At 29.1% G+C, this 72,089-nt stretch overlaps 2 protein-coding genes across 2 annotated transcripts; both read left to right on the top strand.

The window, feature by feature from the left end:
• The first annotated feature begins 36,469 nt into the window (after positions 1 to 36,469).
• On the top strand, positions 36,470 to 36,964 carry LOC139425261 (general transcription factor II-I repeat domain-containing protein 2-like). Its single transcript, XM_071179219.2, has one exon. The coding sequence runs from the start codon at positions 36,470 to 36,472 to the stop codon at positions 36,962 to 36,964; it is 495 nt and encodes a 164-aa protein (XP_071035320.2).
• A 29-nt stretch (positions 36,965 to 36,993) lies between these two features.
• On the top strand, positions 36,994 to 37,866 carry LOC107439995 (general transcription factor II-I repeat domain-containing protein 2B-like). The gene has a single exon (XM_016052755.3). It carries the CDS (start codon positions 36,994 to 36,996, stop codon positions 37,864 to 37,866), a length of 873 nt encoding a protein of 290 aa, XP_015908241.3.
• Positions 37,867 to 72,089: the final 34,223 nt, after the last annotated feature.

The raw sequence follows: 72,089 nt of genomic DNA, 5'->3' as shown, positions 1-72,089 counted from the left end.
TACTTTTTTTCCTTTCAAAACACCTTATCATTGTTTTGCATGAAAGGCGAGTCCATTTCATTTTAAAATTTAAATTTAACTTTTTATTGCAAAATATAATTTTATTATTCAGTATATAATGATTTGTAGAAAAATATATGAGAAAAAATGCCCAAAAGTGAATAAATAAAAGCATACCTTTAGAATCATACATATATATTTAAATAATTAGTTTTTTAAAAATTGAATAAATAAATAAATGATAATTATAACTGAAAATAAAAAGTCTTCAGCAATAATTGTCACATTTGAACTTTTTAAACTTACTAAATTAAATATCTATGAAATAAATTTCTTTAAGTATTTACTTTATTATTCAATATATGCAAAAAACATATTTTACAGGCATTCTTTGATATCTATAATCATTTTTAAACTTTTAATAAAGTTGATAATTACTAAAAAGAAAGCTTTATTTAGAAATAGTTCGTTTTTTTTCAATTTGCATTAGATAAATTGTTTCAAACGACATTATTCATCATCATATAGATATATTTACATTGTAACTTTCATTTAATAACTAAAATTTGTGGATATTTTTAACCTTTGAAATCAGAATTACTTGAAAAAATGAACAAATAAACTGCTCTGCGATAGAATTTACATGAATGTAAGGATATTAAAACATATAAACTTTCTAAAAAAAATTTAAAAATTGTATCTTAAATAATCTCAAATATGTTTTAAGCTTCTTGATAAAAAATACACGAACTCCATTTTAAATGTTACACTTTTCCTAAAGCTGAAAAATGTAACATTTTGAGCAGCGAAATTTTTTTATTTGCTAACAGAATTTGACACTAGAAATGATAAATGTGCAGTAATCAATTTTTCTTATTTGATTATGAAGATAATCATAGTGGAAACATAAGGTTTGATGAAAACGCTTGAAGAATATGACAGAGGTTTTTCCAAATGAGTAATAAATATACATTTCTAAAAATAAATTTAATATATTTTAAAACACGATATTTCAATAACGACGTCAGTGCTCATAGTTTTAATTTAGCTCACCAATCTCCACAATTGCCTAGCAAGCATTTTTGTTCCATGAAGATGAACATATTGCTACATTAAAATTAAAAAAAAGATCCCGACATATTTTATTGTAAATTTCAATTCAGTTTTTGATCGTGTAAAATTTAATCCCAGTAATTTTTCTTGTTGGATATTGTAACTTCATCCCCAATCTTGTACTTTTTTTATTTTTATTAATATTTGGCTGCTACTAGAATTTAATAAATTCTTTTTTTCAAAATAGATTACTTAAAATTAGTGCTAAAATTGAGGTAAAAATATTACTTTGAAATTTTTGAATGTTTTTCCTTTCGTTGTCGTCATTGAAATTGTAGAAATCGACTCAATAGAATTTTATGCATTTTAGAAACAAATTTAGTTTAAATTTAATAAAAAGTTTCGATAACTTAATAATTGTATAACATATATAATGATAATTGAAGTAATGAATACTGAAGTAATGAAGCCGTAGTAGTACTGATTTATTATACATTTACTCTTCTTACAACAAAACTATATATTCCAGAGAATTAAAAAAATTATTTCAAACAAGAATTGTTGTTTTATGTTTTAAAAATATTATTATTATATGCATTATGGCTACAAGAATATCGAATAATAAAAGGGTGCTCCCTTATTGGGATGAAGAGATGCATTAATCTAAGCTAAAGAACATTTTTGTAAAATTGATTAACAGTCGCTATCATTAATTAATTATTTAATAGTTAAATAACAATAAATTGTGGAAGGAAAATGCCCTATGACAAAAAACAAAGTGATGAGCTTCTAACTCTGGTCATTTGCGTTGATTATTATATGAAACAACTGCAACCTCGTAAAAATTTTGTAAACCTCGCTTAAAAATTCATGGATATCTGGACATTTTCTTTATAAAAAATAAGATTTTTTTACTATTTTCTACTATATATTTTATACTATAGCTGTAGAAATATTCAATAAAATTAAACAAAATATTTAGAGTAATATTTAATTAATAATAAAAATATTTCACATTTTTTTACAGAGGCAAAACATTAAAAGAAGGACGTTTTGTATTTTATACCCTTGTAAGAAATCGGTTTAACCTTTAAAAAAGATATCAATTCGTTGATCTTTAATAAATAGTATACCTTTAACCATGGCATTGGTTAAACCATAATGTCGTACAAAGCATCAATCTAAAATTTGTGCAATCAATATCTTCTTTGAAGCTGAACCGTAGTATTGTAGAATATAGTTGAAAAAGAATCAATTTAAACTGGAATATGGTTCAACCTGGTCTATATAAAGGTTTTAGTGAATATTATCATTGTTAAAGTTCAATGATTTCCAAAATCTTAAACACTATGTAATAAATTTTATATGTACATTTCTTAGGTTATACAGATATTTCCTTAACTATATTTAAATTATTATTTTCAAACATATAATAACCCATAAACATCGAAAAAGAATTTCGCAAAATTATACAATAATCAAATACTGTTAACTAATTTTAGGCTGTGTAAAAATTTTATGAAATGTCTGTTTACATTAATACTGGATGTTATTTAAATACAAGATTATTAAATTCTTGAATTTTACAAGACAAATAAAATTTAAAAAGTAGTTTTGAGATATTATTTTTTTTATTCTTCTTCTAATTTAGCACTCATTAGTATTTATTTCATTATATTCATTTAGTTCATATAAATTTATTTCATATAAATTTACTTCATAAAAATTTAGATAATGTAAATTTATTTCAGATAAAGTTTATGAAATAAAGTTTCAAGTATCACACAATTTAGCATTTTATTGTATTTTTTTCAAGATTGTATGTTAATGTAAATTCATTTGAGATAAAGTTTATTTTCTATCACACAATTTAGCATATTATAGTATTTATTTCATTAAGGTTGTGTTAGTATAAATTCATTCGAGATTTTAGTTTTCATAATTTTTTTTTTTTTAGATTTTAGTTTATTTTAAAATTAAACCTAATTTCTCATGAAAAACTTAATTTTAAGATTATTATTTTGAAAAAATGTCAGTAATCAGTTTTTATTGAAAGACCTCATTTTTTTAAACAATATCTTTCTTTCAAAGTGTTTCTTCTTTCAAGGACTGTTCTAGTTAAGGATTTACAGATAATAGCAAGTTAAACAGAACATTCTTAGTTTGATTCATAAGTAACTTGAAAAGTAATATGTAAAAATGTAAAAATTAGTTTTGATCCGTTTATTGAAGAACGAAATCTTATTTAAAAAAGAGGAGATTAAGTCTTCAACTCATTCTGCTGACGAAGTATATACGAAAGAATGCTTAGAAAACTGAACTTATTTCTTTTATTATCTTTCTGTTCCATCAAATAGCATAAAAAATGAGCTCCGTCATTTTTCAATGCAATTCATTTTACTTAAAGTACAAAATAACTTCTGTAATATAAGTAAAATATCGTCAAGTCTGCTTGAGCCTTTTGTGAAATTATGTCAAACAGAAAAGCTTAAGTAAGTCAAAAAGCGAAATTACTAATTCAAATTACTGAAGTGCAAAGTATTAAGATATAAAGATATGGGATATTTATTTAAATAATTATATTATTTAATAATGCCTTGCTCAAAAAGGGATAAAAAAAATATATGGACCTACCAGCAAATTGACACTTTAAAAAAAAAATTAGTCTCGAATAAAAATAACCCTTAACCAAAGTTTTAAATATCTACCGAGAAAAAAATTAAAAAATTAAAATTGAATATGGTTAAAGCTAACAGGATATGATAAAATGTATTGCTCTATGGAAAGACCAAAAAGCTCGGTAATTTTTACCAAAGCGCTTTGTTAAGTATTTTGGCAAAATTAACATTAAAATATGACTTCCTAACAAAAGGAGAAATTTGGCTATTGTGGTAAAAATTGGTGATTTTATCATGATATCTTAGAGTAAGATATACAAAAATCTATTTCAGTTAAATTTACTTTTCAGTTGTGTATCTTTTACTAAATATGTGGTAATAAGAACTATAATTTTGAATGCCTGAAGTTCCTGTAAACCGTGAATGAAACAGTTACCAAATCAATGGTTTAAATACCGTATATTTTGATTTTTAATGTTCTTTTCTTTTCATTCTATCATTTCCATATAGTATGGTAATTCTATCAGAAATTTTTTCCCGAGTCTGAATCTCACCACACTTTGAACTTTGAACGTAATACCTTTAAAAAAATGTTTCAATCTTAAAATCTCAACAGAAAAATAATTAAATGATTTGTTTAATTCAAATTTATCTATAAATAAATAAGAATAAACAAATAAGTAAGAATAAACAAATTAATGAATATGAAGAAGTGATTGAAAATAATTTTACGAACAAATAAAAACAAATAATTAAATAAAAATATATAATTATACAAGATTGCACCAGGCATAATTTCTTAGTTTCCCACTTTTCATAAATAATGGCGCACTTAAGAACTTATTTTATCACTTTTGCAAGAAGCAAACAACAACAGTATTTAAATTTCCCTGTATTAAATATTGTCAGCTTAGATAGAAAAAAATATTGTATATGCACTTGATTTTAAGGAAGAAAAACACATATTAATGCCATGTTGATTAAATTCTTGTTATTCTGTGGTAAGGAATAAAATATAATTTTCTTAGGTGAACATGTCTTTGAAAAATTTAATTTCGAAATTAAGTTTTCTCCTAGATATATTATCAGTAGCACGTAGAAGCCAGAATAAAAATAACCTGTTCGCCTTTCAGCAAACAGCTTCTTCTGAAAATAAAAATATAATTTTTTATAAAAATCACATGTGTGTTTTCAATTTTTCCTTTTCTTTTACAGTATGAGACACCTCAAAGTAAATCCTTATAAACTAAATAAACTTTTCCTAGACATATAAAAAATGTACTTGGTAAATTCGTTCTATTTTTTGAGGATTTTTTTTCCTTGGCAAAGATCTTAAAATTAAGTAGTTTAAAAAATCCAACCAAAGTTTCCATGTTTTTTCTTCTGAAAATACGATAACAGGATTACTAATTTTGTGTTACTAAGCCGAATAGATTGACAATTTGATGTTTCAGATTCTAAAAGTCTGCAGTCCTAATTTATATTTTTTAATGTTGTCCGGTTTTTTTTTATTATTATTATTTTTTCATTTTGCCAAAACAGTAAAGGATTTCGTCGGAGAAGGTTTTTTTTAATAATGACGAATAATTACGTATTTTTTTAAGAAGTGTATTACTTCAACGCAACTAAATGCTGAAATATCATTTAAAAAAGTTTATAAGTTACATTAAAGCAATCAATTTAACTTAGTGACAAAAAATCGTTTAACTTTCCTTAAACTCTAACAAAAGTTAAAAACATGACATTGATTAAAAAAATAACAAATTTTATTTTATGAAATATAACTACATATAAATATGATTGAAGGTTAGTGTTTTTTGCAGTTTTAATGCTCCTTCCATTTCTTTCAATGCTAAATAGAGTCCAATTAATTCATCTTAGTAATAGAGTAAGATAGTAATATTTGACTAAGTAAACTAATAAACATTTCCTAGACATATAAAAAATGTACTTCACAAACTTATTCTACATTTTAAGGATTTTTGTTGTTGAAAAGGTCTTAAAATAAAGTAATTCAAATTATTCAACCAAAGTTTCCACGTTTTTATTAAAACTACAATAACAGGATTGCAAATTTTGTGTTACTAAGCCTAATAAATTGACAATTTGATGATTCAAGTTATAAAAGTTTCTAGTTCTGATTTGTATTTCTTAATGCAGCCCTTTTTTTATAATTTTGTCAAAACAGTAAAGGATTTCATTGGAAAAGGTTTTCTTATTACTGGCAAATAATTGTTTTTTTTTTAAGAATTGTAATACTTCAACACAACTAAATGATTAAAACTTGTTTCAAAAAGTTTATAAGTAACGTTAAAGCATGATTTTAACTTAATGACAAAAATTTATTTAACTTTCAATAAACGCTAACAAAAGTCAATAAAAAAATGACATAAATTAAAAAATAAGAAATTTTGTTTTATGAAATAGGACTACATATAGATTAAATTAAGTGTTAGTTTTTTTGTAATTTCAATGCTCTAATGCTTACAATGCTAAACAAAGTCCAATAAATTAATCTAGTTAAAATATTAGGATTATAATATTTGAAATAGCGTACGGGTATTACATAAATCTGTTTATTTCTTGAAGCCGACGCAAAGAAGAATAAAAATATGAAAAAGATCCTGGTTGTGCATGTGCATTATACAACTAGAAAAACCTTTTAAATATTTTGCAAAAATATCAATGATGTAAACACTATATGTTTTTTGAACGCGTACTTTCATTTTCTCTTTCGTATCTAATTATTAAAATTTTTCTGAAACATATATTTTTCGTGGATTTTGGAGAAATATTTTAGTTGGACACGTTGGTGCTATGTCCTTTCCGAGAATATCTAATACGCAAACTAATTACTTCTTTCTTTCTCTATGCTTGATCGAATACACCTCGGCGAGTTTTGATGTCAGTGGTCAGTTTGAAAGTCAACATGGAAAGGGTGGCCATCCTACCATTTACAACCATCCATGAAATTTGATATAAGATCGAAAACTAGGATCTGTGTAAAATGAGCTTAAGATATGTAGCTATCAAGCTTTATGTAAAGCTTAACAAGTCAGTGGTGAAAATTTTTTAAATAGGTAAATATAGCATTCGGTTGCGATTATTTACCAAAATGCCAAGTCTACCGAAGTCACAAAAATTTTTTGAAGACCGGACAGAAATTTATATGGAAACCCACTTAAACATGTTTAACTAATGCCATCTACGAAAACCTGACGTGCGTGAATTAAGTATTACACTGTAAGAAATTCCAGGTCAAATTACGGTAAAAAAGTATTGGCATTCTGAGAGCCGGTATTTTTTATCTTAAAATCCATTTTTATCGTGAAATTTGACGCAACAAATAGCTGATGTACTGTAGTTTTTACAGTATTATTTTTTGTAAAATTATTGAATCACTGTTATTAAATAAATATTACTGTAATAAATATGGTATAAAGTTATACGACTGAAATAGATTTTAAATATGATGCACCAAGGGTGCTAGTTCTTTTTACGGTAATTTGATCTGGAATTTCTTACAGTATAAATGCTTAAGTCCATTGTTTGAGTGTTTTTTAAGTGATGCAGATATGAAATTTTCAAGGAAATATCACCCATGCCATTAAGACGATTGCTCAGCAGCCATGTTGATGGCTGGAAACTTAGCCCTAATAGCTCACTGTAGATCAAATTGCAGATCAAATTGCGGTAAAAAATAATAGTACCTAGGGGTCCTGCACTTTTTACCTTAAAATTCATTTTTACCTTAGAATTTTACGGAGCAAAAAAAATATAATACATCGTAATTTTTGAAGTAATATTTACTCCAATTACCTAAATGAATACACATAACTGTAAACTCGCTGTATACTCAATTTTTTTACTGTATACTTACTGCTTTTTATTCTGACTTAAAAAATAAACAAAATAAATCTTACGTTTCTTTTGAAATTTAGAAAGCTATGTCATTGATTTCAGTTGATCCTGCATAACTTTGCTGAAACTTTCATTCAAGATTTCCTGTATTACAAAGAATGAATTGAAAATAAATCAATAACCACCTCAATCTATTGAAGACTAGTGACTAGTGATGCAAATACGTATCTTCATGCATTTTATCATATAAGATTGATTTTAGAAACTTTTACGAAGAAGTTTATCACAAACATGCTCTTGTTTATTCTGATATTGATTTCATAAGCAGAATCAAAGGAATATAGTAAGAGAACTTCATCGATTCTTCTCAATATTTTCTCTATAGATGAATAAATCTTACTCACGAATGCAAATAACTATAAACTTACAACTGCCTTTAACATTCAAAATCTATTAAGTATTTCAGTGCATAATTGGTCAGAAATCCTGCCGAAAATGTATTGTTTGAAGTAATAATTATTGCAAGTTATTAACGAAACCAAGAATTTTAGAAAGAGCTGACTTGCAGATCTTTATTTATTTAGTATATAAATTATGCACAGATCTAATTTCTAATCTAAAGGTTTTATTTAACGTTATGAAAGAACTATAAATTTAGTTTTTTTAGTTAGTTAAAAATGTTTTAGTAATTTAGTCTTTTATTTTAAACTATATTTGGATAAAGTTTTTAAAGTAAAAATTAGAAAATAAATCGAACTTTTAGCTTCTTTACTTTTAACACATTTTTAAATTTTTCAATTTAAAAATTCCTCCAATATACAATATAGAGGTAATTATCATATCATTATCATATAGCTTGGACATTATTTCAACAAGAAAAATACTTTTTATTTTATTTCTTTTAATTTATTACAATGTTTGAGATACCACGGGAGTTACGATTCGTTTTAACTATGAAAATTTTGTGTTCATTATTTACTTAATGATCAAAATCAGACTTACATACATCATATCCAGTTTTTAATTATAATTAAAGAAAAGGTAGCCCACAAACAGACAGAACCTGAGTATTTAAAAATAAGTAAATTACAAAAATTTGCGTAGAGTAAACTATGTAGGGTCAAAATTTCGATTTATAATTGAATTTCACTTACATTCTTATAAAATTATAATAACATCAGAAACATTATCACTTGTATTATCCTCTAGATTAAACTGAAGCCCTCTAGTTAGTTGAAAAGAGGTCAATCATGCATTAAATTATGTTCTAAAGGCTTGGCACACTGTAAAAAGTTTTTGGGTATCTGAACGCCAGAAATGAGGGCAACTATTTTGTACCAAGTGTTCCACTACACCACACCCAAGGATAGTTCCTCGTGTAATGAATTGTAATTTCTCTCGTGTAATTTCTCTGTCTTTTACTATTTCTATATCTAATTTTAAAGGGTATAATTTCTGAAATAATAAGCACACAAGCCTGTGTATGTGTGTGAAACAATAAATAAATAAATATATGCATCTAGGGGTCAAATCCAAATACGGTGGGAATTGAACCCGCTACTTCCATTTTAGGATGTTGGGACGAACCTCATGTAGTAATTTTATTTACCCTGATGTAGTACTTATTTAATCTACAGCTCTAGTTCAGCCTTGTCCAAGCATTTGCAAAATTACAAATCTACATTTTTTTATAATTTTAAATGTTGGTAGGTATTAATTTATAACTTACATAGGAAAAAAACTAATAACTGACAAATAGCAATTAATTGCCAAATAAATTATAAATTATCAAAATAGAAAAATTTCTGTTCTTTCAAACTGTACTAGCAGTGTTGAAATTACTGAATTTTGCTTAAAATTATCTAATTTTAATGCATTTACTACCAAACCGCATGGTATTAAAAAGTGATATTTTAATGTTAATTTTGCCAAAAAATCATTACCAAAGTGCTTCGGTAAAAAATTTTTGGTGTTCCCATAGATCTAGAAACACGGTAAGTTTGGCCTTATTCTGGTAGTTTTGACTATACTTTTTTTTTCTCCTCATTGTTTAAATAAAACAATCATTCACCCACTTTTTAAAGTTTTTCAACACCGAATTTAGATAGGCATTGCACTACATATTTTACACTGTAACTGCAACTGTAGCCTTTGAAACATTTATCAGACTCAATGTCGCTATGGAGATTTGATTATTCTAGTTTACTGAAATATGGTTGGAACTTTATTCATGATAGATTGCTTCTGGTGATACTATGGAGATTAACTTTGCTTCTAGTGAACGAAAAACAATTAAATCTTGTATTGTTATATACATAGGGCTTCTTGAGTGTTTAAGAGAGTAGAAAAGTTGAAAACATTTTGATTACAAGCTGTACTCTCACATATACGGAAACAGTTTCATAAAACAATGTATTATAAAATGTCATGCATTTGATGAAATATTGAAATATGAATATTGTAATATATTTTTAAAAATAATCGTCAAAAAGGATAATAATCGCAATCCAAATTCAAACTCGAAATTGTAAACATCGTAAAAACCTTATCAATATTTTGAATAAATTTGACCTAAATAGTTTAAGATATCTTAAAAAGATTAAAAGAACTTAAAAAATTCTTTCTTGAAATACATTCTGCGTATATGTAAATAAATGATTAAAAAAAGAATGTATTTATTTGTTTATTCCTTCACAAGTTATAAAAAAGAGCACTTTTTTCCTATCGAAATATTTAAACAATAAAATTAAAAAACGTCTACTTAATTCAGAAACTGTTCAAGGAATCCCCTATGGCCAAAAGTAAATAAATTGAAATTGAATTTACTTTTAAAGTCAACGCAAAGAATACAGTTACAATTCAGCCAATTGTTCACTTGTTTTTCTAAGAATGTCTCTTTTTCTAAGAAGACTTTTAAACTTATTCTAGTTAAATAAAATAAAGCTTTAAAATGTTTAAAAATTAGTGATAAAAATATTCAAGTGTGAGAGTTAAAATAGTTCCATTTTAATCGTAAAATAAAATGTATTTATTTTCTCCTTTAAAATAATAATTCAATTGCATGGATAATCTGAAATAATAATCAAAAATAGAAGTCAAATTAATTGTTATGTTTAGTTCATCAATTGTGTGTACGCACGTGTTTCCCATATCGATATCTAAGATGATGTTATTGAAATGTGTGCTTCAATTAGCTTACTTTTTATCAAACCTCAACTAGTTATCTGTAAGCAATATTACGCGTGGGTGTTGAACCTGATCAGCAGCTCAATCGTGGCATTTGTTAGTGCCATGATTCCTCAGCCAATCAGATTCGACACACACAGGTGACGTCCTTTACAGGTAGTCACTTAAATCTGGTCCAAAAACTTATTCAGCATGATAATAAACCAAGCCTAAAAGCCGTAACGTTAACACGTCATCTTAAATATATCCTAATGAAATATAACATTGAGGATAGCAATTCGCGATCGCAACGCTCGAGTACGCCGTCTAGCGGGAGCCTGTAAATATCAGACATTAATTTATCACGTTTTCATTTAGTTCCATCAAAATCATTGACTGAATAAGACGCCATTTTTTAGCAGCAAATATGAAACAAAATTTCCCTAAGGAAAAGGCCGAAGAACTTGAAAAAAATCTCCAGAATATTAGTAAATCTTTCAGGAACAGAACACGCCAAACATTTGAATAAAAATTCCTCAATAATTTTTAATTTCTATTATCAACAAACTTGCAACTGATGACTTCCGATTTCGGATACTGTTACAGATGTGTGTATAAAGGTAAAATGCATTTCTTCTGTCTTCAATTCAATACGAATTAAAGTGAAGTCAACATTGCTTTCGTCATTCCAGTGAATAAATATGAATTCAGAACATACAGAATTGTAATAGTTATAGCATATTCTTCTTCGTTATGGAATAGTATATATTTCTGTATCCATATAATTCGGAAAACAACAATAAAAAATTATCCAAGTTACTTGAAATAGTGCCATTTGTGCTGATTCTTATTTAATTTTAATCGTTTTCTTGGTAAGTATTTTTTAGTTTTGAAAGAATAAGTTCAACTAGAATTCAGCTATTCTGTTTTTAGCTACATATTCAAATTCATATCAATTATAAAATTTTGCTGTGTAGTGTGTTATCTAAAAGTAATGAAGGGATAAACTATGTATCTATTATTTGAGAATAAAGTTTTCAAACAAGGAACTTATCATTTTGGAATTCTCCGGGAATTATAAATCAGGTAAGTGCAATGATTTTTACAATAAAAAATTTGCTTGTAAATATTTTTTGTTTCATTTGATGATGGTTCTCTACAGAATGGTTTCTTACGTCTGATTAAGAACTATAAGAATAATAAAAAAAGAAACAAAATGAAAGTTTTGATTTCAATGTAAAGAATTCTTAAAATCGTTTTTTTATCCTAAGAATTCTTTATTTTCCGTTTTTTAGTTTATAATTTTTTGGTAATAATTGTTCTCAAAATACTTTTTTTGAAAAATTAAATGGTATAACATTATGTGTTTATGTATACTTCTTGTATATTCCAATGTTTGAAGTAATATGATTCAGAAAAGTATGGAATAAAAATTCGGTACTTATACGTATTAACGCCACCTCCGCTACAGATTTGGCGGTTTTTAAGTGCCGCCAATCTACACTTAAAATTTTTGCGACAATTCCTTAAAATAAAACACTTTATTTAAAATCAAAATAGTCAATCGGATTTCGGTGGAAAATGAGCCGATATAGAGTTTAGCATAGATTCAAAACAATCATATCGCCATATGAACTCTGATAAATAAGATTCCAAATGAAATAACATTTCCAAAACGTACGTTTACCAAGATAAAGTTTCATGTTGTGGGAATTGGTACATTTTCGTTTTTTCGGTAAAATATTTCCCTCTTGAAAAAATAAAATTGCATCTTGTTTTGTTTTTGGCAAATCCTAAAGACGAATTTTCGTAGCACTAAAAATGGCGACAAAAAAGAATTGATTTTCTGTTTTTGTTTCGTCAGCATTCTTTATTTTACGTTTCTTAGTTTCTAAATAATAATTTTTATTGAAATTTGAAATTTAGTTAAGTGAGCAGAGCCCGAAGCCTTTCAGTATAAATATTAAAATTCAACAACTTCTTTTTAACTCATTTATAGCAGAATGCTTGAATTATGCATTAGAAGTGAAATATTTTATATATGAATGAAAGAAGACAACACGAAATTTCAAATGCAAATGGGACTTTCACTTTTGTTCGAAACTTTGATAAAAGCTTTTAAAAGAATTTAAAAGGCATTCTTTTTGTAAGAGGCTCTTAGCTCATTTCTTCTTATTCAGAAAATGCCAATTAACTACAAAACTTTCCGAAACATTTGAAAGCAGGATTCATTAAACGGGAATGTGGTGTATTTTCAAAGGGGTAATGCTGCATTTTTAAAGAAATTCTTGGATTTGAAATCTTTGCAAATTTTGTTAAAGCTTTGACTATGATACCTTACCATTATCCAAAAGTGTTTAAAATGTAATCTCTTAGCAACTTCTAAAAGTTTGTAGCCTTAAAAGCTGTGAATCAAACTATTCAAAAAAAGAAAAAATCTTTTCTTTTAACATTTTGGACTCGAATGATTACTAATGTAATGCGAATTAATTTAAGAACTAAATAGAAATATATATTCATTTTGCATCTTGTCTATTGTAAGTTTTTAAACTTGCTATTTAAGCTTGCTATATACATAAGAAATTCGATTGTTTATTTACTATGTTTTTAAAGGTATTTTAGTCAGCCGCTTTTTTGTAGTTTATGATTGTTTAAAGAATTTTCATAAATAACACAAGTCTGCAACTGAAAAAATGCTTTGAAAAAAATTGTTGATTCAGATAGATATTTGGATAGTGATTTCAGGAAAAATAGTAAAAAAAATTCTATTTTGTATCTTTTTTTTCATTAATTGAAAATTCTGATTTATCTATTCATTAATCCTTTGTACTGTCATAAAAAGAAAGAGATAAGCATTTAATGCCGTACGTCGTCCCTACTGTCTAAAACTTAGTCTATGATAGTCTGTAATGTGAATAGTCTGTAATGCCTGAGACAGTCTATAATGTGAATAGTCTGTAATGTCTGAGACAGTCTGTAATATGAATAAATAAGAAAAAAAATTTTAAGTTATATAATATTCAACTCTCTTTTCTTGTTTTGACTGATTTATGCTTATGATTCGAATTTAAGGTAAAAACTAAATTATTCCTATATAAACTAATGTCGTATTGTTTCTAATGAAAATTATAAATCTGTGTTGAATTAAAAATCCTTCAAATCAATTTGAGAGGACAGAAAGTTTAAAATTTATTAATATTTTAACTAGAAAAAGTACAATTTTGTACTCTATGCACTGAGCAAAAAGCATGGTCAAAAAACTATTAGAAAATGATGAAAGTTACCGTACTACACAAAAAAGTGCAGTAATTTTTATCATAGCACTCTAGAAAATAACTTTTGGTAAAATTAAAAAATATCTATAAATTGTTTTATTATTTAATTATACCATTTGATAATAAGAGAGGTAATATTTATTTTACCAAAATAGCTGATTATTTTAACATCTAAGATAACGCAAAAGTGTTCAGTGTATTCGTATCTTATTTAGCAAATGCATGTTAACTTTTTATAAGTCCGTTACAATGTTAGAATTTTCAATCCAAAATTACTGTAAAATAACCGGAAGCTGTGCGTTTATCAAATTAACCATTAGGTTTACGGTAAAGAATATGGTTTAACTTCATGGTTTCTTAACCATTTACATCTAACACGGTTTCAAAACCATAAAAAAGAAGTTTAGCTATTTATGTTAAGCATCTATATGTTGCTCTTCATCAGTTGAAGGAAATGGAGGAAATATTATGGTATCAACTCTGGAGCTTGAAATTTCGTTCTGTTGGTCATGGGATTGATAGATTAGCCCTCTCGGCCATAACATATACCCAGTTGGAGGGAATTAAGTGTCTTCCTTAGGTGGGCCCATTTGGAGCAATAAAGTGCTTTGTTTTACATGTAAGCTGTTAATAAACGATTTTCCTCACAGTTTAAGATTTGAATACTATCTAATGGTTTATCTTATTTATGGTTCTTGGACTATTTTGTTTGAATATGATAAAATAACAATGAAATAAACTGTATAATAATTTTTTCAGAGAAATTTTTAACTGTGTTGAATACCAACTTTCACAGCTATATTATACATATACAAATGTCTGTGCTAGGATGAACTAAGTCAATAACATACGTGTTACGCACCAGACTGTCTGAACGTTCTAAATGGAAGCGGGGAGGAAATGGTTTCTTATCTCACTAAAAATCTTGTTGCATATATTTATTTATACACTCTATGGCGAAGAAATCGCCGTACCAAGAAGGAGTTGTCCGATTGAAACGAAAATTAGTGGATAGGAAGGCAATGTACAGAATAGTAAATGATTGAAATTTCAGAACAATTGAATAATTTATTGCAGAGTTACAGTAACAAGTTCAATAAGGTGTTGACCCGCCTCTAGCCTGGATACAAGCTGCCACACGGCGTGGCATAGACCGATAAAGCTCCCGGATGGTCTCTTGCGATATTTTCTGCCAAATTCGATCCAATTGTCGAACGAGGTCATCAACATTCCGTGCCATATGCAATCACCTTCCCATCATATCCCAGACATGCTCGATGGGAGAGAGATCTGGTGATCTGGCAGGCCAAGGAAGAGTTTGACAAGCTTGCAGACAGTTCATGGCAACACGTGCCGTATGTGGTCTGGCATTGTCCTGCTGAAAAACCAGCCCAGGGCGCTGCAAAAGGAACGGTAGCAAAACAGGTCTTAGCATGTCGTCGACGTACCGCTGTGCAGTAAGTGTACCTCTAATGACGACCTAAGAGGTCCGGCTGTCAAAGGAAGTGGCACCCCAGACCATAATGCCCTGTTGAGTACTGGTGTGGCGTGCAATAGTGAAGGCAGGATCGCCCCCTCTGCCCTGTGCGTCTCCAAACACGTCTTCGATGATCGTCAGGACAAAGTTGGAAGCGGGATTCGTCGCTAAACACTATACGTCCCCAGTCGGTATCATTCCAGCCTGATCGAGCCAAAACATTCATGCATATGAAATTTCAAAGCAATCAGATGATTGCTTCTTGGTGCGTCGATTTTTTTGTTGTAGAGTGTATTTACTAATCTGTAGTTACATATAGGATAAAGCGGCGAAGGTTTGGAGCTAAGTAGAAACTGTCAGATTTGATCAAGATATCTATAGTTTTGCTGCGTACAATATAAATGAAAATTCATCGAAATACCACATTTCTTACAAATGATTTTTTCTAGAAAAAGTAAAATCAAAACGGTATTAGTTAACACTGATATCAGTTCACATGGATACCCAGTCTTACCCAACCTGTGGGGTACGATTCATTAAGAAGACTGGGTATCCATGAACTCTGAGGAAAATGTGAAAATACTAGTATTTCAGTGAAAAAGTAATATATTTTTTATAAAAGTAATAGTTATTTTATATGACAAATTGAGAAAATTATGCATGTAATTTACATGTGAAGTACTTCAGACAATTTTTAATTTTAACGGGGTCAGGGACTGTTGAGGGACAGGCTAAAGTTTCTTACAAATATATACCGTTTTTTAATTAGGATTTTTTTTTGTTTAAAGAAAACTGCGAAGAATTTAGCTACATGTTTGCATAAAGTATCTTCAAAAAGTCTACAAAAAATAACCTTTTCGTCCCTTGAGGTACACAAAACAAAGAGAAAGATGCTTCAGAAAGTTTTTTAATTCACAGAAATATGATTCATATTCAAATAAAAAATCTTCTCAAAATGCGCAAATATTAAATACTTTTCTTTTGAGCTAATTTTTTGTACATCAATTTTATTTCGGTGAATAAAAAGTTTTCTGAAGCACCTTTTCTCATTTTTGTGTGATTTTTTTTTTAATGTGACAGTGAAAAATTACCCTTAATTTTCCACCGAACAGTGCTGATTATGTATTCTTTGACGAATATTGCTCGTGGATTAGTTCTATCACCTAGTTAAGTTTTGACACCTTGTTTCTGCATAATGCCTCTATCACACGAGAGAAAAATATGTGCAACTGCAAGTGTAACTGCAAGTGTAAGTGCAACTGTAAGTGAAATTCCTCCGTTCGGAGTTGCCGAAAGGGTTGCTTAATTGCCTGAACGGTTGCATGAAATTGGGTTACCATATTTTGTTATTTATCTTTACTTTTGGCTCATATTTAATTTTATCATATGATTCTATTATATCATAGTTTCTCAACGATGTTCGTAAAGATGCTGTAGAATATTGATTGATTTTGATTTAATTTTTTACATTTGTATTTGTGTTAAGTCTTTTCTTCAGCAGGAAATTAAAATTCTGAAAATTTTATTTCCCCATTAGTGAAGTAGCATAGTATAAAAAGGATTATGATTTCTACCTCATAATATGAGATAATATTAAGATATCATTGAATTTCATGCTGCGTCCCTAAAAAGATAAGGGGGTGAAAGGGGGATGGACTTAAATACTATCTAGAATTTTGACGATTTTTTTTTATCTTGATTTGAGTGACTAAGGTATAAAACATGGTGCGTAGCGTTTTTAAAAAGTGCTTAAAGGTGCTTATTTTTGATTTTCATTTTTTAAAGGCCCTTAAAGGTCCTTTTCTTAATAAGTGTTTTTAAAAAGTGCCTTATTTTCCTTTTTCGAAAAAGAGATTTATGAAAAGGAATGTCGATTTTCGCCACATATTATGTAAAAACGTACTTTTCACATTTTTCTATTTCACGTTTTCAGAATTCATTCGTCCCGCACTGGACTGATCGTTAAGACACGGCTCCCAGCAGATCACCGAAGTCAAGCATCACTGTCTATGGTCAGTGTGCGGGTGGGTGAACACTTGGATCAGTCTGCGTAGGGACCAAGGGTGTGCGGTATGGGTCCTCGTTAAACTGTGCTACCGCAAAGTGCTCAACTTCGCTCGCAAGTCGTCGGGCTACCGAGGCGGGGGTGCCATCCCCTCCGCAGAGGATCAAAATTGTGATGGCATGTCTTCGGATCATCCTCCGGGATGTTTCCCAGACCGTCGCCAATAGCCCATTGTGCAGCTCTAGTGCGACGTAAATTAACAACAACAGCAGAATTCATTCAACCATGATCAATTTCAGCGTACCGTCAGTCCATAGCGTATGAAAACGCCAATCATTTTACAGGTTTGGTGAAATACTTGCGAGTCCGCATGTGCGTCTAGTGAGCTGGATTCGGTGAGATTCTTGCTCTCTCATGCTGTATTTTGCAAGATATTCTCAATTTCAGGCTTTATTTTCCACCCTCTGAAATCGAACCGAAAAATCTCTTGATCATTTTTTTAATGGCTAATATAATCAAGAAAACAGTTCTTTGTCAAATTCTAGTTATTTTATCATGATCATGTAAAGTCTGAGAATTATTTTGCATTTTATCAATTTACCTCGAGCTTTAAAATATTTTTTGAGTGCCTAAAATGTTCTTAAAAGTTGCTTATTTTTTGTTGAAAGATTTGACTCCGCACCCTGTAAAAGCATAGTTTATTTATATATATTTACTATGTAACATGCTAGCTAGGCAAGCGCGGTATCATTATCTAAACACTAAACACTAAATCGAATGAGAATAAAAACAAGCTGTCTGGTTTAATAGTTTAACAATTCGAAAATTTTATAAAAAGTTTAATGTGTAGAAAGGACAATTTTATGACTTATACCACTTTATGCAACTGACATTGCTATCTAATCAAGTAAGGCATTTCTTCAAATTTATTTTTTAAGCTTAATTCAAAAACATAGTCCTTTGAAATAATTCTGTAGAAGAAATGATGGTTTAATGTATGAAATATAAATTTTTGAATTACCTTTCACTCATAAAATATTTATAACATCAAAACTATTAGATCTATCAAATCAATTCTATTTTTTAAATTGAGTCTAAAAATACATAATAAATAATGTCAGACTTGTCTATACTACAATGTCTCAGAATTTTATTTTCATCAAATTAATTTACATTACATGAAGGGATCATCAATTTTATTCATTTACACATTGCATATCAGGAATATCACTTTTATGAAAATTATTTTTTCCACTTTCTTAGTAAAATTGCTTTTTAAATATAAGAGGATTTTCAATGTCATACTTACATTTTATTATTGTAAAATTTAAAACATTCATTATTGGTATAAGATAATTTAATTAAAAATTATAGGATTTATTTTGGGACAAATTTATTGTAATATACAGTATATAAATTAAAATTTATTTATAACTATGAAAAATAACAATATTTTATTAAGAACATACTTTTAATGTATCATATTATTTTGTTATAGCCCTTTACGTGTTTTGTTTTGCATTTTAAATAATACAGGAATCAATTTAAAAAATAAAACATTTATTGTCAAGTGAAACATTTAGAACATTATTCATTTTTATTTCTTATTTTTTTAATTTCTTCCATAAAAACAGTATTACATCTCTTTCCTTCTTTACCAGATAAACCTTACAGGATTATATGAAATATCTGAAATAAAAGAAAGAAATCACTTTCATGATAAAATTTTACCAACACATTATTAGAATAAGGAAGATTAAATGCCATTAATTTGAAATCATTTAAGTCCTTAGGTATCCCTTTTAAACTTATTTTAAGTTTGACAGATATTTTGATTATAGTTCTAAGATTATTCTATACACTAATGAAAGATAGCAGGTGTGTTTAGTTTTGTAGTTCTTATGTTTGGATTGAAATTTGTTTCAAGAAAAATAAATTGTATTTATAAACGAAGACTCTTAAAAATGTAAGTATATTGAAAAATTAGTAAGGTACACTTACATACTTACTGTCATTATATAAAAGCTAAGTATCAAGAGATAAATGTGAAGTATAAATAAAAAGTAAAGTATCATTAGTTAACTTTGAATAATTATAAACAAAATATTATGCAAATCATCATACACAAAAAAAAAATAGAAGGGATGAAAGTAGAAACAGACAAGGAGATTGGGAATTTGCATTTTTAATAATTACTTTTTATATATAATATACTACCTTTCTTGTAATACTTTTCAATAATTACTGGAAAATGGGGTAACTTTGTGAGAAACAAGGTAAATATTTACCACACATATTTTCTAACTTGTTTTAAAATGAGATTTTCTCAAATTAAAAGAATTCTTAGGGAAGAATAAAATAATTATTTCACTAATAATTATAAAACTTTCAAATAATCGGACACATGCTTTAACAATCAACAGAAGCAAAGATTAAAATTTAAAAATAAAGAAATATAATCATTATTATATTTTATGTTATAATACTGAAACAAAGTTTGGCGAGTTGCTTGGCGAATATTTCAAAGTAAAGCTTTTCGCCAGTATAATTCTTTACATATATAAAAATAGAAATTATTTCTATTTAAAGTAATTAAAACTTTGATCGGAACAAATTATAATAAGTTTTAATTTTATTAGCTTAAAATAAATAAATATTTAACGTCGCCGCCATTTTTATTTACATTTGTATATGTCATCACATAAAATTGAAACGTCATAAAAAGCAAACGATCTGATTGGTTCATGAAAGAAATTGCCTGAACGGTTGCAGATATTTCGTGCAACCGTAATTTCTATATCACACGAGCGATTTTTGGAGAAATTTCACTTACAGTTGCACTTACACTTGCAGTTACACTTGCAGTTGCACATATTTTCTCCCGTGTGATATAGCCATAAGAAACTCGTTATGAAAAATAGACATCCAATAGCTTTAATAGCTATTATACTTTAAATTTATTGCTTACTAGCCGCCTAAGGCGGCCAGCTGTCCGCCACGCTGAAGGTTTTCACAAATAAAGTTTTTTAAAACATAGCAGGAAATCTGAAGATTAGTGGACAATTAAAGTGTTCCTGTCCAGCAATTTTGTCTTCATATCCAGTTCTGCTGCAGATGTGTTATAGCTCTTGAGGATGTTTGAAATTATATAGCTACAACGCTTAAGAAAAAAAAACTGAAATGCTAAATACATGAAAAGAACACGAAAACGAATAAATTTTTTGTGGTATCAAATTCTATTTCTATATCTGTTACGTCAAGCACTCAGGTATTATAATTTGATCTAGTTGTGCTTGTATAATTTTGATCTAGTTGCGCTTTCTACGTCATTTTGCTAACATCGTTTGGTTTGTTATTTAACATCGTTTGGTTTGTTATTTCTAAGTTAACTTTCAAAAAATTGGCTGGCATCAGCATTTTTATTCTTTAAGTTGTTTATTTTTTCTTTTGGAATTCGTTTCTTTTTAGCGAAATGTTTTTCAACCTAATCGAATTCTTTGCCGACTGTTCTCTGTATATATAAAGAAAATAAAGTAAATATTTTTAAAGTGTTGTGAAAAGAATTTTTAGTTGTACAAAGTACTACAATATCGCTATAAAAATTATCGTCTTCGCTTAAGAAAAAAAAAATAGAGCGTGGAAAGAAGAAGAAAAACTTATTATAACAATTATGAACAGCGACAAATATATCAAAGCGAAGCGTTCTATTTACGTATCGAATATGTTGCCACATTTTTAATACAAAAGTTAAACTTTTCTCCACTTTAACAAATGTAAACTAATGCGAACTTTACAATTAAATTATTAATTCCTTCGTATATTATTGGTTTAAGTTGTCGAAAATTAATATTTCAATTGTGAGGTTCGCATTAGCATACATTTATAAGAGTGGGGAAAAAATAGTTTTTTGAATATGGCTCTTTGAAGACGAAAAAGCAGACGAAAAGCATAGACTTACAAAATGACTGATAACTAAATAACTAATCAAGATTTTTGAAAAAGAAAAAAAATACTTCTTCATTATGTCAAAACACAATTATGGGCCGAGTTTCATGCCCGGGCGAGGCTTCTGGGGCGATATATTGTGATTACAGACACACACACACAGCCGCGTTTATTATTATGTATAGATAAGACTTACTCTATACTGTTAGAAATTTCTCGGAAAAAAGATTAAAACAAAACAATGTATTGAACTGTTATTTTACTATATTCAAGCAAAATAGTCAAATAATAGTAAATATGATGGTATATAAACTGTTAACTGTGAGAAAAACCGTTTGTTTATCGTTTTAATCGAATACGGTTAAACAACTAGAATTTTGTCACACCAACTAGGCCCACCTAAGGAAGCCACTTAGCTTCTTGCAGATGGGCACATTTTATAGGGATATATATTTATGGATATATATGCCGAGAGGGATATTCTGTCAATCTCATGACCGATAGAAGGGAGATTTGAATCCCAGGCATCACTCTACAATATTTCCGCCATTTACTTCAACACATGAAGAGTCTTCAGTGTCCTGAACTTCCCATTTTGTGACCCTGGACCAGTAAAATATGATACTCTCATTCACTCTGAGATAGCTGCACTATAAGGCTGTTTCTTTTTAACGGTTTTGAAACCATACTTGTTGTAAATGGTTAAAAAAAATCCATGTAGTAGTCATGTTCTTTTAACCATTCCAGTTGCAAAGGTCTTGAGATAGTAAAAGTAAAAAATGCTCTTTACTATAAAATTTACAGTTCATTAGATTGTTAGACTGCGGCCTGTTGTTTTACCATAATTTTAGACTGAAACTTCAAACGGTGTACATTTGGAAATATTTTAACTAAAAAAATGTGTTGAAATTTTATGGTTGCTTAAGTAAAAAGATATTCAAAAATATACAAAATAGGCTAGAAAATATTTTAAGAAGAAATTCATATGCAATCTATTTCATATAATTATCTTTCATATATTTCGCACATTATTGAAAAGGACTCATTAGTAAACTAAGAATTTCAGCTCTTATCATTAGTAAACTTATTTTCATTTTCGAAGAATAGATACTTTCTGTCAGCAACGAGACGTGTAAACGGAAAAAGATATACTATATGAGATCTGAACTAGGATCAGCGGAAAACGAAACTGGGGAAAAAGAAAAATATGATTGAGATGGATTGTTTACAGTAGACGATAATAATTCTCCGAAAATCGAAAAAGAGTGGATGGGTGTCATTTCTATACATCGACATTAAATATTAAATTTCAAGAAATTAGTACTTTATAAATGAATATAGTTTATGTTGCTAAAACTGATTGTTACTTTAATGTAATTATCAAATAAACTTTGGATAAAAGTGAATGCAAGTTTTAGAATAAAAATTGTTTTGCGAAAATTTCATTAAATTTTTATAACTATTTTGCCAGCAAATATTATAATTGGCAATGAAAGAGAAATTCTTAGCGCAATTTATTAAGATTTTTCAATTTATTTCGCAATTTCATGAGTCTTTTATGCATTTCTATTCGTATTAAATACTAAATCATTTGTTATTTCCTAACTGTTAAAAATTATTCCGTTGAAACTTATAATATTATGTCAATGTAATACATACTTTTTTTTAAAAAATGAATTAAAATCTTAGCTTCAAAAATGCTTTCTGAAAGATTTATAAAATTCAAGAAACGTTTTGCGGGGAAATGTAATCAGCAATGAAATGGAAATATATATTAGCTTAATAACTTAATATGATTTTTTTTCAAAATCATTTCTCCGTAAGTTCATGCGTCTTTCATACATTTATTCCTAAAAAATCTAAAACGCGAGCAATGTGAATTCAAAATTTTTTGATTCCTGTAACTGTTAATTACTTAAAAATTAAAAAAAAATTGTAACCTAGACTGGTTCTGGTGAAACAGATTATACCACCTCTCTTGTAAAAAATTAATACTCGAATTTCATGAAACTTTCTTTATTTTTGACGAAACCGTTTCCTAGTGTATGTTCCGAGTAAAATTTTCGTCAAAGTGACGAAATAAGTGTTATCACTTCAAATAAATAAATTTCGTCAAAAAAATATAAAAAAATAAATATTTTGTATTCTTAATTTTTAAAAAAAGTAGCGAGTACTGTTTGTAAATTTACACGATAAAGCAACAAAGCAACACGATAAGGAAGGGATAGAGGAGAGTGATAACTTGCAACTGTGTCCGAATGGGAATCGAACCTGTGATTTTCTTGGTACGACGCCAACGCCTTGACCACTATGCATGCCGGTCAACTTACTCAGCCACTTACTTTTTAATCACCTCGTTTTAATTCCAGCTTTGTCAATCTATTCAGCAATTTCTAACGATGCACTACGATGAGTTACGAGAAGAGGAATTATTTGACAGTTCGCGTTTTCTCACAAATTGCGTGATTTCGTGACGAAATTAGTCAAAAAATAAACAAAATGCAACTTAAGAACAGTTAAATTGCCAAAATTGAGAATTTTTTTTCTGAGCGTGTGCTGAAATGCACACGCTCAGAAAAAACTGCTGACGCACGAATACTGCTAAAACACATAAATAGCGTCCATGATTGTTCCAAAAATAACTTCTGCTTTTATACATCCAGATTTAATAAAAATATTATCCCCTGAAATAAGAAGAATATTTAGGTATAAACATACATTAAATATACTTTTGGATAACTCTTATTAAAAGAAAAATCATTATTACACTTCAATTCATTTTATAAAGTTTTTGAAACGCAAGGTAGCTAAAAATAAATTATATCCCAAACTTAATGGAAGAATTACTTTTAAAAGAAAGCACTTGCCTTTTAATTGGATCTTCTTTAAATTTTTATTGATTTATAAAGTATGCATGGAACAACTTGTCAAGATATTGGTGGGGGACTTAAGAGACGCAAATGGAATCTTTCGAATAATTTTTTTTTACATCGTTTTGCTTAGTTGCGATAATTAATCCTATCAATTTTATATTAAAGATTAACCATGAGTTTCTATGTAAAAATTTTAGAGTTTACAGAAAATGAAAAGTAATCCCGATGAAAATATCGAATAATTTGACTTTAAATCACATGATTAAAGCTGTTATTTCTGCGAAAAAACAGAAAATTTTACTGCCAGAAAAAAACATGATGCGTTAAATTTAATCACATGATTAAATAAGCTAATTTCTGATAAAAAAAATGGAAAGTATTACTTCCAGAAAATGTTATTAACAATCATTCATGGGATTATATTCACTAGCAAAAGGTTTTTATTTGAAAAAGTAACAAATAAAAAATGCAAAACAAAAGGGTAACGATTTTAAAGTACATTTCATGGAAATTAAAAATTTAAAGGAACGTTAAATTTCATTAAAAATCCATGAAAAGTATTTTTTTAAATTTAAAATACGGGAAAATATTACAAAATTCAATAAAATAATGAACGTTGAAAATATCTAAAATCCAAAAAAGAAATCAAAATTCAATATCTGTATCTAAAATGGTATTTTAAATTAGGCTAATTGTAAAAATGCCAAATCTTTAGAAATTTTGTTTTTACTTTCGGAATTTGTAGTCATAAATTAATTTGTTGAACGAATTCGGAAACATTATAATTTTTATTTCAAGTAAATAAAAGAAATTAAACATTGTATTCATACATAAGTAACCCCTTGAAAACATCTCATCTTAATAAAAGTTGAAAGAAAACATTTTTATATTTTAAATAATGACGATTGTTGTTCATTTTTTGCTTATGAAAGATAGAACACAAAGGTTTTGTTTTTAAATTTATTCGTATAAGGAATTAAATTTTAATAAGGAATTAAATTAATATAAGGAATTAAATTTTTATATGGTAAAATTTGAAAAAGGAGGGAAATAAATTTTATTAAAAAAAAAGTAATAAAGACTAGAATATTTTTTATGCTGACTATATTATAACTAAATAAAGAGTAATTTTTTTTTATTTTAAACCTTAAATACCTAAAAAAAGTAATTTTTGTACAAAAAAATTTTCTTTCAGTAATGTTAAATAAATTATTGAATTTGATTACCATATTGAACACACATATGGTGAACAAAAATATTGCTCGTCAAAATTTTAAAAAATCGATTAATTTTCAACCATGAATTCATTTTCATTAGCGATATCTAACACCTTTTCCAAAATCTAAATTATTATTGCTGCATATTCCAAATGGACAAGATTTTATTTTTGATTTTCTTAATTTTTTTGATCCACTTAGTGAAAAATGTATATTTTTTACTTCAAAAAATGTACGACAGATCTATAAATCACGCTTATTTTCAGAACTACTCTCTCGGAATAACTGGTAGTAATTGTTTAATAAGCTCTGTACCGAGTCAATTATTAAAAAAAAGTATACTCTTGTTGACTAATTACATATTTAATAATTTGCCATGCTTTTCATTTAAATCAGATTAGAATTTGATTACAATCGGAAAATACAAGTCTGTTTAAAATATTTTAAGCTTTTGAATAGGTGGCAAACTCCCTTTTTCATTAATAAAACTTAAAACAATTTTCACCCATTTGCACTTTGTGAGTGGTATGATAATCTTTTAAAAAACTTGTATTTTTACCCTCTACGCACGGTGGTCAGATGGGCAAGCAAACATTAATGGCAGAATGACAGAACTTCTTTAATTATAAGAGACTGAAATAATTCAACTAATAAGCTTTTATGGATAAAAGTTAAATTATGCTATTTTTATGTAATACACACATGAACTATTGCTTCCGACACGTAAAAATAGTAAATAAATATCTTCCTAACTTATCAAAAAAGAGACAAGATGTCTCGGGGGAAAGTATTTTTTAGCGTTGAGTCAAAGCCATAGATCATAGATATAAAGGCAGTAATGAAATAATCTCTGGTGACAGAATGACCCAAAACTCTGGTCCTACAGCTGATCTCACTTAAAGTTCAAAGTTGTGTTTCACGGTTGTTTCTCATTAACAATTTTTAAGAAAAAGAACCCCCGGAAAGTTTCCAAGGGACGACATTTGCGTCGGAAATTCGGACAAAGGACTCTGCGGACCATGGGAGAGAAAGTTATAAACTCAGAAAGAAGTATGATAACTTCTTTCCTGAAGGAAGCTATAGAGATAGGATGGAGTGACATTTGAATTTTAAAAGTATTTTCCCATCGGTGTGCTAAGCTACATGTATCAACTCCGAGCGGGATGAGTAGGTGCTGGTTTGTTAACAGTTTCCAGTAAAGATCTCTTGAAATATATACTTTTTATTTATTTATATTTATTTTTTATGCTGCGATATTCGACCTCTTTGCACCTCCATTGTGGTCAGGCGTAAAAAAGAGAAAAATTCTGTTTTCTTTTAAGTAGGTTAAACGATGTCAAAAGGATGACCATTAAAAAATAAAAAAAATTACAAATAATGCATTTATATTTTTTATCTAAAAAACAAAAACTCAAAGCAATATCAATATCTCTTTATCTTTGTTTATTTTTCTTTTCAGTTTCTTTCCAACAGAATTTAACCAGATTGAAGAGTGCTGGCTAAAAGGGCGAACTGGGATAAGTCCGGTATCTCAGTCCATCCCCATCACAACTGATTCTTAGAAGATAGAAGATGCTTGTCATTTAATGACTGTCATTCAATACTTGTCATTCAATTATTTCCAAATATGTCATTGAGTGTTCAAAAAAGCCACTCTCTCTTTCAGGAAATCAAAATCCTTAAATGTGTTTTGAAAAAGAAGTTAGCTGTTAAGGAAAATAAAGCACATTGAATTTATAAATTTAAAAAAAATAATTTCAGAAATTTTGAAGAAAGGTTTTTTTTTGGAAGATCTTTTTAAAAAAATCAAAGAAAAATAATGATTTCATTCGAAATTCTCGCTACAAATATTTGCACTTTTTCTCGAAAAAAGTAACGAAAAATCTAGTTAAAGTACTAATTTGCAAGTGAGAGTACGTACTTTTTACTTTTATTTTCATTACAAGTAACAAAAGTAAAAGTATCGCTTTCCTCGTATGATATCAAAGACTTAAGCACATTATTTAAACAGCTATTTCTGATAAATAACAGAAAGTTCTGTTTACAGAAAATGCTTGATAACAATGCTTGAAATATTGCTTAATAATAAAAACGTGAGGTTATATAGTTTTTCATTTTTAGCACATCCTAATACATCCTTAACTCTTTAACATATGCCCAAACCTATTTCTTACTATAATTAAAAATGTAATGAGGATGTTGCAGTTTTTCATTGTTGTGGGTACATTTTTATTTGCCGGAAAATCACATGGTAGGATCCAGTTTCTCCACATTTATTTCCATTTTGGTTTGGTTGTCATCAGCATAAAATTGAAACATAAGTCTTACAGCCATTGTTTTCCTAAAAAAATATTTTTGTATCTGTAATTTACTCGTTGTACCTAGAGCCCCTGAATTAGAGTATTGCAGTGCATAACATAGTATAGGAGCCTTAATTGTACCTATACTGTTATTATTACAGTTTTGATTTTGTTTATTTTCTAAATTAAGAATTAAGGAGAATTTTTATTTATCATTATAACGTAATTCTACGTTACATTTTAGGATAAAGCTATTTAAATCGGCATCTGATCTTATTAACCACAGTGCAATTATTATTCTTTGGTGCAAATTAAATAAATATGCCATTATGGATTACGATTAAAGAGATTCGTAAATTGATTCAGAACTTAACTTTCAGCTTCATGCACAAAATGATGAATGCAAAATTTGCATTTAAAATATACATCCGTTTGATTGGTCAGCAAAAATATTAAATTGTAGTTGCGAACTCACCAAATTTGTGTAACAATATACTTTTAATTTTAAATGCTATTTCAAAAAATGAATACTTAGAAAATTATTTATGTTCACCAATAGATCTTAATAGTATCATAAAAGAGGGAGAAATTTGGACATGGGAGTTGGGGAGACAATTGTTTTTTTTTTTAGTGCAGACACTTTTAGTTGATTAATTTCAAACGTTTCATGCAAGAAACAGCAATTTTTGCGATGCAATCATCGGGGTTGGTGAGCGTCAGCAAGCAGGGAGCTTAGCTCCCTAGTCTTGATAAATATTACTTTTAAGGGTACCCAAAAAATGACCAAAATATCGAAAGAAAATGTATTGCTTATAATAAAACTTAAAACTACTTCAAAGGCACTGAAACGAAATCATCTCTCTATCTACACTTTATAAAAAGTTATGAATGATTTTAGATTGCTCAGCAGACAGACAGACTTTAAAGTGCTTTTTCTCATTGATGATAGTTTTGCGTTTTAATCTTAATCCTTAAGGCATTTTTTTTTATTTAAGATAAAGCTTTGAAGTAAACTCTTTTATCTTAAGTATAATCCACTTATTTAAACTGTACGTGGAATAAGCATTTTATGAGGTATTAAAATTTTTACAGCATGTTATATATACCTAGCAGGAATTTTTAACCTTTTTTTCAACTTTTTTACAAAATAATCTATAAAAAATATTCTAATTGATATTTCAACAAATAAATGAGCAAAATTGTTAAAATGAATGTTCTAAGCCCTAAGAAAAAGAAAATTTTTGAAAATATGTTAAACTAAGAAGGCTTTAGGGATTTAAAAATTAAAATTGTTTAAATTTTCTTTAATTTTTAAGAAAATTAAACAGTTTAATTATTTTTTAAGTTAAATTATTGATTATAAGTTAAATGAGCATCGTCAAAATTAATCATTATACATTTATTTAAAAAAGTTGTTGCAAAGGTACTGTGACCACTTAAAAATTCATACTAAGCAAATTAATTTACTTCTAACATTAAGAAAAATAGAACAATTAAATATTAATTGGTTAAATTTAAAAAATTTTTTATAGAATCCTTTTAAAAATTTAAAAATGAAGTCAAACTATATTTACGTTGGAAGTAGCACGCGTAAGTCAATAAAAATATGAACTTCAGCAAACTTTGATGAATTTGAAATAAACGAGATTCAATATGGTTTGATTGAACACTGTTTCGATTGAACACTTTGAATAAAAAAATTTTTTATTCTTCTAAGCAAAAAAATTATTTTACTTATAAATATTTCAATAAAACTTTGTTAGCAATTATTTTTGTTACAATTATTTTTCTTTTGCCTTAAACAGATTTCTTTAAATGCAAAATACCATGTTTCCTAGCAAAATGGAATTTTTTTTCAATCCTTTTTTGAAACACACTAATGAAAAGATAAATATGTAGATCAGACGTAAAGATATGTATGATGTCTGGTAAATAAGCTATGGTTTTTTTTGCTAATCTAATAAAACAAAGGCAAAGATTTAATGAACTGACTATACTTTACAAATATGCATTCTTTTAAAATGAAGGAGAGCTTATTTATTATTCAGCGCGACTTTGGATTTGATCCTGTGAAAATGAGATTTCACTTTTTTGACTCGCAAAATAAACAAGGTTAAAAAAAATTAAGGAGATCAAAAATGAAATTCTTGTATAACGATAACAGCCAGGGGCATTTTAATTTTGTGGAAAAATACTCAAAAGAGTTAACATGCTGAAGGACCAAAATATTTAGATTATAAATAATTTCTGCCTGCGACAGGTTTAATATTATTCTTGGGGATTATTTACGAAAATATGTTATTTTCCTTCACTCTTTAAAAATAAATTGAATATAATAAATATTATTTTCAATGTAACTTGATCGATTTTCTTATTATTGATTAATTTTGAAGTAATAAGTATCTTGCCATGATTTAAGCTACAAATGAGATATAGTCAAATGATTAAATTAATTTGAGCAATATTTTAATCTTTGAACTCGTAACAATTCTCAAATAATATTTTAATCATTAAGGAAACTAAGTTTGAGAAAAACTTTGTTTTTATTTTAAAGTAGCATAAACTAGTAATGTATTCTCATTTCTCAATGTACAGTGCAGAAAATTAAAAAAAAACAGACCACTCTGAATAACTTTTGATCTAATGATAAGATTTTCACATTCTAGGATTCATTCTTAATGGTTCAAGGGGATGATTTCAAATATATTAATTAATTAGTGCAGGAGATATATTAAGCTATGAAATTAGACACAAAAACGTACTTTCTCTGAATAAACATACTATTTTTTCGACAGATTTAGATTTCTGATCACCAAAATATTAGAGTGAGCTGCAATGGAAAATTTGGTCCCAACAGTCTGGTCAAGAGAGCGGTCAAAAGTTTGAACCCCTTAATGTCAATTTTATTTTTTGCGTATTTCGCCATATCTCGAGAACTTTTTTAATGAATCGAAATATTTCTCTCACAATTATAGAATTCATTCTTCTAAAAATAATTTCATGGAAAAAAAACTTTTAGTAAATGTTTATAATTTTTTTATTATTTTATTTAATGTTAGTCGAAAACATTTTGAATTGCAACGTATAGAATTTTTACATCATTTTGAATAATATTATTTAACGAGGCAAAATAGAAAATTAGAGCAAAATCGGAGGAATAGTTCCTGTGAAATCTAATTAAAAAAAAGTCGTATCTTCAAACGGATGGGTTTTTTTCTACCGATTTCTTGGCGTGTTGAATTGTATGCTTACCAAAAAAACATTTTATTAAATGTAACATTAATTTAGTGCTTCTTTAGTGCGTCTTTAGTGCTTCTGACTTATGATGAACCTCATTTGAGGAGGTTGAAGTACTTAACCTGGACTTCCAAACTCTATCTTCGAATCGAATTTGAGAGAAACAGTCATCACATATCATTAGGAGAGATCAATTATTCGGCTATTTATCAAAATCGAGCCAAACTAATGAAGTTGGGTAAAGTGATTTTAAATTGTTTGGTGATTAATCAAATTAACGGATATTACACATTTATGTCGAATCTTTACATTCAAAGATCACATATATAATTAAATGAATAATTATCAAGTGAAATTGCTTTACATTTATTACTTCTTATAGCGTCACACATTCCATGTCAGTAAGTTTGTTTTGGTTTTTTTTCCAAATATAGTTGATTATTTTTCAAATCCTTGTATCCGTTAATTTTGTTACGATTAACATATTAACAGAATAAACTTACTAAAAATTACAAATACAAAATAATATATATACAAAGTATACAGAAAAGGGTCTTTTTAACTTCTTTCTAGTGAAAAAAAAATGAACAGCATGAGTTAAATGAGTAGCGACCACAAGGGTTCGTAAACAAAGCGTCTATTTTTTTCAAGCGTTGTTTACAGAATTATTTGCTTTTAGAACTGTTACGTTTATTGAATTAATCATTTATTATTATTATTTATTTAATCATTATTATTCATTCATTTTTTTTATTTTTACTACAATTTATTTATTTTCTTTTCCATAGATTTTTTCTGCATTTTTAATTATATCTTAATATCTAATTATAAATTCTTTGACTTTTCGTGAGAGACCGGTAATCATCACGTGGTCTTGATCTTCCTTATGATATTTGAAATTGCCGGAAAAAAATTTTTTTCATCAAATATGAACAAATGATTTTATTTGGGTTCATTTTTTCTTTCGTTTTTCAGAATATCTGTCTCTATTTTTATAACGTTCAAATAGTATGCCATAGTTGTTTTCATTACACTGTTAAAATTTTTATTCTGAAATTACGGTAAAATAAGGGGAAGCAATTTGTCCATCCAAGTAGAATTGCAGTTATGGATTATAATCACTTAAAAATGGCATGGTTTCTAGACCATGACAATTAAATTTATCTGGACATTGGATTAAGGTCTTGTTAGTTTTCTTGTTAGGTAGCGGACATTGGATTTCGGTTGCGGCTGAGCTGTGTTTTGTCATATGAGCCGTATGATTTGTCTCAATAAGTTTATCTGGTAGTACCATCTATCCCGAAAAATGTGAAATACTAGACTTTTTGTTTTAAACAGCTCTGTGATGTTACCATCTATGCGTGAATTAGAGTTTCGTAATTTAATAGTTCAGGGTTACCTATCGAGAACTGCAGGACTCTTCAGATTCTTCATATATTGAAGGAATGGAAGAAATATTATGGTGAGATTGGCAAATTGACCCTCCCTGTTATAGTATCTACACAGCTATCTACCAGGACTTAAGGGGCCTCATGATGTGCGCCTAGTTGTCGGTGTTAAAACATGAGTTCTTTAATTGCATTTGAAGAAAACAGTCAACAAACGATTTTTCTCACAGTAAACAGCTTGTCTACCATCTTTTTTTTTCAAACTACACTGAGAAAAAATGTATTGTATAAACTACCAGAATATGGTAAAATTTGTGGGAAAACTAAAAAGCGCGGTAATTTTTACCGAAGTGATGTAATTTTGAAAAACAAGACCTTCCGATAAACTGTTATCATATAAACAGAACAATTACCAAGTGAAAGATTTAAATGCTGTATGCTTTGATTTTATCAACGAGAATTATGGGTTTTTTTCTTTACCGTACAATACTGTAATTTTGCCAGAATTTTTTTCTCTGTGTTTGTTATTATTGTTGTTTAACTATTTTTCAGTATCAGTAGACTAACTCGCGTCATGAGATAAAGTACAAAAGGTGTATACCATGCGTGACTTGTGCGCGAATTCTTAACAATTCAATCTGCCTAACTTTTCAAGAGCAGTCGCGAGATTTAGAAATTTTGATATATCTAGAAACTAATAAGGATCAAATCAAGCGTGTCTGTATCAAACTCTTTTTCTTTATGCGAACTGGTCAAAGGACTTGCATTTCCTTGAATAAATACTCAAGTTCTTTATGATATCATACATTACAATCACTAGCTCATGATTTTTATTTTAAAGTCAAAAAACAAAAACTCAGAAACAAATAACATAAGTAGAATAAAATTAGTTACTCAAATATGTATTCAAATGGAAAAAGGTCTGGTTTTAATTAACTGCGCAATGCGACAGTAGAAAATCTTAACACCATTTACTTCGTTTATCCATTTAAAACAATAACTAAAAACAGACATAGCCAACAGGCTTTAAACTTAGATGATCTAATAATAGTAAAACTCACAACATTTATTATCGAATTTATCACAACATTTATTATCGTTATATTTGCCTAAAAATGAAGTTTTTACATTATCACTCACGTTTTACCGTTTTTATTTCTTGGGACTAATTATTTAAAATATTTTAGCATTTTGATTATTTTGACTTTAATAAGAAAATTTCGTACTGAAATTGTGAAAATTTTTGCTATTAAAATATATTTATTCTGGTTCATAATGCGAGAAAAAAAAATAGTGCGTGGAGTCCCTCCGCGCGGAAGAAGTTAAACTTCGCAACCTGCGACATTAATTGTAGAAGAATCAGCAGTCGTAGAAGGATCACTAGTTCTATTCAACGACTCTTTTTCCTGCTCCGCTCGCTTCCGTGCTCTGTAATCACGATAATATTGTGCATTTTTCCCTCGTGGACCTCTTGAACCAGTGAAAGTGCTTGTGGTTGCCTCATCGTCTAGCCCTGGAAAATGTTTTTGTATTAATGTATGCGTCATAATGTAATTTCAGAAGAGAAAACCTAACAATCAATTGATATTCACAAGAGACGTACCTTGACATAGCCTTAAATCCGTCGCATTGTCCGTAGGATTGTTTTCACTGATTTTTTACTATTGTTATCCACTAAATTTGAAAATAAAAAATACTACACTATTAAATTATATGTGTATCAAAACAAACTAAAAAAATATTTATAGAAAAACAATTCTTTTATTATTTTTATGCTAGTGAGAACCAAAACAATATGGAAATGAATGAGGGAAAACTGGATCCTACCACGTGATTTCCTGGCCAATAAAAATGTAGCGTTAAACATTTAACACAGCCTTGTTGAAAGTCGCATAAGAAGTATAACTTCAATAATTTGTTTATTAGATCAAAATAAGCTATTTTGTTGCTTATAGTATAAATATAGAATATTCTACTCCTGATAAACCATCGAATTCCATCGATAAACAGTTAATAGAAAAGATTGAGATTCTTACCCTTGTAATGCGTGTTATCAATAATCGTTTCAATTGTCTCAATAAAGAAACAAATGTCTGCTAAGTTGCCTGTCTACGAAATTTTTCCATTTTCAAAATCTGGCCACTTTATCATAGTTTATGACAAATTAATGTATTAGCACAGTATAAATGAAATTAACACATTATGAATGAATGTATATGCTTTAAATAAACAAAAAAAATATGTTCTATTTATTTATTTTCTGGAAATTAAAAAAAAAACTTATCAAATAAATGTTTATCTCTCAAGCGAGGACAATACTAAACAGTATAAAATAGCTCATTCTTAAAATTTTTGGAACTTCCTAATAACCCTTTTGTGCAGAATACAATTTATTTCAAAGACCTCTAAACTTTTTCTCAAATACAAAAGAACCTCTTAACTTTTCCAACTTTTAAACATAGTTTTACAACTTTCTGAAGAAATAATAATGGAAGAAAATTTTAACTATTGAGAACTTTAAGAAAGAACTTGAATAATGCTCAGAATAGAAATCTTTAAGATGATAGTTTCCATTTTTTTTTCAAAAGCATTTTGCAAAACTGTTTCTTAGTCTCTCTTTTTAAAAAATAAAAAATAGTTCTTAAATAAAAGGGCATAAAATTCTTTTTTGTTCAAAATATGTATCTAAGGTTGCAATAAAAAAAATTAAAACAATATTGGCTGGCATTGTTTAGGGAAAACGTTATGATTAGTTTTCAAACATAAAAAGAAAAAATTTATTAATTTATAAAAAGGAGGAAAAATAGCATTGTCAGAAGTTTGATTTCAAAATGCTTTTACATGTCTTCAATTTTTTAATAGCATATTAAAAGAAATATTTATCATTATACATATTGATTTTTGGTGGCTGTTTAAGAAATTCGAAGATTTGTTGAGAAATTTGATTTGTAACCTTTATTAGGGAATGCCAGTTTCGGAATATCAAAATATTTTCATGGAACATTTTAAAAATATTGCAATGAGACTACATTATAGCGACGCAAAGTAATTCATGAAATGCTCGTATATGCACTGAGAAAAAAAGTATGGTCAAAACTATAAGAATATGGTAAAACTTATCGTGTTTCTGGTTCTATGGAAGCACCAAAAAGTCGGAAAATTCTTATTGAAGCGCTTTGTTAGTGGTTTTGGTAAAATTCACAATAAAATATGGTTTTATAATGTGTGGTAAAATTTAGTAATTTTAGCATGATACCTTAGAGCAGGGGTCTCCAAACTTTACAGCCTCAGGGCCATACTGATTACTCCAGTAAGTTCCGAGGGCCAAAACCATATTATCATTGTTGCCGGTGGTAAAAAGTGAAATAGTCCACTGATGAAAAAAAAAGTCCGAAAAAGTACGCAACATTTCAAAAAGGCTGCAAATTGGACTAAAGTCCGCAAAACGGCAACACTGCATATTATTAATTTTCCTGTCATTATCTGTAATTTCTAGATTAGTCGTAGAGTACGAGCCATGAGGAGTAACGTGACACGACATCTGGTGGACACAAGCGGAAATAAGTAGTACCTTCTATCGCTAACAGATGGTGCTAATAGCACGTACAGAATAATCTCGTTGGTTCGAGAAAGTTCTGGTGTCTTCCACTCACTTCTAGATGGCAGTAATTGGAATATATAAGAAGGCTAGTGGCGCAACCACAAGTCGGTTCCTATGACACTGTTGTGAAATAAAATAGTGCGTACCTCCTTAAAACGTGTTTTTGCGTGTTTAAGTTTAAGGCATCTTTGTAACAGTATTTTGATTTGAATTGTTGCTTTTATGTGTGATTTAGTAGTATGGAAAAGAAGAGAAAAATAGATAGTGAACACAGAAAATTCAAAGATCAGTGGAACATTCAGTATTTCGTAATTGAGTCCAGTAACAAGGCGCTATGTTTGATTTGCAATGAAAGCATAGCCGTTCTCAAAGAATATAACGTCATTATGAAACAAAACATTTTCAAAATTACTCAAAATATACAGGAAGTTTGCGGACAGAAAAATTCGAAGCTATGAAGCGCGGATTGAAATTGCAGCAATCTTCATTTACAAAACTCAAAACTGAACAAGAGGCTGCAACTCGTGCCAGCTTTCGTGTGGCTCTTGAAATTGCAAAACGTGGAAAACCATTCATCGATGGAGAAATGATCAAAGAATGCATAATTGCAGTAGCCGATGAAATGTGCCCTGAAAAGGTAAATTTATTAAAAACTGTCAGTATGTCAGCAAACACTGTGGCTCGAAGGGTAGAAAACATCGCTGAAAATATATCCTCTCAACTGTTCGACAAAAATGGACATGTTGAGTGGTTTTCTTTGGCCTTGGATGAGTCAACGGATGCGTCAGATACTGCTCAGGTGTTGATTTATATTCGAGGAGTAGATAAAAGCTATGAAGTGTATGAAGAACTTCTTGATATGTATAGTATTCATGGCACAACTACTGGTACAGATATTTTTAAAGGAGTTGAAATGGCCATTAAAGGAACCTTCGATGGAAAAACTTGAAATGTATTATAACTGATGGAGGCAAAAACATGAGTGGGAAAGATAAAGGAGAGGTCGCTCTTGTGTCAAAGGCTGTAGAAAATGACGGTGGTTCAAAACCATTAGTCTTACATTGTATCATTCATCAACAGTCTTTGTGCGGAAAATGTTTGGATATGTCTGAAGTTCTGAAACCAGTCATATCAACTGTTAATTTTATCAGATCTTTTGGGCTGAATCACCGACAATTTATTGCAGAGATTGGAGAAAATGACTTACCTTATCATACTGCCGTAAGTTGGCTTAGTTGTGGGAAAGTCCTTCAGCGCTTTTTTGAACTTCGAGCAGTAATCGAAATTTTTTTGAATGAAAAGCATCGCCCTCTTACTGAATTACAAAACAACGCATGGCTGTGGAAGTTAGCATTCTATGTTGATTTGACAAAACATGTGAACGAACTGAATTTGAGATTGCAAGGAGAAAACCAGCATCTTCCTGATTTATACACTAATATCAAATCACTCCGGAAGAAATTGATACTGTTTCAATCACAACTACGAAGTAAATGTTTTTCACATTTTAAAACATGTGAAATATTCAGCCACACCACTGAGACTGAGTTTCCTATCGATTTTGCAATCGAAACTTTGAGTGCTTTGAAAATAAATTTTGATACTCGTTTCTCGGACTTTGTTGCCTTTGCGAATCAAATTAAGATTTTTCAGAATCCTTTTAATACTGACATTGAAACCCTAGCCCCGGAATTTCAAATGGAAATGACTGATCTACAGTGCAGTGATATAATTAAGAATAAATATCAAAACTCATCTTTGTTGGAACTTTATAAGAGTCTTCCACTGATACAATTTGATAATTTGCATAAATTTGCTCGTGGGCTGCTTTCTGTTTTTGGTACTACTTAATTTGTGTGAGAAGACCTTCTCCAAAATGAAGTACACAAAAAATGTTTACAGATCTAAATTAACTGATGAGCATCTTAAATCTCTTTTAATAATTGGTACAAGTAAAATTAGTACACAACTACAAACTATTGTCAGTGGAAAATCTCAATTACATAAATCTCAATAGTATTTCATATGTCATTATGCTTGTTATAAGTTATGTTTTTATTCAAAATGCATAAAATGTTAGTTGGATTCATTTCAATAATTTGTTAGTTATTATATACTGAAGTTAAATTTTCTGCATATAATACATGTCTTTACTCATTACAATTCTGTGTTTTTTTATCCTACTTATCACAAAAACAATAACAATAAGCCTACAACAATGTTATGAGTAGTTAGCCCATGACCATATCAATGTAGATGTCATATTAATAATTATTCAACATAAAATTAGAACACTTCAGTAAACTAAATTTAATTTGCTATAAAAAATATGTTCTCTATAAGGAGTTTTCAAGTATGCTAGCTCTCCGCGGGCCGGACAAAATCTGTCCGCGGGCCGGATGTGGCCCTCGGGCCGTAGTTTGGAGACCCCTGCCTTAGAGCATGACATAAAAAAATTTTTTCAGTAAAATTTAATTTTAGGTTAAGGTACTAGTTTTTTAAATTTCTTAAAAGCGCATTTCGTAAAAATTTTTCTTAGTCTCTCCTTATAAAAAATAATGTTCTTAAAATAAAAAAAAGAATGAAATTCTTTTTTTATTTAAAATATATATCTAAGGGTTACAATAGAAAATAGGAAAATTCATCGGCTGACATTGTTTCAGAAAAACATTATGATTAGTTTTCAAACATAAATATGAAAAACTATTCCTTTATAAAAAGGTGGAAGAATAGAAGTTCAATTTTTAAATAGTTCTACATAACTCAAAATCTTTTTCCTAGCATGTTTTTAAATAAAAAAGGCTTACCATCAAACATATTGAATTTTTGTGGCTGTTCAAGAAATTCAAACATTTAATCAAACTTTTGATTTTGTACCAGTATTAGAGAAAGCCAGTTTCGGAATATCAATATATTTTCATGGAACATTGTAAAAATACTGCAATAGACTGCTTTAAAAACAATGCAACGTAATTCAAAAAACACTCATATATGCACTGAGAAAAAAGTTGGGCCAAAACTATCAGATTGTGGTAAAACTTATCGTATTTCTGGCTACATGGGAGCATCCTATATCTCTGTAATTTTTGCCGCACCGCTTTATTAATGGTTTTGGTAAAATTAACCACAAAATAATATTCTATACTCAGTAGTAAAATTTGATAACTTTTATCATGACACATTAGAGCATGGCATACAGTACATTAATTTTATTTACCAAAATTTTTCTAAGTCCATTCGTTATGCACCACATAAGTCGAGACAACGGAATCTAACATAGTTACAAGTGAACATTTGAAAGAGCCATTCATGCCCCTTTTCGATCTGTTATAATTCATGAATATCTTAAGATAATTAATAATTAGTAACGAATTATTAATTTAATTATAACTGGAAAAATTTGTCGATAAGACGCAATTCGAAATTACTATTTAATAATTAATGTATGCGTCATCTTACAAGAATCGTACAAATCAACGGTACATTCTGTAGGTTTTAATTTTGTAAAGATTCTTCAGAGTGTGGTGCATGAAAACCCTTTTTTCTGACATGTTTACTTTTTAGTGCTGTATTTTCATCGAGTGTGTGGGCATTCACAATAAACCAACACCGTAGCGAATAGAAAAATAATCAAATGAATATTTTAAATACAGTGCAATTTTTGTTTTAATTACCGGAAATATCATTTTTGTTTAATCAGTTATGTCTTTACCATGTAAATATGTTTTTTAATGAATTGAAGAACTTTATACACTATTGAAATGAATTATTCAGATTGCATAGTAAATTAAAAATATCAATAATTACACTGAGGAAAAAAGTATGATCAAAACTATAAGAATAGGGTAAAATTTACCTTATTTCTGGCTCTATAAAGACACCAAAAAGCTTGGCAATTTCAAGCTTTGGTGTTGAATGTAGTCAAATTAAAAGTAAAATATGGTTTTATAAAATGCGATAAAATTTGTTGAATATGATAAAATGTGATAATTTTATCCTAATACTTTAAAGTATTAAATAAAACCGTTTATTCGGTTAAATTTACTTTTCAGTATTGTAGTTTCGTACTAAATGTGTAGTAATAAGAACTATAATTTTGAAAATCAGAATTTCCGATTAACCGTTACAGTGTTAACGGAGAAATTACCGAATGAATGATTTAAATATCGTGTACTTTGGTTTTATTAACTAGAATTATGGTTTTAATTTATCCAAATTTTTTTCTACGTGTAACAGTACAAATTTAAAATTTTTTAAACCATTGGTTGAAAATAATAATTCAATATTTCAAAAGAACCAATATCATGATTAAATAAAAGAAAATGTGAAGTCTCTAAAACTTATTGCCTTGACGCTCCAAAAACGTTTGTTAATTACACGAAACCATTGTTAACGAATGCAATTGCAAACTGTTCATTTTTAAAATGAACAATTGACAAAGAATTGTATATATGGGGAAAGAACCGGAACATACATTCCCAGAAAAAAAAAATTTTTACAAGTAAAAAATATTTTACAGCAGCAAAAATAAGAATTCTCATTCACAATAAATTCAAAGTTAAATATGTTTATTCAGTGAGAAAAGCTAGATTATAAAATTTCGTCCGTTCTTTTACACATTACACAGTTGACTGGTTTTACTTAAACTTGAACTTTTTCTAAGCTCTCTGGTTTAAGCTTCTGAAAGTTAATGAAATTTTCCAAACATAACGAACTTAATTTCTTTTGCTATTTTAAGTTAAATAAGTCCTCATCAACATGTTTTTTTTTCTGAAAACAGACAGCATGAACAAGCACACATGCGTATTTAACGTACACACATCATCATCATTCTGTTAAACTAAAGTCGTCCATGGCATTCTTTGACTGGACTACCTTTGAAATTATTTATGACGTCATGTCAGTTTCAATTTAAACTCCCATAACTCAACTTCTGTCTAGAGTAGTGCTCAAGAAAAGATAGTTTTTGAAAGCTGAGTTTCAAACTTTTTAATATGTAAATATAAAAACTCAAGTTTATTTTATATTGGAAGCTTTTTTTTGCACAAATAACATTCTTTTCACAAGGAATAAAATTATTTTTTAATATAAAACTTCAAAACAATATTATTAAATTCAACAGTTATTCATATTATACAAATAAGTGATAAATTTATTCACGAGGTATGAATAATTTTCAGCGATATTAATCCATAATACTTATTCATATCCTCTCTAAATACTATTTTAGTTAAAATCAAAAATATTAAAGTGTCTGAATATATGAGTGTTACTTTTTAATATCTTTCCACACCGATAGATGGAATAATGTTACACAGATCCTAGTTGGCTTATCTTGAACAAATATAATACTGAATGTAGTTTAAAGTAAAAGTGTCAAAAGTATCTTTTTCAAAAGGAGTCAATTGAAATATAATTTTTTTTCAAAAAATTTAGCGCAGGTAAAAATTTACAAAATGTAACTTTTCAGAGAAATTTTTCGTAAATACTAAATGTATCTCAAAGCAAAAGTGTAAATGTATCTCAACTAAATGTATCTCAAAGCAATCTCAAACTATCGTTATTTCAATATATTTCAAAACATTTCATTTCTTTGAATATTTATACTATCTGAAAAATACAGATATATTACGTATAACTTAAAGTAAAACTGCTAAATTAAGTATTTTTCAAAAAGCGTTATTTCTAAAAAAAAAAACGGATGAAATGCTTTGACAGTAAAATATTTCTTCGAAATTCACATTTTCTATAAAAAGATTGCTTATTTATGCAAAGGCTTTATTTAAATAATGGTTTAACTCCCCTTATTAGACACCATTAAAATTTTCATTCTAAAATTATAGTAAAATAAGCGGCAGCAGTCTGTCTAGCCACTTAACCGCAAAGTTTACGGTAAAAAAAGTTTTAACTTTTACGGTTTTGAAACTGTGTTTAACTAGTTTGGTTAAGATATATGGTTAAAAACATGTTTACAAAACTATGCGGCTTTTTCATGATTCCAATCCCGTAAAAAAGACTTTGAAATGGAAATGATAGCCAGTTTTTTTGTTACGTGATGGGCATTGGAGTTCGAATGTAGCTAAGTTGTGTTCTGTCAAACGAACAGTGGAATGTGGTTCATCTGGTTGTTTCACCTATCCTAAGAGATGGGAAGTACTTTACTTTTTGTGTTAAGCAGCCTTATGGTAATGCCATTCATGCACAAATGAAAGTATCGTATTCTAATATTCCAGGATCACAAATTAGGGATGCAGAACACTGTATACTCTTCATGTGTTGAAAATAATGGAGGGAATATTGTGGTGTCAACTTTGGGACTCGAACCCCCGTTCTCTCGGTTATGGGATTTTCAGATTAGCCCTCTCGGCTATAATCGGTACCCAGCTGCAAGAATCTACATAAGCGGTTTCATTAGGTGGGCCTAGTTGCCACAATAAATTTCTGTTTTTTTTAATCGTATTAACTGGAAGCAGTTAATAAACGGTTTTTCTCGCACATAACAGTTTGAATACCATTTAATTTAGGGTTACTTGACAGTTTATTAATGTTAAAATAAAAATGAGATAGATTGTCAGATAACCATTTTTTCTGAGAAATTTTTAACAGTTAAAGAATACAATAAATCTCATTTTCATGTTTATTTAAGTTATTTCTATATTGTTTTGAAACTAATGCGCATCCAACTTATTTCTGATACCAAAAAGACTGCCCAAAAAATCCCATTAGATAGGAAAAACAATATAATCATTGCATTTTTAGGCTCTGTATCTAAAATTGAAATATGGGGAAATTGGCACAATATTTAAATATAGTCTCCATACATAAGTGACAATTATTACGGCTATCAGATGCAATTTATTGAAATTACATAAAATTGTTATCACATTTTTAAACGAACTAATAAATTGCACTACTGTTCCACTATACTGAATGTAAATAAGTACTGAATCTGATAAATCACAATTGACATAAATATTCATTTGAATTAAACACTTATTTAAAAACAGCAAAATACTTTCATTTCTCAGATATATTAACTAGCCAGAATCAAGAGATTATAGGTTATTTTAAAAGTCGAAACAAATAAAATATTACATTTCACTTCAGGTAGAAAAAAAAATGTATCTTGTCTTCTGAAGCATTATTTTTTCTTTAATAAATCTCGTTATTCCATCAATCTTTCTTGAAAATCTCAAATAAGAACAATCTCATTCAACAAATCTTTTACCTGTTTGTTAAAACTTTTTACATGAATTGAAGAATATGGTTTAAAAGTCAGTTTGATCTGTTTTCGAACTAAAGAAATCATCTCTAGTTCAAGTATATAGCGCGTATTTAGAGATTTTAGAGAAAAAAAATGAAATCCCAACATCATTTTAAAATTGTTTTCCTTGTGAAACATACTTTTTTTAAAAAATGTTTTTGTGCTTAGTTAGTTTCAATAAAGACATATCCATGTTTTATTGCTATTATTGAAAGTCAATAACATCAATGCTATAGCGAAATACATTTACGAGCATAATATATTCTATTTTTAGTTAGTAGTGTCCTCCTTTCATTCTTTAAACCAGTTTCTCTCGTTTCGGCAAAGATTCTAACAGAGTTTCACCGATTTCGACAATTTGTTTTTATCTTCATACTATGTTTAAGCCAGTATGATTACATTCATCTGGCAATTTTTCGTTCTGAAATCAATTTTTGCGAATCTCTGCTAGCAGATAGCTATAAGTTATGTGTGGGAATAAAATTCAACGAGTTTCCTAGCATTTTTGTTTTTAAAAATGTATTCTCTCGTAAGCTTGGGATTATTGAAAGAAGCCAAATCTTACTGAATCTTGAAATATAAAGAATCAAATTTGTTATTAAAAGACTAATCTTATTATTATTTGTTATTTTTTATTAATTTATTTTTAATAAAAATGTATAACGTGTCCGATTACTATTTTAATTTTTGATAAAAATTATGTTGAAAATCGTATCCCTGTATTTTATTTCATAACCGTCGTTGAACATCCGACCCAGTTCTTAGGTTTGCTACTAATGTTCAACTACGTAGGATTGTAATTTTGAACCCAATCTAGAAGACAAAAAAAACTCCTGTATCACGTATTCGGAGAAATTTGCCTTGGTGGAGGATTTTTTGATGGAACTAACTAGCATTTGCGTTACATGGAGAGGTAAACCACGAGAACCTCCCACGGTTGGACTGACTGCTAAGGGTCTCTGACCCATGATCCGTCTACCACAGAGGATACTTAACGTCAGCACTGTGGTTGGAAACTTAACGTCAGCAAGTCTGATGCTGATTCGTATCGAAAAGCCATCGCTGGGTTTCGAATCCTGTTCATCTCATTGGAAGGCGACCGCTCTATTCCCTGGGCCATCGCAGATTTAATTTTGATCTCATTTTTTCTCTTATTATTTTTTGAATATATCTCTAATCAACCTTTCTACATCAAAAATTAGTGATATTATGTCGCCGCATAAACAGAACTCCACAAATAATTTCTTTGACAAATATAAAAGTTAACAAATATAAAAATTTACCATTGATCCAACGCTCGCTATTGTAGTGTCTTATATTTTCCAATAACTACATGTTTTTACAATTCGGGAAAGTCTTGGCACCAATAATATTTACCTTTCGATCAAACAAATCTGTGGTTGTTATAAAAAAAGGCATTTAGACCATTGAAAAAGTTACATTAAATAGTTAAAGTAGTTTCTTGCAGATGGGTACATATTATAACCACAAAGGCTAATCTGTCTATCTCATGATTGACAAAACGGGGGTTCGAGACCAAAAGTTGACACCACAATATTCCCACAATTTCCTTCAAAGCATGAAAAGTTTCCAGGTCCTGTACTGGACTATTAGAATACGATACTCTTATTCATGCATAGATGACATAAAGCTGGTAAACTATCTCCAATGTCCAGTTAAATTTCTTTCCTACGGTTTTGAAATCATGCTAGTTATAAATGGTTAAAAAAAACAGGATACTTTTGAATTTATGGTTTTTTAACCATACTAGTTTTAGCGATTTCGAAACCATAAAGGTTAAAAGTATTCTTTACTGTAAACTTTACGGTTGATAGGATGGAAAGACTGTTGAAGGTAGGTAATTTTACCATCATTTTAGAATGAAAATTCTAACAGTGTAGATTTATAGATACTATATAGCTATAAGATACTCATAGATACAATAGATATTAATAATGAGATAATAAGATACTAAAAACTCATATTAATATCAATGATAGAGGCAATAGGAATTCAGCTGTTACATTGAATAACTGAACCAATTGACCGTATGAGATGGCTAGTAATTAATATGACTTAAATTTTAACTATTACAAGATATTATCGATATTAATTGGTAACGGTTATAAGCAATACATTTCATGGAAGGTAATATAGAAACCTTTTCCTCAATCTCGCATTTATTAATAAATAAACAAAAGTTACAAACTGCATTTATGGAACTTTACAAATTAATCAGAAATAATTATTAGGAGAGATAATTTAAGCGAAATGAAATTAAATTATTCAAATGCCCTTAATACATTATTTTCCTAAGAAAAATAATGACGAGATTTAAAAAATAGAAAGTTTATTGAAGCAGAGGAAACAAATTTAACACTTGAAAGGATAAAACTTTTTTCGAAGGTAAGAAAATTTTTCGGATTGCAAAAGAATTTAGATATTTTTTATAAACATATTTCCAGGTACAAGAAATTAAAAATGCACTCTTAGTCATTTTGACTTTTTGCTTGAGTGTTGTGTTGAGAAAGTTAAAGTTACTTATTTTTGGAGTAAGTTTATAATTTTCTGGAACAATTTTATCTAAATTTTTTATGGAACATAGAGCCAGTAAAAACAGTTGCGTACATACATCCAATTTGAAAATATTCATCCTTAAGAATGGTTTACCGAATGTTTGAAGAATTCCAGTTAATTTGATATTATTTCTGCTTTGTATAACATCTATTAATATGATTTTTAAACATTTTCCACGGGGAAAGCTGACAGGACAACAGACCAGCAACATTCCTTTGATCTTTGTCAACAGATTTTACAGTATACTTTAGAAATCTGAAAACTTTTCTGTGACACTGTCCTCTAAGTTATTACAATACGTTCTGATACTTCTAAATTAAATTACTTAAAAACGTTGAAAACATAAATTAGGTTATGTTCAATAAATGGAAAGTTAATTAAAATACACGAAAACAGAAATCAAGAATATTTAATTTACTTGATATCAGAGAATTCTGTTTACTTAAATGTAAGAGATATGCAGAATTTTCTAAATATAATTTTATTATAAAGATTCATTTTCAACTTGGAGAATTTTAAAAGGGTCTTTTTTGCCAAATTTTTTTTATCTAAACGCGTTATTCAAATAGGCAAATTCAAAAAGGCAATAATGTCAAATTCTTCCATTCTTTGTATGAAACATAGATAAAAATAAAATGCGATTCTTCTACACAAAAATGCACTATTTTTCGCAATTTTTTTTTATTTATTCATTTTATGTTAGTTTAACTATTTCTTAACAACAATAAGAATATTTTATATTGCAGCATTAAGCAGTGCATCTATTTTGAAAGTAATTTTCGTATAACGTTCTATATTTTAGAATAGAATATTATATTAAATCGTATTTTTCTTGGCTTTTCATCGCATCATATTAATACAAGTTTACAAGAAACATTACTTTACCTACAAATAAAAATATAGAAGAAAATCTTATAAAAAGAAAACAACTTTTCGTAGATCTTAGGTCCTTACATTTCAGATTATTAGGCTGCTTGGTTAGGTTCAGGCTTTTAGAGAAAAATATTACTCTAAATATTTTATATTCTTTTGCCATGATTTAAAATTGAAATACATGTTTTAGCCTTTTGAATCAAATTATTTTTTTCATGAAAGGGTAGAATAACTGATAATAGGTATTCTGAAATCATGCTTTTCATCCATGCATTGAGAAAAAAGGAATGGTTAGAACTACCAGAAGATGGTAAAATTTAACGTTTTTCTGGCTCTATGGAGACACCAAAAACCACGGTAATTTTTACCGAAGCGCTTTAGTAATGATTTTGATAAAATTAACAATAAAATATTGTTCTATAATCTGTGCTAAAGTTTAATAAATGCGGTTAAATTTAGCAATTTTATCCAGAAAGCTTGGAGCATGACTAAAAAACCTTTATTCAGCTAAATTAACTTTACAGTTACTAAATGGATGGTAAAAGGACATATAATATTAAAAACCCGAATTTCCGGTAAACCGCTGCCATATGAATGGAAAAATTACCAAATGAAAGGTTTAAATATAGTATATATTTTAGTTTAATTACCATAATTATGATTTTTCAACAGAAAACGTCTTTACCATGCAATACCAAATGGTAATTTTACCATAATTGTTATCTTCACCGTATATAATATCACAATAATATATTGTAAAATTACATGTTAAGTAACTAATTGCAGGTACTACGTTTTACAGATTATAAATTCTGCAGTGTAAGCTGCAGTATAGATACTGAACATATTTGGTCTTTAACTTCAGGGCTAAAGAGAATAGAAGGGCTGGTTCACTCCTTTGAAGTATCTCTCGCCGCGCCGATCCTCCGACGTCACTCTAGTGACGTCACTTAGGCGCAAAGCTCGCACTTTTGCTTCAAGAACGGAGCGTTTGGCCTTACTAGCTCTAACTAATATTGGATCATTTCTTTTTGCGAGATATTCTAAGACATTTGTTATTATCTATAATGACTTTCCTCAGTTTTTGCAGTGAATTTACAAGAATTTAAAACTATTATCGAAATGCCAGTTTGCGCGATTGCAACTTGCAAAAATTCTGATACAAAAACAAAAGGAAAAAGTATAATTTTTCGCGTGTTCCCTAAAGTAAATGAACAACTATGTAAAGAATGGATTCCGAAATGACACAGTTAGTATAAAACAGCAATACGTTTATTCTGTCGTAAAGAACTTTTATAAAAATTCATTATCTAAATAGAAACCACCTCGTTACTTCATAAAGAAAGGCAAGTGAAAAGAATTAAAAAATGGATAAAGTCAAAGAAAATTAAAATGTAAATAAAAATTATAAATAAAATATATAGTATATAGTTGAAATTCTCCTAATTTCATAACATATTTTTTAATGTAGTTATTCTAAATATTTATGATTTTTTAAAAAAATTATATTCTCTTCAATTTAAATATCTATAAATTATATCATCGTAAATTTAAATGCCTATAAGCAATTGTAAAATTTCTAATGTCATTATGAACCAAAATTATTATTTTGTTTCAGTAATTAGCGTTTAAGGTCGATGTTTCCTAATGATTAAGTAAGAACAAATTGCCATTAACGACATATTTTAAAATCAGGGATTCTAAATTTAACTTAACTTATCGTTATAAAAGAATATGTAGATAAAAAAAGTGTCGATATATGCCTTCATTTTTCTTAATGGTTAAAGTTAAAACTGAACTTTTTAAAATAAAGTATTTATCGTGTCATTTTCATCAACTAGCAAAACATTTTTATAAGTTTAAAATGGTTTTTTTTTTAGTATAATAACCAAGAAAGTTTTTTTTAACTATGTTTATGAACGGAAATAATGTGTTAATTACGTAAAGTTGAAGGCTAATAACCAGAAAAAGTATAACTTATTTTTACAAAGAGAAAGATGCAAAGTTATCATATCTTTGCTTGCGATCTCCGAGATCTGTGGACACAGTGACGTCATGAGGAGGGAAATCGTTGCTTCAGCTCTAAGAGCGGAGTGAACTAGCCCTTCTATTCTCTTTAGCCCTGCTTTAACTTACGCGGTTTTCAATAAATAAAAAAAAGGTTTCTAAACGGCGTTTAAATTGCTCTATACGTTTTAAAGTTAACCTATTTTAAATGTAAGCCATTTTAAATGCTTGTTCATGAAACCTTTTATTCTCATTTTAGTGTTAAAATTTAGGGTATGCAAATTTTATATTTTATTCGCATGTAGATTACTTAATTTGCTGTCTTCATCAGAAATACAGAAATTTTAACGCTAGAGATAAAATTCTTAGAAACAGAATAAATAAATGAAGACTTCATTCATTTTTTTTTGTATTTATAAATGCTTTTTGAAGTTATTTTTTATTGACTATTTTTTGATCATGAAGAGTGATGCAGTAATTTCTAAGAATAAATAGTTAAATTGGAAATAAACAGCATTTCTGTTTTGAATTATAACAGTAGTTTACTAATTGGTGTGGGTTATTTTAGTTACAAACTTTTTTAAATAAATGAAACAAAATAAAAAATTCCTTGCGACACAAGAAGAGCAATTATTGTATTCAAATTTTCAGTATTACCGTAAAATATGGTTAAAATAATTGCTTTCAATAATATGAAAATGCAACACAATTATTTTTAACAATCAGCAATTAAGCTGAATTCAAAACACACGCATTTTTCAGTGTACTTTTTTCCCTAAAGACTAACAGTGCGCTCTTCGTTCAAAGAAAAAAAGAATTATCTTAACGATTGGTTACAAAAAAACTTTGCAAAAATAAAGCTACACAAAAACTTGTATAAAGCTGTATGATTAAAATAAAATGTAAGAATAACTCAGCAAAAAGACAACCTATCTATTTATTACATTCACCATCAAGTGCAGAGATATGTCACAATTTGATAGCGTTTGAATTCCCCTGGTCTGAATATTAATTGGTATTTTCATTAAGAAATCTAAAAATACGCTTTAAAGGTGGTCTTTACGGAAAACTCTGCATTAATATTTTTTGTAAAGTAGACAGATTTCTCGGTGCTGTTTGCCAGTGTAATAATTTACGACAGAATCTTTCATTTGAGCCGTCGTGGTTCAGGGGATAGAGTCAACGCCTCCTAGAAGTAGGAAGGCCTCAGCACGGATCAATTTAGTAGTCCGATGTGACGAGGTTAACTGCGCAGTAGATGAAAAATAAGAAAGATGTCATTACGTTCGGGGTACTAAGTTGCGCAGTGGTTGAAAATACGTTTATACGTTATATTATGTCATTACGTTTGGACTACAAAAGGATATTTATGGTAACCCGTGCTGAGACCTGCTCTTTTCTAGGAGGTGTTGATAGAGTGCTCGCCTCCCAATGAGGTACGAATCTCAGAGATGACTGATAAAAAATCTGCTCCTGGCTCACACGCCGACCACAGTGACGTTAAATATCCTCAGTGGTAAACGAATAATGGGTTATAATCCCCTTGATGGGTTATAATCCCCTAACCATGCGTGGTTTTCGAGGTTTTACACTCGATGTAACAAAAATACGTGCTATTTTCATCAAAAAGTACTCCATGAAGGCTAGTTTATCCCAACACTTGATCCAGAAGCTCCCTCGTCTTTTGATTTGGGTTCAAAATAAGAAGGCTACGGAATTTAACATTCTTTGTCGAAAGCTTAAAATTGGGTCAGCTATTCAACGAAGGTCTTAAAATAAAATATAAAGTCTTTCGACTGAGCTGCAGTGGCTCAGAGGATTAAGCGTTTGCTTCTTAATGAGGTTTTCGCAGGCTCGAATCCCAGCGATGGCTGGTTGATACGAATTCTGTCCCCTACTTGTACCAACCATTGTGCTAACATAAAATATCCTTAGTGGTAGACGAATATTAGGATGGAATCCCCTTGTCGTTGGGCTAGCAGCGAAAGGTTTTCGAGGTTTTCTACTCCATATGACGCAACTGCTGATTAGTTCCATCAAAAAAGGCCTCCATGAGGGTAAGTTTGTCTCAATGCTAGATCTATGAGTCCCCTTGTCTTCTGTGCTGGGTTCATCATTACAACACTTCGGAGTTCAACATTGATATCAGTAAATTCAGAATTCAGTCGCATGTTCAATACCTGTTACAAAATGAAATCTTTCATTTGTCGTAAAAACCAAAGGACCATCCATTCACTTGACCTAGCAAATCACTTGACCATTTCAATGAAGAAATTTTGTACTATTTGTACTTGTAACTTAATTTTGTTCTCAGAAATATTTTTGTAAATTTTAATCTCTTAATGATTGAATTTGAAATACTGAATCTGAATTCTTAATGCTCATCAGATATTTGTGTTTTCCAAGAGTTGAATTTATTTCTTGACATTTAAAAATCTTTTGAGTATAAGTATTTACATACTTCCTAAAGCAGAGGGTTGAACTCAGATAAGTAGCTAGTTGAGGAGTGAATTAATTTTTGCTCACATTCTTTTCTTTGATTATTCTATGAGTACTGAAAATAGCTTTTTAAACAAAACAAAAACTAGATAAAAACATAACTGCCATATGAGATAAATAGCTATAATCTGCGCAATAACAATACTCTTTTTTAATCGTTATTGGATTATATAAAACTCATAACATGAAAATACTGGTTTATCACAATGCATAATGGCATCTAACATATTTCTAAGGCTTCTAAGCCACTTCCTTTTCCTTGTTAGGGCTTATAATGTTTAAAAAACTAGTCTTGTCCCATTAATTCTAATTGTCTTTTTATTAAAATAAATGTCAAACGTTTCTCATTATGTATAGAGTTTAACCTTCTTTTTCTTCATCCTCTTCTTTCTGACTTTGCTATTTTGAGGGGAAAAAATCTACTTTTTTCTTAAATTTTAGTGCTTAAAAATAAGAATTTGTTTGGGTTAACGTGAACTTTTACTAGGACTATTACAATCCAAGGATAAATTGATAAGAAAGGAGATTGAAATCCTATTTTAGTAGCAATAGATAGGGTAATTAGTATATTTTTTACTTATTATATATAATTTTAAGTCGGTTTACATTAGATTCTCTTTATATTATTTTAATACTTTTTTCTGGATTATCCACTTTCTGAAATAACATAACTACACGAAATTTTCTGAAAGGTAACATATATTTAAAATGAAAGATTTCAACAAATAATTATTTGTTCAAAACTTAGTACCATTCTCCTTGATATATCACAGATACAATAGGTTAGGTACAAGTGAACGTTTAGAAAATATATTTTTACTTTTAATCAAGAATCTACATATTTAAAGCTTTCGATAGAAGTAAATTAAGAATTTTTGCCATAGCAAGCCATAGATTCTCATAACGTTGAACCATATATTATTGGTGCAGAGAGCAAAATAAAAATACAGCTTTTTCAAAATAAAAGTACAATACCTCGGGAACTATTCGATCAATTTCGCAAAAATTTTGTATTATGCAATTTAAAATCGCATTCCTTAAAATGAAGTAAGAAATTGTAAGTCTTAAATTTTAAAATTCTTAAACAATTATTAAATAAAATAATAAAAAAGAAGACAGTTACTATAAGTTAATATTCATGTACATTTTTACTATATTTACTATAAATATTTATTATAATAATAATATTTTATCTAATAAGTATTCACGATAAGTTAGTGTTAAACAACTGGATTTCGCTCAGTTTAGCTCGGAGTTTAGGTGTGGTTTTACTTAAAGGCATTTTATTTTTTCAAAGTTGTAGTTAAGCTGGCCGTTTTTGAACTCGCATAGATAACCATTCAAATGAAAAAAATTCCCTCTTTCTCTCTCTCTCTCTGTATATATATATATATATATATATATATATATATATATATATATATATATATATATATATATATATATATATATATATACACTGAAGAGCCAAAAAAACTGGTATACCTGCCTAATATCGTGTAGGGCCCCCGCGAGCACGCAGAAGTTCCGCAACACGACGTGGCATGGATTTGATCAATGTGTGAAGTAGTGCTGTAGATAATTGACACCATGAATCCTGCAGGGCTGTCCATAAACCAGTGGGAGTAAGAGGGGGTGGGGATATCTTCTGAACATCACGTTGCAAGGCATCCCAAATATGTTCAATAATGCTCATGTCTGGGAATTTTGGTGGCCAGCGAAAGTGTCTAAATTCAGAAGAGTGCTCTTGGATCCACTCCCAGACATGAGCATTATCGAACATATTTGAGATGCCTTGCAACGTGATACCAGTTTTTTTGGCTCTTCAGTGTATATTTTGTTCATTAGTTCATATTGTTTAAGTTTTTTATGAATGCCATATTTTTTATGAATGTTATATCTTTTATGTTTTATTTCTATTTTCAATGCTTTTCATGTGTTGTTAATGAGTTATTGATTTTTTTTTCAAAAATAGAATTACAGGTGTTACTAGAACAGTGACCGGAACTAACGCACTACAAGTAACAAAACTACTATAGTCTCCATTGTTTTGTAGTTTGTAGGGTAATGTTGTTTATTTTTATAAAGTAGTGCAGTTAGCAATGCCATACAAAAAAATCTATATATATATTTCTCTTACACGGCACCAAAAAAAAGCCTCATTACAACTTCCCGAATGGCAACGTTAGAAAATTGACCTATGATTGCTGCTAAAAATGTCACATGGCAAATGTCACATGAGGTGGCTCAACATATAGCGCTTTTAAAAACGGAAAAAATAACCAGAGTGAGCATTATCAGGTTGTTCAATTCAGATTCATGCCCTAAAAACATGATAATATTTCATTTAAACTCAATTAGGAATTCATTAATTAATTGAATTGAGAATGCTTTAAAAGGCCACTGTTGAATTGATATTTTTCTACTGGGAGCTACCTAAACGTCTTAAAAACGTCTAAGTGTTTGTATTGAATGCATTGAATTTTTTTATATTTCGCGTTTATTTATGCATTGAATTTTCACGCTTTAAAATGCAGAATATTAGTGAAGCTGCTAGGGCTCTTAAACGTAATGAAACGTGTTCGAAGAGCCCAAGAAAGTGTTGAGGAATGTTACGGAAGACATAGATTGCAGAGATCAAGTGCAATATTAAGTATTGGCAGTAGTCAAGGGGAAGTGCCAATATCAAAACTCCCCGATTAGAAATGCAGCATGGCGACCTCCACATGGTATTTCTCGGGTAATGCTAACAGCCATGCGTTTTAGTTTATTGTATGTAAGACATCCTTATTTTGTTCTAAAATGTTAAGTACTTTATCACAAATGCTAATTAATATAGAAATTGATTTTAATAATGCTGATCACCAAAAAATATTTCATTTGGCGATAAAACAAATTTTTGTGTTCTTGAAAATGAAAGACTTTTTGAGGGTTATTATCTCACAAGGAAAAGTTAGGGTTTAAAGTTTATATTTTTAAATAATAAATTTTTTTTCTAAAACTTGCAGAATTTCTAGCATTAACTAATTTATTATACACATTTAGTTGAATTTAGGTGAGTAACTGCAATATTTGATAATTTATTTCGCTAATATGTTTCTCATTTAGCTAACGTTTTGATTTTTTCACCATGTACAATCTAAATAGCTAATCTACTTTTTTAAAAGCCAATAAGAACATTGATAGAATTCTTCTACATAAGTACAATGCTATGTCTTTGATGATAAAATACTATGTCTTTGATGATAATATACTATGTCTTTGTGCTAGAACATTGTGTTCATTGGCGAGCGAGCGCAGCGAGCCATGGTTCACGGCGTGATGCACATAGGATTGCGTAGCAATTCTCGGGGGTTGGAGAGCGTTAGCGAGCAGGGGGCGGAGCCTCCTAGTAATATTTTATTACGATGCCTGCTAATTACTCTTAACATTAGTTTAGTAGACAAACTAGGATTAACTCCACTAATTTTTTGAATCTCCTTGGTGCAAATCTTTCGCGAGTTAATCAACGGAACATATTTTGCTCTATATCTCTCGGCATAAATTACTTGTTTAACGGAGGAAAGATTTGTGGTAAAATTACTGTACTTTATGGTGAGCCTTGGTTGCTCAAGGGGTCGAGCATTCGCATTCCAATGAGGTAATCCGGGTTCGAGTCCCAGCAATGGCTAGTCGATTGGAATTCCGCACCCGACTCGCACTGACCACAGTGTTGGCGTAAAATATCCTCAGTGGATCCCTCTCTGACCAGGGGTTAGAGACCCCTTGCTGTCAGTCCAACCGAGGGTGGTTTTCGTGGTTTTCCTCTCCATGTAACACAAATGTGGGTTGGTTCCATCAAAAAGTCCTCCACGAAGGCAAATTTCTCCCAATACTTGACCCAGGAATTTCCTTGTCCTTTGGATAGGGTTAAAAATTACAATGCTACCAAGTTGAACATCAGTAGTCGTAAACCCAAAAAATTGGTTCGACAGTTCAACGACGGTTATGAAAAAAAATGCTTTATGGTAATAACATTTCTGGTAAAAAAAAACATAATTCTGGTTAATGAAACCAAAATATAGGGTATTTAAATCATTTATTTTGTTAATTTTTCCGTTCACATGGTAACGGCTTAAATGAAATTCCTGTTTTCAAAGTTATAATTCTCATCTTCAAACATTTGTTTACTAAATTTTGAAAATAAATAGTTGTAGTACTGCATTTGTAATAAGGTAGCTGTAGTTGTAGCTAATTACAAAAAAAATGTATTTTTTCCGATCACTGTGTGATCAGTAAAACGACTCCAGTGATCATTTCGAGCGCAAATCTACTTTGAGAGGAGCCAAGTTCTAAAATAATTATACCGGCTAACTTTATTTTTGTGACTTTTCCTAAATTTTTTAAACGTTCAAAAAACTTTGCGTGAAATTTAATTCAATGCATGATGGGTGCATAAAATTATAATTTGCTTTGTGTTTTATATGCATTACTTGAATAAAGCACTCTCCCCCAAATCGACACTGTTCAAGTTTTAAAGGTTATCCCTCTCCTGTTCGCTGTTGCTGTCCATCCCCTTGTAATTGCTTTCGCATTTGTCAATAGCCTCCGTAGCCTATTGAAGATAGCTTAGAGATATGAGCTTGCAACAGAATGATTCATTTACTCTATCATCCGAGAAAGTATAAATTTTTGTGAAAAGTTCTGATTTGCATTTTATCGCAGGGAAGCAAATAAAATTCAATAATCAGCTCTTGCCATTTAAAATTACTCACGTTAAAAATTTGTTCAATGCATGTAGGAAAAAAGGCTATGGAGTTTGGATGAAATTTTTGGCTGGCTGTGAAACTTAAGACGGCATATTTTTTTAACTAGGAGAAGACAAAGACAGAAGTATATTGGAAAGCATACAGTTATATAACTAATGGAAACGTTTTTAGGAAAGAAATGTTCTTAATCTTAAAATCTTTTCATGAAAGAAATCTCTCTCAAAAGACATTTTTTATATCTTAAAAACTTGTTTTCTCTTTGTGGATAAAAGGATTTTCAATAGTTGTTACAATACGGCAGAATTATGGAGAAATACCACCAACTGTTTAATTTCTTGCACTTAAAAAAATAATACAAGATTAAGGCATCTGACTAGTACAAAAACGTGATTTTGGGGAAAATTTTCGAATTTGAGTTTATTATAAATTTAGAATTCCTCTACTCTTAGCTTTCTAAAAATACTTTACATTCGTTTGCACTCCAATTATTTACAAAGCAATTTTTTGTGCAAGGTGATGACAGTGCATAGACTAATGATTTTAAGTCTTCAAATGCGTTTATCTCAAAATCAGATTTTTTTCGCATTTTGCACCATCTTAAACACGATATCTGACGCTGGTTTAAAATAATTGTCTGCAATTTTTCCGGAGTGTTTATGATTAAAGCACACATGTTTTGAACTACAGACTAAGAGGAAAAAAGTAGAATTTCATTTCTCATGCATATTTTTTTTTGCAAAGACAAGTGAGGAAATTTTTAAAAATTTATTGATTTTTTAACTGCATTGATCCCTGACTTAGTAGTATATGAACTCGCTTTTAAGGTAATAATGAAAAACCTAGTTGATAGCCTTCTAAATAAAAGAGTTTTTGTTTTAGGTGATAGGAATTTTTATAGTGTTAAGCACATATGCAAAAATTTCTTATTTTTACCCAAAAATTGGCCGCTTAGAAAAATAATAATATGTCTTTTTGCTAGTTTTATAAGTTTGTACACATAAAACAAATAAACTAGTTTTTTATTAACATTTAAAAAAAAGTTGTCGAAACTAGTCTGATACCCTAAGTAGCTAGTATTATATCAAAGCAACCTAAAAAAATGTCTGTCTTTTGTCATTAACTAAGGAAGTGTTAATATTGTTTACAATCCTAAAAATGCTTACAATCCTAAATATTGCTTACAATCCTGACTTTTTTCCTCAAATAAGCCGGTGGTAAACGGCACGAAGAATTTTAATTTTTCCAATAAACTTTAATTTTGCCAATTTCCCTGAATTTATTTTTAAATCGTATAACTCTTCATCAATGTCTCTAAAGTCCTTTGTTTTGAAATATTGCTTTGATTGGTATATTTTTCTACAAAAAGAAAACTACCCACTTGCCCGCCCCTGACTTTTCCGAAATTAGAACTGTACATGCTCTTTTTATCGACTCAAAACAACGTGAGCCCTAACACCAATTTGTGGAAAGTGTTAAAAAATTTTCGTTAGTAACTTTTATTAAAATTATGCGCTAATATTTACAAAGGTATGTAACTGTTTCATGGTGTTATTATATTTCCTGAAAATAATAAAACTTTTTTTAATATTTTAAAAAATAATACCATTAAAAATACAGCAGAATGTTGAAATTATTAAGAAAGGGCATTTCTAACTTCGAATAATGATATTTAAATAAAAAATCATCTATTTATGATCATTTCCTTATTGCGATGAAAATGACCGCAATGGTTATTCTATGTGGGTAATAATGTCTGTCACTCAAGGATATCAACAACATGTCACTTAACTAACATAATTTATTTGTTATAGAAGAAAAATTGGTTATCAAATTAGTCTTTATTTACGAAATTATTTAATCGTTAAATATCATCCTATACAAAATACAAAAAAATCTATTATATTATATAGAAGTGCAGAATAATAGGATGATAAGTAAGTAATTATTTTCAATCCCTCATCTAAGTAAACAAGGGCACCTTTTACTTGAATGGATTATGACAGACAAGCTTATTACATAGCTCTTCTAGAAATTTGTAGAGCCTATGCTATAACTATTTTTATTACTTCACACTCTGATAAGGTAAATTTATAAGTTTTCTTCGTTCGTTCAAGTGTCACTTAAATGCTACCAGTGACAGTAAGAAATTCTTCCGACAAAGTCGATATAAATAAGCACGGGAGAACTAATCTGACAGCTGGTGAGGTACACATAGAATTTTGGAAAACTACGGTATCTGAAACCGAAGCAATATTTGATAAAGACTGAAGATGCTATAAGTGTGATATAATGTATGGGTAAATATTTTATACTTCTTTGCATGAAATTAATTTTTAGAAATCTTATAGGACTATTTGAGAAAGTCAATAAAAATGTAAATAGAAAATTATAAATCGCAAGTATTATACTCTAATTTGTGAAAAATCATATTTAATATGAGTTTTAATTACACTTTTTATTTGATTGCTGTCCAATAATTATTTTTGTAGCCATAGTTAAGTTAGAATAAACTTGAGATTAAAAAAAGAGTAAAGTTAAGAGGAATTCAGTAAAAGTATTTCGTAGAAACATGTTAGAAACACGTAGAAACAATAAAAACTTCAAAAATATATAAATCGCAGTCGATATGTGTTTCATGTGCTCAAACACAGGTGTGCATTTTCATGACTTGCCAGTCATGAATGAGAAGAAACAAAAGTGATTTGAGATATAAAACGCAATTTTGGCAACAAAAAACGAAAAATAATTTTGAGAAACAAAAGTAAAAAAACCACAGTAGCCGAGAGAAGTTTTGAGAAACACAGTATTTTTGGAGCGAATGAGGTTTTTATTCTCTCTGCTACTGTGGTTTTTCAATTTTTGTTTCTCACCTTTATTTTTCCATTTTTCGTTTTATATCTTAAATCACTCTTCGAATTCACGTCTGGCAAATCTTGATAAATCTTTTTGTTTACATGTTTATTTCTATTACCAATATTTTTGAAGCCAATAGAGTTTTAAATCAAGTAATATCTCAGTTTCTTGGGATTATTTATTTTATATTTTTAAGTTTTCACTTCAATAAATAATAAAAAAAACTCCGTGTTTTTGTTTTTAAAAGCGATAAAACGTTTTTTTTTATTTATATCCCACTAGCTATAAACTATTCTTTAAAATAATTTTTTACCCCAAATGCTTCATAGAAGCATGTGTTTTACATATTATAAAACTCAAATGAGAAATTTATTTCAGCGTTTATTGAATCCGTTTCTTTCTCAGTTGGTAATTACAATTTTCAAGGATGAATATGTTTTAATGCAAAAAACTACACCAAGAATTTTTTTCTAATATTTTTTCTCTATTAAAATGTAATGTTTCTGCTATTAAAATGTAAATATAAAGTTATATCCAAGCTAATATAAGAGTTTAAATTATTCGGAATCTATAAATTTTTCAAAACTTTAACTTGCAGCACTTACGATGTTTAAAGGTGGAGACATTTTATACGCTGATAAAACAAATTAAATTAAAATGAATTTGCGTTTAGATTTGATTTTTAGCAAATAATGAGATAAAGCTATCATTTAGTGGAATAAAGAAATGTTATTTCTTTCACTTCTTTCATATCTTTATTAACAATATAATGAAAAAAATGGATAGTCCGATGTCGCATATAAACGCCATGGACTTAAAAGCGTAGTTTTATTACTGAAATTAGTGATATAATAATTTAATAACTTAATTAGTGATTCCGTTAATGATTTGATTATTCAGTTTGTAGTTCAGTGGTTCAATTGGGGTTTCATTAGATGTTCAATTGGCGATATCTTCATCACTTCCGTCAAAGTATTTGCCAACACCTGAAATGTTATATACTGCTTTGAACTCTCCATCTTTGTTCTTGGATTACTCCCTTGCACTGAATAGAGGCGTTATTGTGCTTCAGTGAATTCAATAAAGTACTGTGATTCCCCTCGGGAATAGATCGAATAACTGAGCGAACGCTTTTATTGCTCTATAAAGAGAATATGAATCAGATATTTTATTTCTCTCTAGTGATGCAAAAGATTATGGTGTATTTCTGAAATATCTTTTCAATTTCCGTTCCAAGTTATTTTACAACCTATTGAAACCGGATCACTTCGACAAAATATTTTTAAAATTGGAGTAAATTTGCCAAATCAATGGCAATTTCTTCAGTAGCATTAACGTTATTTTTTTTTTGGGGGGGGGGATAAATTTGCCCTCGTGGAAGATTTTTTTGTGGAACTAACCAGCATTTGCGTTATATAGGGAGGAAAACTTCGAATAATACCCATGGTGAACCCGACATCAAGGGGATTTTATTCCGTGACTCGTTCGCCACTGAGTATATTTAATGTTAGCAATGTGGTCTGTGCAAGCCAGGAGTAGATTTCCTATCGACAAGCCATTGCTAGGATTCGCACCTGGGTAAATCTCATTGGGAGGCGAGAGCTCTATCCCCTGAGCCACTGCGTCTCAAATGAGAGATTTTGCAGTGATTTGTTACACTGGCAAATGGTAACGAGAAGTTTGTATATTGTAAAAAAATTATTTAAATAGAATTTTCCGTAAATTTCCGTAAAAACCACCTTTAAAAAATATTTAGACTTTAAAACATATGGAATTAAGATGCATTTGCGTTAAATGGAGAACAAAACCCCGAAAACGACCCATGGTTAGCCTGACGGCTCTAATCCATGATTCGTGTACCACTGAGGATATTTTGCGTCACAATTGCAGTCGGTGCAAAATTTGTATTGACCAGCTTTCTCTGGGATTCGAACCCTGGTGATCAACTCCATTAAATCAAAACCATCGGGGTACTGAGGGAGTTAATTTAGGCATTTGCTTCTCCCTCAATTAGAAATGGTTTTGTTTTTATGGCTACCGGGGCCGGTATCCTCTGAAGACGTCGGCTTCGGTGGTCATATTTTTACTTTTATTTCCTTTGTTTCCTTTATTACTACTTTTTTCTGAAATTTCTGCTGCTTTTTAGAGCGTTTTTTTCAAAAAAGTTTTACCTATTTAGAATTAGAAATATTTGTGTTTTCTTTTAGTAGAACAGCCGACCTACTTTTGGGTTTACGACTACTATGTAACCTTGTAATTTTGAACCCAATCCAGAGGACAAGGGAACTCCTGGGTCAAGTATAGGATGGACTTCGCCTTCATTAAAGACTTTTTTGATGGAACTAACCCACATTTGCGCTAAACGGAAAGGAAAACCATGAAAACGTTTCACGGTTATCCTGACGGCAAGGGATTCTAACCCATGATCCATCTACCATTGAAAATATTTTACGTCATCACTCTGATCGGTGTGAGCGGTGTGTGGAATTCGTATCGACCAGATACAGCTGGGATTCGAACCCGGTTTACCTCATTGGAAAGCGAGAGCTCTATCCCCTAAACTACCATGGCTTCATGATCCTTAAAACAAAAAATAGCATTTAATTATACATATTCCTCTTACTATAACTAAAGAGCAAATAAAAAAAAATTGTTATCGGTCAGTGGCAAGCAGTAGCATTTTTAATAGTGACAACAACTGAATTAATGTGACCAGTTTTTCACTGATTGAAAATTCTAACCGATTTAAAAACCATTTATATTATTAGTGTAAAGCATATCTTTATTGAAGTATTTCTCAAAATATGATAAATACTACAGAGATAATTTCTAAAATGAAACAAAATTTCCCTGACTTCTCCAAATTAGTTTGTGCGAAAACGTTTACAACCATAAATAAATTGAGGTTTGAGTTTTTTAAGCATTAATGCAACTTAAAATTTATGTTTCTTGACAGATAAAAAATTAATTGGTTACAAAATATATCTTGAATAGTTCTAATCAAAATGGTGAAATTTTATTATCTAGAGTACTTTTAAATATTATCGGCCTTTAATTAAAAAAATTTTTATTAAAATTAACTTTAACTCAAATAAAATTTAGACAGACAAATTCAGCCCCCCCCCCCTCTTGAAATTTTTAATCTGGGTAAAATAATCTGAACTTTTCAAGGAAGACTACAGCTTTTCTATGGGTTTGAATACATGGTTTACGATACGAATTTTTGAATACATGGGGAGCAATTTCGGCGAAAAAAATGGTAATCAACAGACGGATATTTAATCGTCATGTTTTTTTTAATATTTAGTGGGCGTATGGTCACTAGCAACCGTTAATTTTGCTATTTAATTGCAAGGTATTGGAAAAGTAAGGGGAAACTAGCTTGTGAACGAGCTTATGCATTTACAAGAAAACAGCTGTGAAAAGCTAGCTCTTTTTTTATTAAATAAGGCTGCATTGTAAAATACTCCAAATCAAATTACAGTATAAAGTGCTGGCACTTTATGGATGCATCATATTTAAAGTCCATATTTACCGTAAAATATTATTTAGCGTAAGATTTACTGTAATGTTTATGTAATTAAAGTGATTCAGTGATTTTACAGTAATTTATTATTGTAAAAATTACAGTATATCAGATTATTAGTTCCCTAATATGCCTCGGTAAAAATGGATTTCACGGTAAAAGTAACCGCACAATGAGTGCCGCACTCTTTACTGTAATTTGATCTGAAATTTTTACGGTGTAGTAATAAATTAAAAACACTACAATGATATTTATTTTAATTTTTAAAAAAAAATCGTATTTAGTCTTGATTGCTCCTATTCATCATACTAAACCTATGTGAAAAATTCTCTTCTCTGGGTACTTCCAATACATAAACCATTTTAGTATTGACCATTGTATCTTGCTTCGGCTGTCCAAATCTCAGGATCATGCGACACAAACGCTACTGGAGTTATAAAAGAGACATCCGAACAGAGACACATACGCTTTATTGTTTTATTATACAGAAAGTTCTAAAATTCGACCGAGAAATACAGAAATGTAATAAAGGTATCAAGAAGGTAAATATTTAAAATAAAGCCGTATTTTAAGAATGGCAACAAACATTTACAATTGGTCTCGAATCACATTGAAAGGGATTATATCACTAAAATCGCGTGCAGCAAACGTCATCGTCTTTACACATTGAAAGGGATTATATCTTTAAAAACGTATGCAGCAACGTTATCGTTTTTACATCATTTTAAATATTGCTCACAAACGGAATCAAGGGAATAAAAATTTATCATATAACCATATATTAAGAATGGTACCATAAATTTATAATAGGTCTCAAACCACAAAGAAATAGTGAAAATCGCTAAAAACGAATGCAAGCAATGGTTTTGCATCATTTTTAAGATGCTTTAAATGACGAAATACGAAATTTAAAAAAAATTTAGTTGAATATTTTTTTTTGGAAATGAAGATTTAAAATTTGAAATTGTATAATTTGTATGAAATTGTATAATTTGTATGAAAATGTATAATTTGTATGAAATTGTATGAATTGTATGAAATTGTATGAATTATATGAAATTGTATAAATTGTATATTTTTTGAAATTGTATAACTCAAACTATTCAACTGATTTCATTTAAATTTCTTTTGTCCCTTAAAAAACATGCTTGCGATAAAAACCCTCGATCTACTAATATTGGCACTTAGTACATGAATATCCTTACTTTAGAACAAAAAATTATTTAGGAAAATATCTGTTTTTAATTACCCTATTATGCATAAATATATAATTCAGGCTAATTTATGAAAACTAACCAAATTTATACTTTTCCAGTTATTTTTACATGTTTATATGGATTTATACACTTTAAATGTGTGCTAACTGACCACGAAAGTTGATAACTTAATTTTATAGTTAACGAAATAGTTAGTTGTAGCAGTATTCAAAGCTGAAAATTATAAAAATTATACCCCTTTTATAGAAAAAGGCAATAAAATGAATAATATATAAAGAATCCAAGATGTATTTGAGCAGAAAAAGAAAGAAATTAAAAAGTTTGATCGGTAGTTTGAAAGTTTTATTTGATTTAGTAAAAAATATTCAAATTAAACGGTATTCATTATCATTTTTAAAGACCATTAAAGTGTTTAAGTATGTAATATTTTTCTTTTAATTTAAGTCATTTTTCGTTATTCCTGCAGTGTTCAATCCTAAATAACCATTACTTTTTTCGTGAAGCAGCTTTTTCTTTGAAATAATTTCCTATAATATCTAAAATTTCATCAATATCATAAAATTGGAAGATAAAATTAATCGTTTCCCAGTGAACTTCAGGAAAAAAAATTAGATTACATTTTTTTAGTTCAAAGAATAACTTAAACTGTCAAACATAAGCTAAATTTATGGTCTTTTTTCGAATCAAAAACCACTTAGATGAAGTTTAACACTTTATTGCTAGGAGAGCACATTAAACATTCTAAACTACAAATGCTTAAGCCATTTTTTTTCCAACTAAAACTTTACTCATTACTATTTGCGTAAAAAGCCATTAGCGTTTAGGATCAAACTTGAAAAAGATTAGAAGAAAAGAATATATTTGGAAAGCATCCAACATTTACTTCCCTTTAATTAATTTTATACCAAAGTTATTTAATAGAAGTTCGAGAAATTAATCCTAATCAAAGTTCAAAAATGCTTCATTATTAGAATGTATGGTAAAGAAATGTTTAATTCTTTTCGGGGTAGAAAGTTTTAATCCAAAAATATAGTGAAGATAAACTAAGAGAATTGTGGACATGGTATACATAGCTGTAATGAAGTGACTTGCTTTCTCCTTACAATTTTCATATGAAAAATTACTGATTTAAAACAGCATTGTTAAAGAGACAAGAACTATTATAATTTTAGATGTTTATATTATCCTTAAAAATTAGTGTTACAGTTTTTATCTCACCACCACTTAAAGGGTTAAGAGTTACAATAAGTTTGTTATTATTAAAAACCTTTAAATCTAAACCATAAAAAAGAAAATTTGGGGTCTTGAATATTGTTATTATGTGTGGAGAGTTGAAATTTTATCCAAAAGGGATGTCTTCCGTCTACTACTGATAAGATTAATTATTTCTGCAAGTATATTTGTGAAACACATATTAAATTTCATCGAAAAAGTCTAGCAATAATTATCATTTTTGGAATAAAAAAAAATGCATATTAAGTGTCAACTGAAATTTTGAAAATAATAAAATATATCTTCTTTTGTTGCTGTTTTAAACCTAAATTGTAAGAAAAAAAATAATACCATTAGGAGCCATAAATATCGTTAACATTTCATTACATTTGAAATCCATAGAGGAAATCTTCTAATAACCATATCGAATTTTATGTCTACAAATACATTTGCTAATACACATATTAAGTTTTATTGAAAAATCTAGCAGTAAATATCATTTTTGCTACGACAGAATCTAACAGCTTTATTACTTAGTAAAAAATACATTTTTAAGTACCCAACTGTAGTTATTGTGCAAAATAATATATAAAATTGACAGAATAGCAAATGTTTGGAGAAATTAGTTCGAATCTCTTAAACAATGTGCTTGTATTTTCAACAAAACAATTTAAAAACGAAGCTATTGGGAATGATTCTAATGGGAATGAAAATATGCGTTATCAATAAACAAACATACAAAATTTGAATACATGAATAAATAAAACTATAACAGTTAAAAATAAAATAAAAAATTTGACTACATGCAATGTAAAAGTTTTAGTTTATCTGAGCAGCAAATATGGTGGTAAATATATTTTTATTATTCACTATTTTTAACAGTGCATTATATGAGGCTCTAGCTATTTATTATTAATAAATAAAAGTACTTCTCATTTATTGTGTTTATATTTTTGTATTTTATAAAAAAAATTATCGTGTTTTTAAAAATGATAAAATATTTAGAAGAAGAAACAATGGTGAATGAGGAGCGATCATGAGAGTTGGTGAGCGGGGCGAGCAGGGGGTGGAGCCTCCTAATCCAAAAATTGTCATGCGAATAAATAAGAAATGTGTCCACTCCCAACTGCAATGCATTGGTAGTATCGACTATCCATTCACCAATTATGTTATTGGACATCGACATAGGAAGTGGAGACCAGAAGCGGTGTTTCCATAGTTCCAGTTTGTGTTATAACTATGGAGATGGAAAGCAACAACCTGATTGTTAAAGTAGTCTCTAACATTTTTATCATAGAGGTCCCAAATCAGGGGAGGGGATGAGGTCAGTCTGATTATTTTTTGTCAAGCTCAAACCCCTTTGTATTTTTCGAAAATAAATTTGTAGAGAAATGTGGAGTAAGGCCGGGTAGCTAAGATTCGAAAAACTGTTGGAGCTAAGTTGTTCGACCTAGAAATTTTGTGATTTTATTGAGGTATCCATTGTTTAGTCATGTTCAATATATAATTCCTAAAAAGTCATACATGAACAATTTTTTTATAAACGACTTTTTTTTTCTTCAGAAAAAGTCAAATCAACCGATCTTACCCCACTAGTGTAGTACACACGTTAACTGTATGGGAAATTTAAAGATACTATAATTTCAATGAAACAGTAGCAGTCATTTCTATTTTACATGACCATTTAAGGAAATTATATGATGCAGTCAAAGTTATACTCAGCGGGAGGAGGGGGTACATTTGTCCCAGGTCTTATGGTCGACCAGAACCAGACAGAAATTCCTTGCAAAAAATACAAAGTTCATTAATTAGCTTTTTTAAAAAAGAAAACTGCAAAGAATTTTTTTGTCTGCAAAAAATTAGCAATTTTGTATGAAAGGTCTATAAAAAATGAAAAAAAAAACTTTAAAAAAATATAAAAATAAGGCTTTTTGAGCTTTCAAGAAAAGGCCAGAGATAACGTTTATCCTGACGCTTGCAAAACCTTTGTTCAGCCATAGATGTAGTTATCTTCTTCCTCCGCTGCACTGCACTAATCTCGGACCCAGCATAGACACATGTCAAGGGGGGGGCGAAATCAGGAAACAGATGATAGAAGGCTAATGTGGACATTGAGCTAGTGTGAACATTGAGCTAGTGTCGACATCCTGAGTAAACTTTTTACTTAAGAGTAAAATTTCCTTTGTGAGATATCGTAGATTGGTAGCATTGATGTATGTGAGCCAAAAAAAAAACGGATCACCCTTAACAGCTTTTGATCTAATGATCGGATATTCATGTTTTAAGTTTTAATCTTAATAATTAGAGGAGGTAACCTAAAATATGCTAATTAATAAGTGCAAACGACATTTAAAGTCACGAAATCAGATTTAAAGAAACGTACTTTCTCTGAATAAACATACCTTTTTTTCAACGGATTCGGATTTCTGATCCCCAAAATATAGGGAGTAGCCGCAATCTGAGGAATATGGTCCCCATAGGTTGGTCAGGAGAGCGATCCAAAGTTATGACTCCATAATGTTAATTTTACTTTTTGCGTATTTCACCATCTCGAAAACTTTTTAAGTGAATTGAAAATTTTTGCACACAATTATAAAATTCGGTCATCCAAAGATAATTCTATGCAAGAAACAAATTTTTTAAATATTTATTGTTTTTTATTACATTTAATAATAGTCGAAAAAATTTTAATTGTAATTTACACAATTTCTTACAACATTTTAAAGTATGTAATTTTACGTGGCAAAATACAAAATTTGAGCGAAATTGGTTGAAAAGTTCCTGTGAATTCCAATTTTAAAAAAGTCGTGAATTTAAAATTCGATTTCTCAGAAACCCTTCGACCGATTTCACTCAAATTTTGTATTTTTCCGGGTAAAATTCAGTAATCAGAGTCCATTGCACAAAAAGGTAAGTTTCTTCAGAGAAAGTGCTTTTCTGTTTTATTTCGTAACTTAAAATATCATTTGCACCAAATGATAAGCATATTTAACGTCACCCTCTCGAGCCATTCAGTTTGAGTCCCAGAACGTGAAGATCCTGTCAGTAGATCAAAAGTTATTCAAAATAGTCCGTTCTTTCTTTTTTTTTGGCACACTCTACATTTGCATGAGCCGTCGAATAATCAAACTATGAATATTTTCATGAAAATTTTGCAAAATAAGATCTTTAAGTTGCAAAAGTTTTTTTTAAATTTTTTACAAAAAGTAAAAAATGGAAAGAAACAGTGTACTATTCTAAGTTTAATTTATTGGGACAAATTTGAAAAATTGTACGATTTCAAAACATCTATGATTTCGTTTGTTCCGTGCTTATCTATTATGATAAAAATTTTGTACAGATCTCAAAATCTGTGCTAAACCAACTTTGTTTACTTAATGTTATAGTAATGGGATTACCTAGTATGTTCTACTCTATATTGATAGTGTACGGTGTTTTCCTTTAGTATCAATAAACACATTTAACTATGAAGACATTTTGGAGCTGGCTCCTTGGATTATTGTAAATATGTTGTGTTGGTTGTAAACGTAAATGTTTTCTAATTACAATCAACACTAAACAAGTATCTTATAGAACAAACTCTTTTACTATCACAAAAGTACACAAAGAATATATACATGTTGCCAACAAAAGAATAATGTAAGAAATAATATAATAAATAATCACCGCATCTGCGTTCACGCATTTGCGTCTGGTAATCACTGCATCTGCTTTCACGCACTTGCGTCTGGAACATATGCATAACTGCTTTTTTGGTTTGTTGATCTATACATTTAATAATACATTTTAATAATTTAAATAATAATACTTACTTGCGTGCAATTCATCTTACAGAAGCGGCACTTCAAAACATTTCACAAGTCCTCAATTGGATTAAATGCAGCAAATTTCCAAGTGACGCTTGCAATATTATTTTATTTCCTAGTAGGAATTTTTCCCCCTTTTGAACAATTTCAAAGAACAAAATCTTAATTAAGTGTCCAGTCGAATGAATGTCGATTCACTTAAGTTCCTGAATAGGAGATACAGTTTCTTAGTTACTGTACTACTCGCAAGTAAGATAATTACGTTTTCTTATGGGAAAAAAATTATCCCCCGAGAATGTCCTACTTCCCTTTAAAGCATGAACCAGGATGACTGATGAGATGCACCTCTCGTATTTCATCGATGAAGGCTAAAATTCCGGCAATAGTTATTGATATTTATCATCACACTGGCAACAGTGCAGACAAAAAACATATCTAGTAGCAGTAAACGTATCATGAAACGTGCACTGTAAGAAATGCTACGATTTTTTTTGGCAAATTTCGGTATATTTTTTTCATCACCGTAGTTGTAACAAATAACAGCATTTTTGCTGAGAAATCGGCAGTTTTTTCTTCTTTTTTTAATGTGAGCTAAGTAACCAATTGTAGCTAACACTGAAGCGGGATTATTTGCGTCCATTTACTGTCAGTTTTAAAATATTCGACATATTTACCTTTGTCTAACAATATACAGTTTGAAAAAAGTTAAAGTAAAGTAAAAGTTAAAAATGTTCATAATATAAAGCTTTTTTTTTATTTTGGAAGTAATATGAGTTGAACATCAATTAAAATCTGTTAAAGCGGATGGAGTCCCAGGTTTTTAAGCAAATCTTTAATTTTTGAAGCTAGAAAACTGTTTAGCCATGTTTAAATGGAAAAAGAATACTCATTAATATTAATTAGTATAATAGAATGAACATAGTTCAGTAGAACTAATGTCCGAGAAGGTTAAATAGATTGTCAAGTGAGTTTTTTCTAATTTCTATCTAGTATATTTTAATATTAATTGTGTTAAACGTAATGACTTTATTCGCAATATAACCCAGTAACAATGTAAGGAGTATATGCTGTAATCTTGCCTAACAAATTTAAGCTTTTAACTTTTCAAAATGATTAAATTTCTGTGCGGAAAACTAATAAGTAATGTTTTTAAATTTAAAATTACACAGTAGATAGTTATAATTTTAATAGAATTCTTGCCCATTATTATTTGAAGATACTATATATTTCTATTCTATATCCTTATTTCATATGAATTTTATGTAAAATTCTTTTGTTCTAGCTTCCATAAACTTAGATTTTTACTTTATTCAATTGAATGTCTACAGCTTTGAGAAAAATTTTAGTTGTTTGCATTGTTGGTATATTTAATAGTTTACTTTTAACACATGTTCAACATGTTTTTCCTCTCCATGTTATTCAAATGCAAATAACACTCAAAAAAGTTCTATAAATTGAATAGTCAAATAAATAAAATACTAGTCTAAAATACTAGTCATAAGCAAAAAGCTAAGTTTTTTAAAAAAACCTAAGAGATGGCGAATTGTTTAGTTCCATTTCAGCTATCACTACTTCTCTTTATCATTGAAATACAATAAGCTTTACTGCAGCAAATTTACTTTAAGCAATATTGATAACTTCACTTTACTTCATATTATATAATTAATGATAGTCTTGGACAAAAACGTCGAACTTTTTTTCAGAATAAAAATTCTGAATGGAATAATCGCCAGATATTTTGCTTCAATATCACAAAAAACGCATTGCTTTTTTATGGAAGTATGAAAGAGATGACGAGTACAAAGATCTTTTTAATTTTAGTCTGCATGACTAATGGATATTCATTACTTATCTATCATTACCCATAATATTAATGAATTTTAATGTCGAATTGTATAGTTTTTTCTTAAAAAAAAGCATATGAAACCTTTTTATTATGTAGTTTTCATCGACCGAATCGCTTAGACACATTAGCTAATGGTATATTGATGGAGAATTTTCTTCTTCTCTTTATACATTTATTTACAGTTAAAGAATTAACGAATTCTTTCAATTAAAAAAAGAAAAAAATGAAAGCGACATGGGGAAACAAAATATAAAAAATGAATGAGAAAAAGTTGCTCAAATAACTTTATAAAATAAAATGCAGATATTGAAGTTCAGAGAACATTTAGAGAAGAATGATACGAACCACGGACAACATCACTTTAACAATGTTATTTACAAAGTTATACAATTCTAGAAATATTGTTGAATTATTATACGCATTACTTTTCTCAATGCTTAATATTGCGAGTCTTTTATAAAATCCAATTTTCCAAAATAACCATTGTTTTTTCTTAATTCAGTTGAGCTGCATGCATTTGTAAGTTTTCGTTACTGACGCTACATCACTTCAAAAATTGGAGACTAATCGTAAGGTTGGCTCGTTGACCTGGCTGGAGACAGGCTTAAGGTGGGTTGACACGATCAAAGTACTTTGATCAAAGTAAGCGCGCGCATTCACCAGTAGGGAAATATTTTTAGGGAAATGTGACGATTTAGAAGAAGTTGTTTTTGTTTACAGGGAATATGTTTATTTTGAACCTTTTTTTTCAAGAAATTTGGACGTACTAGTAGGATTTGAAAACTTCTCTATATTATCGGGTAAGTGAGAATTTCTTCGTTTATAATCAACTATATGTGCTTTTAAAATGAATATTACGTTTTCTATTTTAAATACTACTAATTATATCACATACTAGTATACGTTGTACTAATGTATATATGATATTTTTGTGTATTTAATTGATTATTAGAAGTATTTCTGAACTGAATGATCTGAAATAACCACAAAATTTGTATTCCATGCCTAATAGTTCATTTATTCCCGATCTGTTTGTGTATTAATAATTTTTATTAAAGTTTATAAAACATTTAGTTTATAAAATATATATAGAAAATTACTTTTTTTCAGCTCTATCATTTTATAGTATAATTTATTGCTTAACTTTTATTACTGTGTGGATATTAATACAGATTATTTTCTGTCAAAATTTTATATAAGTAATTGTTGTTTTTGATTACTTTCTGTCTATATTTAATTAAAGAAAAATTGCTTATAGAGAAAATTTTGTATCATGATTAGTGTGGAATTTTAAAAACATGGAGATCCATATGTCTCATTTAGGAATTAGATTAGTTGTTAATTCTATATTAAAATTCAGTTATTTTAAATTTTTATGCAACTCTAGCTTAATATTAAAATCTTTTTATATTGGTTTGATCTTTATACAAATTTGCTTGAGAGTTTCAAAATGTCTGTTTGTTTGACTTTATCTTTTTTGCCAAATGTCTTATGTTTTATTTGACCACATACACTCTAGCTTACTTGACACTAAAATTGTTTCATACAGAGAATATCTTATTTCCATGCATAATATTTTAAAATTATTTCCATGAGGTTTCTTGATGAACTTTAGAAAGTTTTGTTGTTGAATAAAAATGTTTAAT

This window comes from Parasteatoda tepidariorum, chromosome 6 (genome assembly GCF_982258835.1).
Source record: "Parasteatoda tepidariorum strain Cologne lab strain chromosome 6, Ptep-v5.0, whole genome shotgun sequence".
NCBI classification, from domain to species: Eukaryota; Metazoa; Arthropoda; class Arachnida; order Araneae; family Theridiidae; genus Parasteatoda; species Parasteatoda tepidariorum.
This window is presented reverse-complemented; position numbering and strand designations above follow the sequence as displayed.

Bases quoted from the DNA above. Each gene is read 5' to 3' on its own strand.
- LOC139425261 (XM_071179219.2), top strand. From the start codon at position 36,470: ATGAAGCGCGGATTGAAATTGCAGCAATCTTCATTTACAAAACTCAAA.
- LOC107439995 (XM_016052755.3), top strand. From the start codon at position 36,994: ATGAGTGGGAAAGATAAAGGAGAGGTCGCTCTTGTGTCAAAGGCTGTA.